This window comes from Platalea leucorodia (genome assembly GCF_965183815.1).
Source record: "Platalea leucorodia genome assembly, contig: HAP1_HAP1_SCAFFOLD_225, whole genome shotgun sequence".
NCBI lineage: Eukaryota > Metazoa > Chordata > Aves > Pelecaniformes > Threskiornithidae > Platalea > Platalea leucorodia.
Window position 1 is genome coordinate 64,659 of NW_028121336.1, and position 70,556 is coordinate 135,214.

General features: G+C 52.7%; 2 protein-coding genes and 1 pseudogene across 3 annotated transcripts; 1 reads left to right on the forward strand and 2 right to left on the reverse strand.

The window, feature by feature from the left end:
- Positions 1-40,026: 40,026 nt before the first annotated feature.
- On the reverse strand, positions 40,027-40,962 carry LOC309603871 (olfactory receptor 14A16-like; the record flags this gene model as incomplete). Its single annotated transcript, XM_082338758.1, has 1 exon — positions 40,027-40,962. The coding sequence occupies one exon, from the start codon at positions 40,960-40,962 to the stop codon at positions 40,027-40,029; it is 936 nt and encodes a 311-aa protein (XP_082194884.1).
- A 7,307-nt stretch (positions 40,963-48,269) lies between these two features.
- Positions 48,270-54,604, forward strand: LOC309603870 (olfactory receptor 14A16-like; the record flags this gene model as incomplete). The annotated part of the gene is made up of 3 exons (XM_082338757.1): positions 48,270-48,314; positions 53,642-54,508; positions 54,581-54,604. 3 exons carry the CDS (start codon positions 48,270-48,272, stop codon positions 54,602-54,604), a joined length of 936 nt encoding a protein of 311 aa, XP_082194883.1.
- A 6,844-nt stretch (positions 54,605-61,448) lies between these two features.
- LOC309603869 (olfactory receptor 14J1-like) lies at positions 61,449-62,383 on the reverse strand (annotated as a pseudogene). The gene has a single exon. The product of its transcript is annotated as an olfactory receptor 14J1-like (transcript).
- Between the last annotated feature and the right edge of the window lie 8,173 nt (positions 62,384-70,556).

The following is a 70,556-nucleotide window of genomic DNA, read 5'->3' on the forward strand; positions in this document are numbered from 1 at the left end:
AGAGAACGGAGGGAGGAGGGAGGGCAAGGGAGGAGAGAAAAAGAATAGGAGAGAGAGAGTTAGAAAGAGAAGGAGAAGGAGGAGTTTGTCACCACGACTTCGAGTCCGATGATCTTCCGCAGGGTCTTCGGTGGCCTCAGGCTCCGTCGGGGACCGAAGTGTGTGTGGGGGTGAGCCTTGAGGGTGCAGGAACAGAAGGAGTGGTCTCGCGCGTGCCGCTGCCGCCCCCGCCGAGGGCCACGTGTGCTTCTTATATAGGGGCTCCCACGCATGCGCAGATCACAAATGTGTACGTGCGGTTCGCCACGGACGTGCTGCCCCCGCCTCTGCTGTCTTCGCGCCTTTTTGTTCCCGCCTCGGCTCTTTTCGTGCCTTTAGTCCCTGTGCAGGCTCACGAGGTTGTTCTTTCTCAAAACTGTGGAGAAGATGGTCTTCTCGAAGCACGACGCTGGATGGCGCTACAGCGGCAATGTCGAGACAAAACCACATTTGGTACCGGTTCTCTACACCACCCCGTGGCTCGACATTGCAGCTTGGTGGCATAAGACAGAGAGAGAAAAGAGAAAACAAAGGGGAAAGAAAGAAAACGCAGAGTTGAGAGAGTTGGGGATAAGGGTGGAGGAAAATTGTGGGGAGGAAAAAGGGAATAACATTGTTTCAGATGAAGGAATGTCTTAACACAGGTTAACTGAGGTTGGTTGTGACTGGTGGATGGTACAGATTTTTGTTACACCATCAGGTGGAGCATTAGGAACAAATTGCATATTTGACACAATGTGTCAAATTAATTGAATAAAACATGGAATTATACAGCATAGGAACAGTAAGGTGGCAGTTGCGCATAGCAAATACAATATTAATTGTTTGACCCACGGTGCCCCTGGTAACCAGGACCACAAATTGCCGTTCCAACCACTCCAGGTTTGAACAGGGACATGGGCTATTTTCCTGATGTCTTGGGTCAGTTGGAGAACCACTTCTCCCACATCATCTATTTCTAGGCAGCAGGTAGAGATATTTAATTTTCCACACACCTCTCCATCCTCGGCCAACAAACAATCTAAAACCATACGGTTTTCAGAGCCTGCACACACAGAGATGCCCCTGGGCAGTGCCCTGCTGCTGGGAGGTGCCTGCAGGGCAGAGCTGAGCACACAGTGGGTGGGATGGGCTCTGTGAGCACTGACAGGGAGGAGACATGGGGATGCAGAAACAGCTGCTGGCAGGGAGAGCTCCAGGCAGCGGAGGCATGGGCAGGGAGTGAGAGGGAGCTTCTACCAGAAATGCCATGGGAGGGGGGATTCAGTGTCTCCTTGCCATTCCCTGCAGCGCAGACACCTTCCCCAGAGCAAGCCCCAGTCTCCTCTCCCACCCTTAATGTCACAGGGACTTGATCATGAGCTTCCTTCCCAGCAGCCCAACCACAGAAGAGGAGAAACCCTCAAGTGTCTGACTGCGTCTCCCTGTCCTGACTCCCTTGGCAGGAGTACTTTGGCATTTTCCCCTCTTGTCCCTGCTGCCCTTGTCCTTCCCCTGGCAATCACTGGTGTGGCAGGTGAGGATTAAGGTGCAGCTCAGACAGCAATGCTGCATGTTCTCTCGTGCAGATGGATCCATGGAGGAAGAGCATCCACGTCTCCTCCTAGTATTGGGGCCCTGAGCAGTGTAGTGTATGGGGCTGGGAGGGAGCTTACCCTTCCTTCAGGACACCCCATCTTTATGACATTCAGCTGCTTCCCTGGATCTTGGGGGTGGGTCCTGCTCGGCTGCAGGCTGCCCTCCAGAAGGGCACATCTCTCTGATGGCCTCTCTGTGTTATCTAGCAGCCCTGTGCAGAAGACACCTCGATGCTAAGGGTATGGAAATGCTGCTGAACCGTGTATGCAGGCAGCTGTAATGAGCCCTGCGTGTCCCTGGCTGGGAGGGCAGCGCTGGGATCCTCCTCACGTGCAATGAGACAGGATGAAGGGTCTGGAGATCTGCACTTGGAAAAGAGATTTCTCTGCTCTCTGCAGTGTCTCGTTTCTTCTCAGGGAATGTATGAGTGCGATCACCCTCCAGTTGAAAGAGGTGCCAGCACAGAGCAGCTGAGACCAGGACTGATGGACAGACTGGTTCTCCTCATCCTGCACTAAGGGACAGTCCCTTTTGCCACTCTAGACCCACAAGGTTTCACTTGGAGTGCTGCAGAAACTCCAAGGGTTTCTGCCTTGAAAAGACTCCTCGGGTGCGGTGAGGAAACGATAACAAAATGAACAAAACAAAATCCCCACAGTGGTGCTCTGCAGTTGGGAAAATTGGACGGGACAATGCTGGAAAGCATTCTCATATCACAAGTGGCTTCAATCTGAGATCACCCTGTGTTCCTATTTACCTCTGTCTATAGGGCAGGACTGACTCCTGCAGAGCCCCCTGCTCCCAGTGGCACCCTCAGCCAGCACCAGGCCAAGCTATTGCAAGGGACCTGCTGAAGGTCTTTCTGAAATGGGAGAGGAAGGTGGGGGCAAGGGGGGAAGTGTTTCTGTGAAAGTGAATCAGTTGTTCTCAGAAAAGTCTACTGTAACTTGTCATTGCCTTTTGCTCCTTTGCCAGGTCCCCGTGCCCAGAGGCAGCAAATGTCCAATGGCAGCTCCATCACCCAATTCCTCCTCCTGGCATTCACAGACACACGGGAGCTGCAGCTCTTGCACTTCTGGCTCTTCCTGGCCATCTACCTGGCTGCCCTCCTGGGCAACGGCCTCATCATCACTGCTGTAGTCTGTGACCACCACCTCCACACTCCCATGTACTTCTTCCTTCTGAACCTCTCTATCCTTGACCTGGGCTGCATCTCTGTAACTCTCCCTAAATCCATGACCAATTCCCTCTGGGACACCAGGGCCATCTCCTACGCAGGATGTGCTGCACAGCTCTTTCTCTTGCCCTTTTTGATGTCAGCAGAGTTTTATCTGCTCACTGTCATGGCCTACGACCGTTACATTGCCATCTGCAACCCCCTGCACTATGGGACCCTCCTGGGCAGCACAGCTTGTCTCAGAATGGCAGCAGCTGCCTGGGGCAGTGGGTTTCTCACTGCTGTGCTGAACATAGCCCATACATTGACAATCCCCCTCTGCCAAGGCAATGCTGTGGACCAGTTCTTCTGTGAAATCCCCCACATCCTCAAGCTCTCCTGCTCACACTCCTACCTCAGGGATTTTGTGGTACTTGTGGTTAGTGTCTGTTTAGTATTGGGATGTTTTGTTTTCATAGTGGTGTCCTATGTGCAGATCTTCAGGGCCGTGCTGAGGATCCCCTCAAAGCAGGGACGCCACAAAGCCTTTTCCACGTGCCTCCCTCACCTGGCTGTGGTGTCCCTCTTTATCAGCACTATTATGGTTGCCTGCCTGAAGCCCCCCTTCATCTCCTCCCCATCCCTGGATCTGGTGGTGGCAGTGCTGTACTCAGTGGTGCCTCCAGCAATGAACCCCCTCATCTACAGCCTGTGGAACCAGGAACTCAAGGAATCCATTAGGAAAGTGATTTCATGGATGTTTGTCAGTATTGATAAACTTTACATCACTCTCCACAAATGAAATCTAATGTAACCCAATGCAGGCCTCTACTTTATTTATTGATTTATCCTTATTGTTAGTACTACCTGTTCTGTGATTTATGCTTGTTATGTTCCTACATAATCATTTGTATTCAGCTCACTCTCCTGAGAAATGAACTTGTCTCTTTCTGTCACTGAAACCTGTATAAATGTGTCAGAGCCGCCTCTCTCATAGCATCTCTGTAATAAAATGACGTTTCTCCCCGATGCAGTTCCTGAAGATTTGGCTGTTCTTCCAAAGCTGATGTCAACAACAGGCCTGGGAATTTCGCCTCAAAAGGGCCTGAGTTAAAAGCTCACTGTCACCTTGGTAGCTGTTACAGAACAAGGGTTGGATTTAGGACACATCCCTTGCTCTGTATTGATAGCGGAGATGGTGAATGATCACTGAGATACTGCCATACCATGCTGTCCCAATGCATGACAGGGCAGAGGACATCCTCCAGGAGTGGAATCTGGAGCTGCCTGGAGAGCCCGCAACATGTGCACGGACCACGTTGTGCCTGGGGTGGTCACTGACTGGAGCCCCACAAAGTGAAAGATCGCCCGAGGTGGAGTCAACCAGAGGGAAAGCGCTAAATCCAGGTATCTGCAAGGAAACACAGATGGACACAGCCAACCCTACGCAGACCAACTCCAACAGGCCACAGCACCTTGACAGCCACCACACCACCAGCAGCACTTACACAACCATGAGCAACACAACCGTCCCCATCCCATCCCCCCTCTCAGGCTGATCTGGTGTGAAGGTTGCACGAGTGGTCTGTGCATTCCCAGCAGAACTTACCCGCAGGCTCACACCCCCCCGCAGTCCCTCCAGTGTGGGCCTGGGCTTAGATCTGCCCAGACTCACAGATATTACCCAAGTGGTAGTTCCAGCCTTGGGTCTCTCCAGATCCTGGGGTCCTCCTCCTCCTTGCTAGCCCCACTTGGCCAGCAAAGCATGTACATACATTCACGCCCAAACACAGGCACACACACCAGTGAGCCCAGGAAAGGTAAAAGTGAGACAACTCACAGGTTTACATATATATTTTAATAGGTAAAGCAAAAGCCACACACACAAGCAAAGCAAAATGAGGAATTCACTCACTGCTTCCCACCAGCAGGCAGATATTTAGCCATTTAAAGGAAAGCAGGGCTTTCTCACTCCTAACAGTTACTTGGGAAGACAAATGCCATCACTGCAAACATCCCCACTTCCTCCTTCTCCCCACAGCTTTTATTGCTCAGCGTGATGTCCTATGGTCTGGAATATCCTTTTGGTCAGTTGGGGTCAGCTGTCCCAGCTGTGTCCCCTTCCAGCTTCTTGTGCACCCCCAGCCTACTCTCTGGCAGGGCAATGTGAGGAGCAGAAAAGGCCTTGGCGCTGTGCAAGGACTGCTCAGCAATGACTAAAGCATCGGTGTGTTATTAACACTCTCTTCATCACAAATCTAAACTGCAGCACCATACGAACTACTATCAAGATAACTCTACCCCAACGGAAACCAGTATAATAAGCAGGACAGACCACGGTGATCAGGCACAGGGTTTGGCCAGACCACCACTGACCAGCCACCTCCCCATGGGCACCTGGCCCCAAGAATCCTCCTCTTCTCTTCTCTTCCACAGGCTGCTTCTTCCATGACCCACCTTGACTCCTCCCTCTCTCTGCCCATGTCTCCTCTCCAATTCATAACCCTCAGCAATTTCTTTTTCCCCAATGGCCTCAGGTTTTCTCCGTTTGTACCCAAATTTGATAGTTTGGATACCATTGCCTAGGTCCTCTGGGACTTCAATGGCAGCACTGATGGCTTCCCCAGGCACTGATGGCCTTGCAAGACTTGACTGCCCAGCAGGTCCCCAGTGCTCCCCTCTGTGCAGTTTGGCCACTTCTCCCATCTGCAGCCACCTGCGTGACCCAGCCGGGACACACGGTGCTGCCCATACTTCTGGTCCCTTCTCACGCTGTTCTCTGTCACATCCTGCAATTTCTCATGCCGTGTCCCATAGGTTCCCTTGTCATGTACAGGTGCCTTCACCCCAGGGCAGGGCCTGACTAGGGGCCCAGTCATCTGCCTGCAGCCTTCCCCATCTGGTGTCCTTGATGACCTCATGACACCTGCCTGCTCCTGGCCAATCACGTTGCTGTCATGAGGTGACCTCACAAGCAACAGCCCAAGCATGTTGGCTTTGCCTGCCTCTACCCCTTTCCACTGCCTGAGCAGCCATCTGTGTCATGTTGCAGTTTGTGATGCGCTTGATGATGTCACAGTATCTGCCTGCCTGCCGCAAGTCAGTCCGGTTACTGCAAGAGAAATGGCATCACAATCCACCCCCCAGCCATGTCATCTTCACCTTCCTCTGCATCTCCCCTCTCCCAGGCTCTCAGCACCGCCGCAGGGGTTTTCCGACAACCCAGGCGACATCCCTGGGCCTGCCTCAGCACCTGGCCAATTGGGTTGTTCCCAAAGAAGTGACTTCAAAAGCCACCTCCCAGCTACGATGCCTCTCCTTGCCTCATCCTCTTCTGGCAACAGGAGTGACCTCCCAGCCAGTCTCCCAGAACCCTTCCCCTTTACCTGCCTCTCCTCTCCCCTCCCCAGCGCTGGCATTTCTGCTGGGCAGGCAGCAGCGTGCTCCCCCCCGGGGACTGCAGAGCCCTGCTGGGACAGCTGGAGTGGTGGGAGGTCAGCCATGGATGGCAAGGGCTCCTCAGGAAGGCAGGTAGGCGGGTGAGCAGGTGGAGGTGATCTCTGTGCAAAGGGGAGGCTGGCGTGCACAGAGCCTGGCCTTGGAGGAAGCCTCATGGTCACAGGTCCTCAATTCCGTGGCAAGTTCATCCACTCCATGATCTGCTGGGAGGGCAACAGGGCTGGGCACAAGCAACCCAGGAGATTCTGGGAAGGTATGGAAGACAACATTTTGACACAGACACTCGATGAGCTCACTGAGGCTGGTCTCTTACTGACAGACAAGGTGGATCTGGCCGGGGCTGGGAAGGATGAGGGCAGCCATGGCTGCAATGGCCATGGGATGGTGGAGAAGTAGGACAAGGAGCAAAATGACAGTGCAGGACTGCAGGAGAGCCGATTTCAGTTAGCTGAGGATCTGCTTGGACTGTCCTGGAGGACAAAGGGGCTGTGAGTCCCTGCTGGATCTTCAAGGACGACATCCTCAAAGCCCAGGAAGAAGCCAGTCTGATGCACAGGGCATCAAGCAGGGCCTGGCAAGAGGTCAGCGTGGATGAACAGGGACCCTCCTGACTTAGGAGGTCACACTCGCGAAGGAAGTGCAGGGAGGCTGGAGGGGGAACGGGCTGCCCAGGAGGCAGAGACCCCTGGCCTGTGGGTGCAGGGATGGAGCCAGCAAAGCCAAAGCTCAGCGGTGGCTGGAAATGGCCATGCGTGGGGAGGGCAGCCAGAAGGGCTTCTCTAAATGTGTTGTCAGCACAAGGAAGGCAGCTGAGGGAACCCTGGTCCCAGTGTCCAGTGGGGCAGGGGACGGGGAGACAAAGCCAGTACCAAGAGTGTAATTCCTCAGAACAAAGATTCTCCCTTGAGAGTGCTGGTAGGAAATGTATTTTGCTGAGTAACTGGACACACCTATACATTTTTCTATATGTTAGATTTACATTACATGGACAGAAGTATAGATTTTTCCATAGACTCACATAGAAAGACAGATAACACAGATTTGATGAGAATTGTGCAAATTTGGCCATCCATAAGTTTCACTGAAGCTTTATACCCTGCTTTCCTCCATCAGGCACGAGTGGTCAACACCTCCGAGCGTGACTCACTCTGTGCCAAGAGTTAGAAGTGGCATGGACAGTCCAGGGCAGGGAGTGTTTTGGGGCCCTGGGCTCTGTGCAAGCCACAAAAATTAATGCTGTAGGCCTCAGGATGATGGAAATGTTGAGACCATTTCCAAAAAATGAAGTAACAAAGAAACAGAATGAAAGATGTAGAGTGAAATAGATGTCCAACTGCAACTTTAAGCTTCAGACATTGTTGATGTTGTTCTCCTCCTTGCTTTGTTTTGTCTTGTTTTAATGTACTGATCTCTGGGGGATTTTGTGTCCTGCCTTTGTTTGCAAAGGAAAGTGGTCCTAAAACTGGGGTGGGATGCAGTTACAGGGACACAGGCTCCAGCTGCAGCTTCCGAGTGTCTCCTCTGTGACACTGCCAGTCCCAGGCTCTGGGCACTTCAGAGACACTGGGTCCTCCAGAGGCAGCACTGGATACTTATGGTCAGGCAGTGGAGCGCTGCCTGACAACCTGAGAAATTTTTACATGCGCTTAAAACTATGAGCATGACCTCATCAGCTGAAACGGTTGAATACTTTTAATAAAAAGTCAGTGTTTTCCCATGAGATCAAACTGAGGGGTTTTCAGGATGTACATTAATCGCAAGAGGAGAACTGTTGACCTTCCACTATATTTGCATTGTCAGTACTCTCTCTCTTAGGCCGTGCATTTCATCTCCCTCATCTTTCACCTATTTCCACTTGTCCTAACTGAACTGACCATGTCTGAAGTCACCTTTCCAGCAGCCTATCTGCACATAACCACTTGCAATTGCTCTCTAGATTTCCCTTCCCTTTACTCTTGGATCAGTCAGATACCTCTCAACAATCCAGTAGCTGCTTTGAGCATCAGGGAGTTAAAAGCTTGCCTATCTTTCAGCAGTCTGTCTAATTCTGTCTTTAGCCAACACTTTAATTGTGTTTATTTTATAATTTTGGTTCTGTGTAAAACATTTCTTGCGCGATTATCCCTTGTGGAAGGTGAACCTCATTGGTGGCAGCTTGTACTTGGCATACAGTTGAGGAGTGTGTTATACTGTAATGGTGAATCTTATCAGTTTTGTTTGTTCAAAAATCAGAAAAGTCCCTCTTTGCCTTTGTGCAGCCAGGTCTCTAAGGAAAGCAGGCGGGGGCTGCTGCAAAGGAGCTGTAACATCCAGCTGCAGACTGCAGAGGAGAAGTCTGCTGTAAGGATATAAGTCCCAGGTGGCTGATGAGAGACATGAGGGTGCTGGGGAGGTGAGGAGCAAGTTGTCCATGCTGTGTCAGACCTCAAGGGACAGCTTCTCCTGCCAGTCCAGACCTCCTGAGGAGAGACCCTGCATCAATATCAATCAGAGAATGCTGTTATCGCCTCTTCTCTACACTGAAAAGTAATAAACTACACCCTTTAAAATAAAAATTCATTTTTATTGGAAGTTCTTTGAAGTCTTTCTCCACAACTACACTAGGAAAACCTCTCTAATAAACTGTACAAGAGTAGAGGAAAATTACAGGAAGAGACATGGCTCGTTAGGGCTTGCTTTATTTTAAAAAGCCCTGTGGTGTATTTGGTGTCAAGTCCTTGAACCTCAGGCACTGAGAGGAGATTGCACAAACCTCTCCAAGAGTCAGCATCAAAAGCAAAACCCAAAGTACCTTGAAGTATTAAGAAGCCCCACTGAGGGCCATTACTGGCAAAGCCTCCCCAGGGACTCGTTAGAGCAGAGAATTGGAGGCCATGATTGCAGGCAGGCAAAGGGAATGTGCAGGCAGCTCAGATGCTGAGAAAACCCTGGCTTTGTTTTATGAAGCAGAAAGGCCAAGCTCTGACCCCCAGCCCCGGGGAAGGCAGGTCCTGTCCCTCACGCATTGCTCAGGGCTCTTCCTGGGGCAGTGGGATGTGTGTGGGGGTGTGATGCTGAGTGCAGGACAAGGCTATGACAGCTCCCAGCCTTACTGGGGGTGTGCAAGGAGGCAATGAGGCCCCCCCACTGCCTTAGGACAACATGTCTTCTCATAGGCCTTGGTGACAGAGACGATTGCTATAGCCAGGGGGACAAAGCCTTGGGTTCTCTTGGCGACCTCCAGCCTTGCCAGCGCTCTTTGCCATCTCCACCACAGCTTGTCCTACGCTGTCCCACAGCTGCTTCTTTTGCCCTGCAGGCTGCAGACACCCATCTCACTTCCTCACCTTGCTCTCACCCTGCCATTTCCATACATTCACTGACGTCTGTCCACCTTCACACTCTGTTCCTTCAAACACAAGGAGATGGACTGACCACATACTCCTTCTGGAGGACTTCATGTACCACAGTGCTATTCTTTCAGTGACATTTCTTCTTTCATGTCCAGTCTCCACCATCCAAGCTGCACTGTGTGGCACTGTTTCTCTCTCCTGCTGTTTTTCACAACCATCCAGGAAGCAACCCTTCAAGCAGGCACCCCAACCCATCAGCCTTCTTGCGGGCTTTTTCCTGACCAGGCAGAAGTAACCTCACCATGATCTTCCAAGGCTGAGAGCCTTTCAGCTTCTTGGATAGACATGACCAAACTGCGTGCCTGCTGCTGTCCCATCGTGTACTCAGGCAGAAGAGACATGACAGCCAAAATAGAAGCCCCTTTCCTGGAGTGAGCCTAGGGCCTTCGGCAGAGGGGGTCTCCCAGCCAATGTGCCAACCAGGTGCCTTCTGCTGGCCTGTCAGAGACACCGGCAGAGGTGAGTTTAGAAGCACATATCCCAGCCATGAGTCAAGGGCTGACCTATCGGCTGTTTCAGGAAGAAGTGACCTCACAGTGCCTTTCCCAGACACATTCCTGCTGTTGGCCTCTCACCTCCAGAGGCAGAAGTGACCTCACAGCCCCCTTCACAGCCATTGGCTTCCTAATGGATTATGAGTTCCTGAGACACAAGTGACCACAGGATACTGTACCCAGCCATCACTCTCTTTGTGGCCCAGTATGTGAGCAGACAGAAGTAAGCTTGTTTCACCAAATTTATCTAATAGATTTCTGACCAATGGTTTGAGTGGAGAAACGTTCTTCAGAGGAACTGCTGTATTTATATTGGTGCATTTTATGCCTCTACTTCTGCCTCTCTGTTTTTCCTTCTTCTTCTGTCTCTTCTGTCTTCAAAAAGCTCACCAAGGAAAACATTCATTGAATCCTAGAATAACTCTAGCTTGGAAGAGACCCCTGAACATCACCTTGTCCAGCTATCCTGCTCAAGGCAGGGTGAACAAGATGAGGTTGCTCAAGGGCTCTGCCCAGTTTGGCATCATCCACAAAGGAGCTGAAAAGGCACTCCGGCACATTATCCAGGCAGTTAATGAAGACACTCCAGAGTGTTGGCCCCAGTGCTTGCACTGAGGGATGCCACTAGGAAGTGGCCACCAGCAGGACTCTACCACTGCTGACATTTGGGCTGGATCCACCAGCCAGCTCCCCACCCACTGCATCACCCACCTCTTCAATCCAGGTATCACCTATCCAGCTATAAAGAGATTATGGGAAACAATGTCAAAACCCTTGCTAAGGTCCAGGACCAAAACATCCCCTTCTTTCCACTACCCGCACAGGTTCAGCAATTCCTTTCTTGTCCTACAAGTACCTGGAAATGGCTGCAGCAGTATTTGGCCCATTCCCTTCCCGGGGAAAGATGTAACGATGACCAGCCTGTAATTCTCCCAGTCCTCCTTCATGCACTTCTTGAAGAAAGGTTTGATATCTGCCTTTTCCAGGGACCTCAGAACCTCTCTGATGGCTCTGACACCTTTGAGGGCACAATCCAGAAAGGGTGACGTGAGCAGAGAGCATTTGCAATGAGTCTGTCCGAGGTGTGGGAGATGAACCTCCCTGGGCCAGTGGGGTTTGTTCATGGAGTCACACACAGAAAGGGCAGGGTTCTGTTGGGCGTCCACATCTGAGCTGGCCTCGTAGTCTCCTTATGCACCCAGGGGTGTTCAGAGACACAGTCTTTCCCTCTTACGCACAGAGGCAGGGCACTGCAGCAGGCATAACGGCTCTCTGGCCTCCTGCTGCCACTGCCAGGGGCTGGGAGGCACCTCAGCCCTGCGGTGTATCGCCCTGCTCTGCATTCATCTGAGATGCCCCTTGTCATGAGGAATGGACACAGGGGCCTCGGCTCAAGGAAGCACATCCCAGTACTGCATTCAGGTGGTTTCCCAGGGGATGTTACTCCCAACGTGAAGTGACCTGGAGGCTCCATCTGTCCCACAGGCCTTCATGGAACCCCAAGGAAGAGCTGATGGCATTTGTGCTCACTCGGGTTCATCTCAGCTCATGTACGTGATGTGCGTGCTTACATCTCCTCTGTACAATGCAAACATGGACTGCTGACCTACTCCTTTGGTGACCTTCCATGGAGGGATAAAGAACCTCTGCCAGCTGGGGTGAGAGGCCAGTGTTGGCAATGGTGGTTGTGAGGGGCTAGTGCAGGATGATTGCCCTGGGGTGTCCAGCAAACACAGGCACAAGCCAGACCCTGCTCTGCTGTTCCTTCAGGTCTCTCATAGGAGGCCTGTCTGTGTGAGGACGCTGCTGTTGGCCGCAACCCTGCACACTCACATTCTTTAGCTGTACATTGGTGTTTTCATTTGCTGTCTGCTTTCTTGGACATGGTCTGAGAGACTTTTTGGAAGAAGACCTAAGCCTTCAGGCGCTGCCCTGAGGAGATCACCCTTCTTTATGGAAATGCTGTTATGGGAGCCAGCTCTGTCACAGAAGTGCCCATTGCCTGTCCCTGCCTGTGGTCACAGGACGACCACACAGCACGACTGTGACCAAGCTGCCAGAGCTCTCAGGGCTGACACCAATGCAAGGGATCAGGAAGAGAGTGTGGAAGTGGAAGGAGAACAGCCCTGGAAGACCAAGCGCTGGTGCTCCCTGGCAGTGCTGCCATGCCAGAAATTTTTTCCGCTCCACCCACGCAGGTACAGTCCCTGCAGTTCCAAAAAGGCCTTGGAGGAAGGATCACAGAAAAAAAGAATGTCACTGAAAGGCCATTTATTTTGCTTAAACACACAGGGAGCATGGCTCCTCATTTACACTGCCACTCAGTCAGGAAAGAAAAGCAGACAGTGAATTAGAAGGGAGATGACAACATTATCACAATTGAGAAACCACCAGAAACAACAAAAAATTCAGAAGTCAGGCGGGTCCTGCAATGAGTTACATTATAACTACTACGCAGAAGATGATGGGTAATTTATTGCTTCAGAAAAACATCCAGTCACCATTTTCCACACTGCACCCTTGAGCTGCTGGTTCCTCATGCTGTAGATGAGGGGGTTCACTGCTGGAGGCACCACCGAGTACAGCACTGCCACCACCAGATCCAGGGATGGGGAGGAGATGGAGGGAGGCTTCAGGTAGGCAAACATGCCAGTGCTGATAAACAGGGTGACCACAGCCAGGTGAGGGAGGCACGTGGAAAAAGCTTTGTGGCATCCCTGCTCAAAAGGGATCCTCAGCACGGCCCTGAAGATCTGCACATAGGACAGCACAATGAAAATAAAACATCCCAAAAAAAGAAAACCACTAAATACAATAAGTCCAATCTCCCTGAGGTAGGAGTGTGAGCAGGAGAGCTTGAGGATGTGGGGGATTTCACAGAAGAACTGGTCCACAGCATTGCCTTGGCAGAGGGGGATTGAAAATGTATTGGCAGTGTGCAGGAGAGCATAGAGGAACTCAGTGCCCCAGGCAGCTGCTGCCATGTGGACACAAGCTCTGCTGCCCAGGAGGGTCCCATAGTGCAGGGGTTTGCAGACGGCCACGTAGCGGTCATAGGCCATGATGGTGAGAATGTAATACTCTGCTCCTACCAAGAAGACAAACAGAAAGAGCTGGGCAGCACATCCTGCATAGGAAATGGCCCTAGTGTTCCAGAGGGAATTGGCGATGGATTTGGGAACAGTGGTGGAGATGGAGCCCAGGTCGAGAACAGAGAGGCTGAGCAGGAAGAAGTACATGGGGATGTGGAGGTGGTGGTTGCACGCTACAGCAATGATGATGAGGCCGTTGCCCAGAGTGGCAACCAGGCAGATGGCCAGGAAGAGCCAGAAGTGCAAGAGCTGCAGCTTCCACGTCTCTGTGAACATGAGGAAGAGGAGCTCAGTGATGGAGCTGCTGTTGAACATTTGCTGTCTATGGGCATGGGCACTGTCCAAGAAGGAAAAAACAGTGACAAGTTAGGGGAGACTTCTCTGAGCAAAGTCAAAGCCATATCTCATACACCCTCGCCCTGCTACATGCAGATGCCCTTTTCCTTTTCTAGCAGACCTTCCTTCAGCTCTGTGGCTGGAGCCCTGGTTGGTGCTGGCTGAATGTGCCATGAGGAGCAGGGCCTCTGCCCGCTGGCTGCCGAGAGGTCAGCCCTGCTCTGCAGCAGTGGGTTCATGGGAAGAGTGGGGGCAGGGGCCAGTCCTGGTGTTCGACCTTGTCTCATGAAACCGCTCCTAGTGCAGAAGGGGCTGTCAGCTTCTGCACTCCCAGTGATAAGGAAGTGAGGTGGCAGAAGGCAGTCTGAGAGGTTGGGGTTTTTTACACCTCCTCCTCCCCTCGTACCCTGGGGAGTGTTCTTGGATGTCAGAAAGCCTCAGCATTTGTGCTGCACTCAGGGAGAACAGAGGGAGTCCTGCGAGGCAGGAGGAGTGCCTGTGGCTTAGTGCAGAGTGAGGAGAGCCATTCTTTTTATCCGTCTTGTTCCCAGCTTCTCTGGGCTTGCACCTTTCTGAGCTGGAGGGTGATCACACTCCCATACTACCCTGAAAAGCCACCAAGCGCTGCTGTGAGCAGAGGTATCCACTGCAGACCACTAAATTTCTCACCCTCTCCTAAGGTCTCAGCACCCCACTTCTAGCCCAGGACACACATGGCTCATTTCACAAACCCAACAGCATCTTCTCTGTCGTAGCATCTCTGATCTTCTCCATGGTGCCTTCAGATAACACAAAGGTGCTATAGGGCAGGTTTGCATCCTGGAGGGAAGCTCACAGCTTGGAAGGAATCCTCAAGGAGATAGCCAAGGGTCCTAATGATGGCATCTGATGAAGGGAGATTCAGCTCATTCTCGAGCCCCACAGACTGCATTGCCCACAGCCCCACAGGTTACAGGAAAGCTGGGACATGTGTTCCCATGGACACAAATGCATGAAAGGACCCACAAGATCCACCTGTGACTTTGCAGCTAAAAATTCCCATCCCCGGAGAGCCTGGCAGCAAGAACAAGATAACAATAGCAATCACACTGACCAGTGGAGAAACAAGGGAAAACACAGTGAGGATGTGGCTGAGAGAGGCCAGGGCAGAGGCATTGGGGCACTCAGACAGCGTTCCCCTTCCCCAGCTGTGCACGCCACCTCCCAGACACCACCATTGCCGGGCAGCTGCTCTCAGCCCCTGGGCTCTGCAGAGGCAACTGGGCCCGTGGCTGCAGAGCTGCACCACGGCTCTGCTGGAGCTCTGGCTGCAGAGGTGGTTCATGGCTTGGAGCCCCCAGCCCTGAGGGCAGAGGCTTTGGTGGGTGGGAGAGGAGGCAAGGGGGCTTGCTCAGAGGAAGGGGTCTGCATTGGAGGGGATCAAATGAAGGTTTCTGAATTCTCCCTCCCACAGCATTTCTGGTTTTAGTTTCCTCTCATTCCCAGATCATATCCCTGCTGCCTGGAGATTTTCCTGCTGGGAGGTGTTTCCCTGTCCCATGTCTTTTCCCTGTCAGCAATCACAGATCCCATCCCAATCTCTGTGCACTCACCTTGGTCATCCCCCTGTTTGCCAGGCACTGGCTGGGTGCGTGTTCCTGTTTGCAGGTGGAAAAGCGCAGGTGAGAAGAACCCTGATGGGTCCAGCAGAGGTGATGCTGGTGCTGTCCATAGGCAGAGGAGTGGCTGAAGGCATGTTACGTGGCTTCTGACAGATCTACTGATCACTCAGAGTTACAGTTCAGGAGTCTCAGTGACTTATTAAACTTCAGAGTTCCTTTTCCCTTTATCTTTTTCTCTCCCCCTCCCAACCCCCCTGGAATAGGAAACTGTAAAGACAGACTCAGGAAATCTCCTTATCTTTCTAGTAATCCCTGCCTTGATCTTGTCCTTGAGACAAATATTCTCGGGATGATCTGGACCTGTGAGCAGCCCTGACCCATGCAGCACCCTCTCAACAGCAGAAGGACCCTGCCTTGCTGGGGGCTGCTCCTTCCACCCACAGCTTCTCCCTGCAGCAGCATGGTGAATTCCTCAGACAGGGTGAGTGCTGACCCTGGCAGGCGGCAGAGTCCCTGCCCCAGCACACAGCCCCCTGGTGTCCAGGGACTCTGCTCTGAAGGGCAGCCCTGGGCACCCCTGGCTGCATACCCATTTTTATACCCCTGCAGCCATCCCTGGGAGAAGGCAGCCGTCCTGTTCTGTCCCTCTGATGGTGCAGCAGGGAGTCCCTGCTCTGGAACATGTCCTCCTCCTCTACACCAGAGCATCTCTGAGAGTGGTACTTACATATCTCACAGCCTGTGCCACATGCCAGCTTTAGGAGATCCCACCAGGATCTGCAGATGCAATGCCCCGCAGCCACAGACTTACTGTCTGTGAAGAAGATTTCTCTCCCGGTGAGTTCTCAGTATCCTCCCAGCCCAGGCTGCCTTTAACCTCTCTCTGCCTCACTCCTCTCCCATCCGTGCCTGCAGGCACTGCCCTCAGCCCTGCTGCGCTTTGCAGAGGAGCTGCTCCTGGGCAGAGCTGTCTCTCTGCAGTGCTGCCCACTTGCCAGCAGCTCCCTCCATCCCAGGAGCCCAGCCCAGCTCAGCAGCAGAGGCCCAGCCCAAGGCACCACTGTCTCTGCCCCTCTGGGCTCCCTCCAGGTGTCCCTGGGGCTCCAGGGGAACCTGCTGTGAAACAGGCTGAAGGCATCACTCATGTTCCCTCCCTCAGCTGGGGAGACACAATTATTCCTAGCACTGTCATTTCTCCTATGAGGAAAACACTTGGGCAGGAGAATCACCTTTCCTTGTCCCATCACGAGACAGGACAAGCAGACAGTGACAAGGAGGGATCTGCATTACCCCTGCTGAGGGAAGGGATGCTGATGACTCAATAGACGCATCTCATTTGTGGGTTTGCATTCCTGGGGCTAGAAGGGGACTTAGCTCCCTCCCATGCACAACACAAACCAACAGGAGGTGAGAGTCCTCTTGCATCAGGTGTTCAAGTGGGCACAGAATAGGCACCCGCATGTGAGCTCCTTGCCTCAGTTCTCATGCCTGTTAATGGGGATGGAGGGCAGGATTGGGCTGTTCAGACACAACACCTGGTGACATTGAAGGTGACAGGGGTGGTGAAAGATCTGTGCAGGCAACTGCAAGCTCTAATGGAGCCGTTCAGAGAGACAGGCCAACATCTGGGGGAATCCTCTTAGAGGCTGCTGGGAATTTTCTTTGGCCAACTGAAATGACAGCTGATGCCCAAATGAGGGCACCTGAACCTGCCCCCACTCATTATGTTCAGGGCAGCCTTGAAAGTTATTCGTCTGAACCACTGGAGCCATGTGCCACAGGGAGAGCTCAGGCTCCCTCTTTCTCTTCTCCATCAGCTGTATTTACTAGGTCTCCACTCACTCTACTGGCAGTTGCCTCATGTTCATCCCCACATTGCCTTACAGAGATCGGGGTGTCTACTCAATTTAGTGTTTAAATCCAGGCCCACAGAGCTCCATGAGATGCCAAGGCTTGCAGAGACAGCACAGGACCAGTGACGAGTGGTGTTCCTCAGGGGTCAGTCTTGGGACTGGCGCTGTTTAACATCTTTGTCGGTGACTGGGACAGTGGGATTGGGTGCACCCTCAGCAAGTTTGCCAATGACACCAAGCTGTGTGGTGCGGTCGATACGCTGGTGGGAAGGCATGCCATCCAGAGGGACCTTGACAGGCTTGAAAGTTGGGCCCATGCGAACATCATGAAGTTCAACAAGGCCAAGTGCAAGGTCCTGCACATGGGTCGGGGCAATCCCAAGCACAAATACAGGCTGTGCAGAGAACGGATTGAGAGCAGCCCTGAAGGAGAAGGACTTGCAGGTGTTGGTTAATCAGAAACTCAACATGACCGAGCAATGTGCACTTGCAGTCCAGAAAGCCACCTGTATCCTGGGCTGCATCAAAAGAAGCATGACCAGCAGGTCGAGGAAGGTGATTCTGCCCCTCTGCTTCACTCTCGTGAGACCCCACCTGGAGTGTGGAGTTCAGGTCTGGGGCTCCCAATAGAAGAAGGACATGGACCTGTTGGAGTGAGTCCAGAGGAGGACCATGAAGGTGACCAGAGGGCTGGAGCAGCTCTCTGAAGACAGGCTGAGAGAGTTGGGATTGTTCAGCCTGGAGAAGGGAAGGCCGCATGGAGACTTTCCAGTACCTGAAGGGGGCCTACAAGAAAGCTGGAGAGGGACTTTTTATAAGGGTGTGTAGCGATAGGACAAGGGGTAACAGCTTTAAAGTGAAAGAGGGTAGGTTTAGATTAGATACAAGGAAGAAGTTCTTCACCTTGAGGGTGCTGAGGCACTGGAAGAGGTTGCCCAGAGAAGCTGTGGATGCCCCCTCCCTGGAAGTGTTCGAGGCCAGCTTGGATGGGGCTTTGCGCAACCTGGTCTAGTGGAAGGTGTCCCTGCCCATGGCAGGGGTGTTGGAACCAGATCATCTTTAAGTGATTTCCAACTCAAACCATTCTTTGATTCTATGATGGTTCTATTTATCAACAGGAAAGCAATTCCCGTTCAGGGTGGGTGTGTGACAGACACCCCAGAAGGCATTGCAAGCAGTGCGATTTGGTGCCTGTGTGCTGTTGACTGATACCATCAGTCAGAGGCATCAGTCATCAGATGCCATCAGAGAGGCAAGGTTTGTCCCTTCTCTACCCAAGAGCTGCAGGCATTGCCTGAACACAAAGCACATCACACTGGGGTCTTTACTCACACCCTTGATGGTACAGCAAAGGAACAGGTGAACTATTTTCACCGTGTGCCTGGATACATCTTGTCTTCAAAGAAAGTATCCCCCAAGCACAGCAATGGGTCCTACCAAAACTCAACTGAAACTGAAAAGGGCATGCAAGGGCACCAAGATGAGCTGTTTCTACTTCAGGAACAGAAGCTACAGAAGAATCAGAAATACTGTGGGACCACTGCTAAATGTTAGAGTAGGTGTAGGTAGGCTGAGATACTCTACGCACTCTTTGCCTTAGTTGCCACCAGCAAGATCTCCCAGACCTTTCCGCTTTGAGGCAGAACTCTGGAGGAGAACAACCAGCAGTGGATGAGGATCAAGGCAGGGGTTACTTGAGCAAACTACACCCTTACCAGTCTATGGGACCAGAGGGGCTGCACCCAAGGGTGCTGAGAGAGTGTTTTTCACCAGGAGGCACTGGTGCATTCTAATTCCAATAAGAAAGGCACTCAGACGCTGTGAGGGATCTTTAAAATGCTATTCATTAGTGCTAACCCTGTAAGGAGAGAATCATGCAGATAATCTTAGGTGCCTTTAGATGGTGGGACCCCCAAGTGGTGTAGCATTGAACAGGCCTCTGACCCCCACACAGCATGCCATGCAGACCCCGCCCATAGAAGACAGTCTCCTGGTTTGGTCATTTAAGCTGCTCTTAGCTTTGTTTACAACAACTCTTTTCCTCATCTCTACAGTCAAAGAGAAAGGATGTTCTCATGAGAACTCCTTGCTGCACTGTTAGGTACAGGCAAGGCCACGCAGGAGGCGTAAGGGCTGGTACTGAGTGGGAGCTGCCTGCAGGCCCCTTGGGACAATGAGCTGCTGAGGTTGTCCTGCAGCCAAGGGATCTGTGCAGCACAGCACAGGCATGAAGGCCAGGCCATACGTGTAGCGCAGCACCGCTGGCTGTACCATGGTCTTCTGGTCAGGATCACTGCTCAGGTTTCCCTGTGAGAAGTCTGCGCTCCACTCTGGTGCCACAGCTGAGCTGATGCAGCCAGCCAGTGCATAGCCAGGAGGAGGTAGATCGCAAGCAGGAGGAGCTGGAGCCCCGTGGCTTGGCACACAACTGTGATGGTTTGGGATGAAATGAGATGTGGTGGGACAGCTTGCTCATGTGGGGTTCTACAATGGAGGAAAACAGGCTCTGCTGGAGAGACTGGCAGAGAGGATGAGTCTGGGGGATGCCCCCTGCGTTGAGCAGATGCCCCTGTGTTCTCCTCCTGTGGAGGACGACAACCAGCAGTGGATGGGGATCGACTTTGCTTGAGCAAACTCAAGCACCGTTACAGAAATGGAGATGGGTCATGTGACCAGATCTCCGAACACAAGTATTGGTATGCCATGACCACTGAGATTCCACTTTTTGGTCCAGAGGAATATGATGGCCCTTGAGAAGTCCTGGAATATCTCCTGACCCATGTGGTGGTTTAGGCTGTGAGGGGAATCCAAACAGCACCTCTGACTGGAGTAGTTTCACATTCAGTGCTGACGTACAGGGCAGATGGAGGGACTTCAGACCTTCCAGGCCCTCTGTGGAAGGGTTAGGTCTTCAGAGATGCAAAATGAAGACAAAGGTGTTGTGTCAGTGTCCATCACAGAAAAATTTGGCCTGCTTTGTCCGTTTCACCAGTTTGGGATCTGCCCTTTGACATTTTTTAGTAAAACAATGAACTCCTCACACACACACACACTTGAAAGAAGGATGAAAGACAGAGAGCAGAACTGAATCAGGGGCAACATTGTCTGAAAGGTATTACCATGAAATGGTAAGAAAGGGTTAGCAATGAGAGAAAAAGCAGTGTTCTAAACACTTAATGCCAGAATCTAAACACTCTTAAGGTATAGCTATCTTGTCAATTCAGAATGAATGACAAAAATAAAATTGAAGAAATTACGTTTATCGTCATGAAGAAGAAGAGGAAATTTTAGAGCATGGTACTGTTACTGCTCTTAATGAAAAAAGAAATAAGTCCATAATGTGGCCCCTAAGCCCCCATCCAGACACTCACTCACTCTTCCTCTCCTGAGGGGTGGGGAGAGAATTGGAATGGCAAAGTGAGAAGAACTCATGGGTCAAGATGAGGAGACTTGAATAGGTAAATCAAAAGCTGTGCCCACAAGCAAAGCAAAATCAGGAATACGTTTGCTCCTTCCCATTGGCAGGCAGGTGTTTAGTCACTTCCAGGAAAGCAGGGCTCCATCGTGAGTAACAATTACCTGGGAAGAGAAATGCCAAAACTCCAAACGTCTTCCTCCTTCTTCCCCCAGCTTTTATTGCTGAGCATGATGTCATATGTTGTGGGACATCCCTTTGGTCAGTTGGGGTCAGCTGTCCTGGCTGTTTCCCCTCCTAACTTCTAGCCAAAACCCCAGCCCACTCATTGGAAGGGCAGTGTGAGAAACAGAGAAGGCCTTCCTGTTGTTTAAGCACTATTCAGCAATAGCTAAAAGAGTTTTGGTCAGAAATCTGAAACTTGGATCCCTACGGGCTGCTATGAAGACAACGCACTCCACCCCAGCCAGCCAGGGTAGGCTGGCCTTTTTGGAAGGTGTGAGAATGAGAACAGTGAAGAATTTGAGAGGGGGGAAAAGGGAAGCAGTAAATTAAAGATGAGGCCAGGGATGGCATCGGGACTGTTTGGGGTGCCTGTGCTGCTGCCTTGTAGCTGATGTGAATTATTTCTACAGTCAGAGGGAACCTGAGGGCTTTCCGTAGTGTTGAGGACGTGAAGGGTGAGGAATGAGAGTGTCATTCAGGCTGGAAGGGACCATGCTAGATATCTGTAGAAAACATCCTTCTCAATGCAGGGTCACACCAGGTTGCTCATGGTTTTATCCACATGGGTCCGAGAAACTTCCAGGGATGGAGGCAGCGCACACGCTCTGGGAAATGGCTTCCCATGTCTGGCTGTCCTCACCTTGCAAAAGTTGCTCCCTATATTGAGCCTGACCCTCTCGCATTTCAGCTCATTGCCTCCTGTGCTCCTGCCTTGCACCACAGTGTCTTCTTGGGAACCTCACCGTAGGCAATGCAAGTCTCTTCCATCCTCCCCACAAAGCCCTCCATTCTCCAGGGTGAACAAGCCCAGCTCCCTCAGCCTCTCCTAACAGGTCCTGTGCTCTAGCCTTGACCATCTCTGTAGCCCTCCACTGAACTTTTGTGGCCCTCCAGCTTGCCAATGTCTCTCTGGCATTGCGGGGAACCAAAACCTGGGCAAGTATTCTGGATGCAGTGTCACAAGTGCTGAGCAGAGGGAGAGAATCACTTGCCCTGGCTGTGCTCCTGCTCACACAGCCCAGGCTGCTGTTGGCCATCTTTGCTGATGGCTCATCTTTTCCCTAATGGAACCCAAAGACCAGCAGACCCATTCCTGTGGAGCTGATACCCGCCTAGCCACTCCCTGTCCTAGGACATTTCAGAGCCTACATCTACTTCAGGAGCAGGACTTTGTTTGAATCTTTATTGGATATCATGCGTATCCTATTGGCCCATCCCTCTAGACTGTCTGTGTCCTTTGGGATGGCAGCCCTGCCCTCAAGCCCTGCCCGGCTCTCTGCAATGGGATGTCTTCTACAAATGTTACCAAAAAGTACTCTCTCCTATCCTCCAGGTCACTCAAAAGATGTGAAACAGGGCAGGTTGCAAGCTAGACCCCTGCAGGACCCTACTAGCTAGATGCCTCCAGGCAGGGCACCACGCATGTACCACACTCCTCCATGCCCAACTACTCTCCAGCTGGGTTTTTACTCAACTACTTATCCACCCATGCACCCCATACTGTCCTAACATGGACACCAGAAATTTCTGGAGGGATGATGCTGAAAGCCTTGATGACTTCGAGGTAAAAGACCATCTCTGCTCTTCCTGTGTCCAGCAATCCTGTCCTTTCATCACAGAAAGCAAAGAGGATGGCCAGGAACAAGCTCCCCTGGGTAAATCCAGTCGCCTTCTCTTTCAGACACCCAGAAAAGGGATCCGAGTGGACACGCTCTGGGGCACAGCCTTTCATTCCCCTGCTCATCATTTGGGCATTCTTGAAAGGTACATGCATTTTGTGGGTGCTGCCAGTGATCAGGGAGTCCCCAGAGTCTCCGTGGCCTTTCAAAGATAATGCTGGAGAGTGGCCTTCCTGTGCCATTGGCCTGCTCACTCAGCTCCCTGGGATGCCACTTCTACACTCCCATAGACTCCCAAGAGTGTTTGGTCAAGTGACCCCTGACTTGATCCCCATCCACTGCTGGCTCTTCTCCTCCAGACCCTGCCTTGTACCTGTGGCCACACAGTATCTTTGTTCTTCCTTTAACTGTTTCTGAACTCGTAGACACTCATTGTGGTGCCCTTGAATTGCCTTTCAAGTCTAAATTGAGTTTTGATCTGGACCCTTGCTGTGCTTGGAAGACGATGTCCTTGAAGACCAGCTATATAGAGGTCTGCCACCACACCTTGGTAGTTTATTGCATCAGTGTCACAGCTCTGTCTGTGACTAACATCCAGCTCACCTGTCTGTGCCCCTGGCTGAGGGCACTGCTGCACATTTGGGCTGAAGCACTGCAGCTGTGGAACCAGGGAAGCTCATATTTGCCTTAAGGAACCCTGATACCACGTGTCCAAGGCCCCGTGTGTGCAAAGGCTTTGCTTCAGAGCAGAGACAAGGCATGGAGAAAAGAGAGCTGCACATCTTTCTAGCCCCAGGTCTAAAGACCCAGGATGAAATGCCTAAATTCACTCAACAAAACATGTCCTCCCAGCTTGGAGAAATTAGATCCTTCCCTGTCACCTTCCATGTGTCCTCTCTAATGATGGGACAATAAAAATGATTCTCATGCCCAAGTATTTTTCTGATAGGAGTAATGACTCTGCTGGAGGTAAGTCTCTCTCCCCCCCAGCTGAGGGATGGAACATCAGTGATGCCTTCAGCCTGTTTCACAGCAGGTTCCCCTGGATCCCCAGGGACACCTGGAGGGAGCCCAGAGGGGCAGAGACAGTGGTGCCTTGGGCTGGGCCTCTGCTGCTGAGCTGGGCTGGGCTCCTGGGATGGAGGGAGCTCATGGCAAGTGGGCAGTGCTGCAGAGAGACAGCTCTGCCCAGGAGCAGCTCCTCTGCAAAGGGCAGCAGGGCTGAGGTCACTGCCTGCAGGCACCGAGGGGAGAGGAGCAAGGCAGAGAGAGGTTAAAGGCAGCCTGGGCTGGGAGGATGCTGAGAGCTCACTGCAGGAAAGGATCTTCACAGCCCTCTACATGGTAAGTCTCTGGCTGCAGGACAATGTAGCTGGTGTTCCTGGAGGGATATCCAAATGCTGGTACATCTGACAGCACATAGGATCTTTCAGGAGGACTCTCACAGTTTCTCTAAGGTAGAGGCGGAGGATGGGCTACGGAGCAGGGCTTCCCTGCTGCACGTCATGACAGGGCAGAATGGCTGCCTTCTGGGTACCACTCCGGGGTTTTGAAGATAGGTGTGCAGCCAAGAGTGCCCAGGGCTGTCCTTCAGAGCACTGGGGAGAAGCTATGGGTGGAAGCAATGACCCTTGGCAGGGCAGGGTCCTCCTGCTGTCCAGAGGGTGCAGCATGGGTCAGGGCAGCTCAGACTTCTACATGACCTGGAGGACATTTGCAGAGGGTCATTTTAAAGATGGATATCATGTTAGGGGATTACATGAAAGGGAAGGTGTATGTGCATTGAGTTTTCTCCTGTTGGTTGGCTGGGTGGGCAGTGGGAGATGGGCATTTATTTCTCTCCTGTGGAGTAGGCAATGAGACCCCAGTTCTCACTAGGACTTGTCTGAGCTGCTCCTTAGCCCCTGCACACACAGAGATGCCACTGGGCAGTGCCCTGCTGCCAGGAGGTGCCTGCAGATCAGAGCTGAGCACACAGCAGGTGGGATGGGCTCTGTGAGCATGGAGAGGGAGGAGATGTGGGGACAGAGAAAGAGGTCCTGGCCAAGAAGAGCTCCAGGCAGCAGACACATGGGCAGAAAGGAAGAGAGACAGGTGTGGGAGGTGAGGATTCAAGTGCAGCTCAGACACCAATGCTGTGTGTGCTGTCATGCACATATGGCCATGGAGGAAAAGCATCCAGCTCGCACCCTGTTCACCTGTGGGGCTCTGGGTACTGCAGTGTGTGCGGCTGGCAGGGATCTCACCCTCCCTTCACGACATAACAAATTCAGGACAGTTGACTCTGTCCTTGGGAGGTCCTGCTGGGCTGCAGGCTGCCCTCCCATAGGGCACAGCTCTCCCAGGGCATCTCTGAGTTTTGCAGGAGCCCCCTGGAGAAGACACCTCGGTGCTAAGGCCATTGAAATGCTGCTGGGTGGCTGCATGTGGGCAGCTGTAATGAGCCCTCTGTGTCCCTGGTTGGGAGGGCAGAGCTGAGCTCCTCAGGTACGGTGAGATGGGGTGAGGAGGTTGGAGATCTGCACTGGGAAACTGGATTCCTCTGCTCCCAGCAGTGGCCTCTTTCTTTTGGGGGGAACACCCGAGGACACGATAGTCCTCCAGGTGGAAGAGCTGCCAGCACAGGGCAGCTGAGAGCAGGGCTGATGGACAGAGCGGCTGTCCTCACTCTGCACTAAGGGACAGTCCCTGTGCCCAGTCTCTGCACCCACAAGGTTTCCCTTGCAGTGCAGCAGAAATGCCAGGCATTGCTGCATTCAAACCACTCCTCAGCTGTGCTGGGGCAACCAGAGCAGAAGGCACAACCCAAACTCCCCACAGCTCTGCTCTGCAGTCAGGTGAATTGGGAGCCACAATGCTGAAAATCTCTTTCATATCACAAGTGGATTTAATCTGAGATCACCCTGAGTTCCTGTTTACCTATTGCTGTAGGGCAGGACTGAGTCCTGCAGAGCCCCCAGCAGAGCCTCCTGCTCCCTGGGGCACCCTCAGCCAGCACCAACCAGAGCTCACCAAAGCTCTTCCTGAAAAGTGAAAGGCAGTTTGGGGGGGTTCTATGATAATTTGGGTAGAATTTTCTCGAAGCAGTCAGCCTTAACTTCTCCCTTCCTTTACCTCCTTGAACAGATCCCCATGCCCAGAGGGACAAAATGTCCAACAACAGTGCAGTGCCTGAAGGCTGGGCTCTTCTTCCAAAGTTCATTCCAAGAAAATGTCCAAGGAATTGGTCTTTTAAAGTTTCTGTTCTCCTTTTGTTCTCAGTGGTTTTGGGGTTAAGCGCATGGTAAGGTTGGGTTCCACTGGACCAAGTGTTCTGATTTAAAGGAGCTCTTCTTGGTGTCCAATGGCAGTGGAGATGGTCCATGAGCTCCCCATTCTTTCCTCAGGTTGCTTCATGTATGACAGGACTGATGGCACGTACCAGACTCTCTGGAAATGAATTTGGAGGGGACAGTAGAGGATGGGGCCTCACCACATAACTGATGTGGGACTGGAATGAATGGAAATGCAGAAGATGGAACACCCTCAAAGGTGAAGTCCCCCAAAAGTAAAGCACTAAATGGAGGTATCCACGAAGAAGGACTCTGCAGTGCCATGGGAGTCAGTGGGGACTCGGCAGGCACAGGGAAGGGAGAGTGGAGAGCTGCAGGAGCTGCCTGAGGAACCCCCAGGGCCAGGACTCTGGTGCTGTCCTGGGGAGTCAAGCTGGTGGCAGCAGAGGAGGGGGAAAATTCAGTTGGGGCTTGGGGCTCACCTACAAGATGAATTGAGGAGAGCCAGAGAGTGCCTAGCCTCAGGTTCCTCATGCCCTTGTGGCCAGCACCAGCCGTGGGGCTGATGGGGAGCCTGAACCCCGCTGTCTGCCCCCCAGCAGCTGCTGTGGCTTTCAGAGGGGCTGGGGCTGTGGGGTGAGTGCCCAGAGCTCTGCAGCAGCCTGCCCTGGGCAGTGCCATGGAGCCAGCCCAGGCTGGGCTGCTCTGCTGGGCTGGGCTGGGCTGGGGAGAGGGCAGGGGAGGTGGGGAGAGGTGGGGAGGGGCTGGGCTGGGCTGGAAAGACCCCGGGAGAGAAAAACACCAGTGTAGAGCTAAGGTGTGTGAGTGTGCGGGGTAGGGGCAGCCAGCACTCCCAGTGCAGAGCCAGGTGTCATGGTGAAGAAAGCAAGGCACCAAAGGTGCAGAAGAGAGGGTCCTTGTCTGCGCCATGTTTCCAGGACATCCTGGGGAAGCTGCCCCAGGAAATTGTCCCAGACCAGTCCCACCCACCGGCCATTTCCATCTCTGGCCATACACCCCAGCCCTGAGGAGGATCCTTTGCTGCATTGTCACCCCCATCATCCTGTGGGTCTTAGTGATACCCAACTCCACTGCCATTAGTAATCAAAAGGAAATGAGTTACCTCCTGACTCTCATTACACACCAAGTCCCACAGCTCTTGCCACAGCTGGTCTCTCAGCCAAGCCTCTTCTCAGACACCTCCAGCTCAATCAGGTGCTTGTCTCAACCAATTTTGAAAATCTCCATTGACTGAGATCTCCCCAGCTGGCCTGGGTCCTTGCTCTGGTGTTTGGCTCTGAGGGATTTCTGATAAACCCAGCTCTCTCAGCCTCTCCTTCTCCATTATGTGATCCAGGCCCCAGCCATCCTTCCGGCCTCTGCAGGACTTGCTTCAGTCTGTCAGGATCTTCCTTGTGCTGCTGAGCCCCAGGCTGGACACAGCAGTCCTGCTGTGGTGGTCCTGTAGTGGGTTAGCCTTGGCCAGCAGCCAGACACCCACCCAGCTGCTCACTTGCATCCCCAGCTCAAAAGTACAAAGGCAGAAGATAAGGTGGACTAGCTCATGCGTCAAGATAAAGACAGGGAGATCACTTACTCATTACTGTCATGGGCAAAGAAGAGTTGACTTGGGGAACATCAGTTGAATTTATTGCCAATTAAAAGAGATTCAGATAGAGAGAAAGCATAGCAAAAATATTCAAGACCATTTCCCCACCCCACTCCTTCTTCCCAGGCTCAAATTACTCCATTGCTCCCAATTCTTCTACCCACCCCAACCCCAAGAGGAGCTGGGGGGATGGTGAATGGGGGTTACGGTCAGCACAGAACATCTCTGCCACTCCTTCCTCCTCACACTTCTCCCCTGCCCCTGTGTGGGTCCTCTCCACAGGATCCCACTGTGTTTGCCGTCAAGCCTATGTGTTGTTCATTTCTTTCCATCTTACTTTTCTCTTGCACACTCACAGAATGACAGAGATGTTGAGATTGGAAGGGACCTCTGGAGTTCATCAAGTGCAACTCCCCAGCTGAGACACAGTCAGCTAGAGCAGGTTGCTGAGGACCTTGTCTAGGAGGGTCTGGAATATCTCCATGGATGGAGGCTCTGCAGCCTCTGGGCAACCTGTTCCAGTGTTTGACCACCCTCACCGTGAAACAGTGTTTTCTTGGATTCAGATGGAATGTCATGTGTTTTTATCTGTGTCCACCACCTCTTGTCTCGTCAGTGGGAACTACTGAGAAGAGTTTGGCTCCCTTGTCTTCATTCCTTCCCTTCAGGTATTTATGCACATTCGTAATATCCCCCAAGCAATGTTTTCTCCTGGAAAATTAGTGAAAAAACCATACTTTTTCTAATTTTTCTCCAGAGCGCTCCATACAGGATAGACATGGACCTGTTGGAGCTGGTCTAGGGAGGGCCACAAAAATGATCAGAGGGATGGAACACCTCTGCTGTGAGGAAAGGCTGAGAGAGTTGGGGTTGTTCAGCCTGGAGAAGCAAAGGCTCTGGGAAGGCCTTATTGCTGCCTTTCGGTAATTAAAGGGGGCTTAGAAGCAAGATGGGGACAGACTTTTTAGTAGGGCCTGTAGTGATAGGACAAGGGGCAATGGTTTCAAACTAAAGGAGGGGAGATTGAGACTAGATATAAGGAAGAACTTTTTTATGATGAGGGTGGTGAAACACTGGAACGGGTTGCCCAGAGAGGTGGTAGATGCCCCATCCCTGGAACCATTCAAGGTCAGGTTGGACGGGGCTCTGAGCAACCTGATCTAATTGAAGATGGCCCTGCTCACTGCAGGGGGGGTTGGACTAGATGACCTTTAACGATCCCTTCCAACCCAAACCATTCTGTGATTCCATGATTCTTTCTGTGATTCTATGATAGGTAAGTACGGTGCTGGGATATCTTAGGTGACTGAGAAGCATTAGCTTTGAAAGCAGCTGGATGTTTTGCTTGGGGATTCACAGCTTTGGCAAATCCCCACAAAACCACAGCTTTGTGTTAGAAGCAAAAGGCAGGGAGCACAAAAAGACATTTGTAAAGCCTAGGTACACAGTGAGGTGGGGAGTCTGGGGGGTGGCCAAAGTCTGCAGGAAAACTGCTGCAGGCATGGGACAGCATGGGAGAGCCCCTGGTGGTGGGGATGACTGAGGGCCTTGGTGGGGCTGGGACTTGCCCAGCACAACAAAGGTCTCTCTCCTCTCAGCTATCAATATTGTCACTGCCACCAAGAGCCACGAGGGGACACCATTTCCTTACAGCCCCATGGCCTTGGTGCCTCCTCATCCCCCCACAGAGTCCAGGCAGTCCTAGGGTTGTCCTGCACTCGTCATCGCACACCTCCACATCACACTGCTCCATCAAGAGCCCTGAGCAACACAGGAGGAAAAGGATCACCCTTCCGAGGTGCCAGGGATCAGAGCTTGCCCATCCTTCTTGATGAAACCCATCAAGGGCTGACGTGGCAGCAGAGCCACCTGCACGTTGCCTTTGTCACCTGGAACCGCTGCTGACCTCTTGCCAGTTTAAGGCAGCCCCCAGGGAGGGGTACCTCCACCCCTGCTTCCCTTCATGGCTTCATCTGTGATGGCCCTCAGGGCGCCCACTGACACCCTCAGAGTCCTGGAGATTTGAATCACATTTTAAAGGCTTCTTCAGGGGCTTGTTCAATCTCCTTTCGGTAGCTGCAGTTCAGGAACTTGGCAGCAGAGGGCTCACGGAAATGCAGATACCCTAACATGCCATGGCGCTCTGCAGTTTTCTTTAATGCCTCGCTTCTTGTGTGGTTCATTAGGGAGAGTTCAGGAGTATAGTCTAAATGAGAAGATGTCAAAAAGAAATAACATTTTGAAAAGATTTATGAATTTTCATTATTTTTCTGCTTACAGAATAAACAATATAGACAATCTCCAAGTCATATTGATCCCGAGGGTCTCATGATGAAGTATGAACATGCGGGAAAAGCAAGACCCTTTCTGTCAGACACTCTAGAGACACTCTTCATCCCACCCACCCCTCTCCAACCTGCCATTTCTCTCACCGGTCACCTGAAACTCACATCACTCACGTTAAAATCGAAGCTTTTCCCACTCAGGCTGGAGCTGAATGTCTCAGCCTCCATTTCCTTCTGCTTTCCTTGGAGAAGTGGCTGCACAGAGACACAGCATTTCTCTTAGTTAACAAGAACAAAAACAAAAAAGGAAGAGCGGTTCAATGAAGAAGAAAAAACATTCCTCTGGTGTCCATGAAGTCCAGGTTGCCTCCACTAAATCCCACTTGTACTTTTGAGGGGAAAATCTGCAGTGAGATTAGTAGGAAAGGGCAGAGAGAAAGGCAATGAAGGAGTTGGCGACAGAGACAGTCAGGAGACAGGAGCAGCAAGCTTTCAACTGCCTGAAGCTCCAAGCAGCACCTGGGTACTTGGGAGGGGTCTGAGGGAATGGAGAGTAATGGGAGGAGGAAAACCAGAGGGACACTCAAAAAGGCATCTGTGCAGACAGTCTGCTGGAGAAGATGACTTGAGAAATGGTCAGTTGAATCAGGACACATGGGAATACCTAGAAGATTAGTGAGATTCTGTACACTCCATACTGGACAGAGCAGTGGTCAAGCAAGTGCCGGGAAGATCAAGGTTTCTTCTCCCAAGAGCAGTACACATCCTGGAGAGTTTCATGATGGCAGCACAGGAAAACATTCTCTCTCTCTGAAAAGTATTCAAACATTTCAGCTGATGAAAATGTTCCTGTACTACATAATTGTTGACAAAATGTTCTCATCTTTGCAGGCCGATCTCAGTTCCTGACCAGAAGCCTCCAGTGCCACTTCAGGAGGTCCTGGTGTGCCTGATACACTCACCTGGGACTGGGAGTGACCAGAAGGGGCCGTGGGAGACCTGGACCCTCCAATGGAAACTGCAGATGGAGGGTGACACCAGGCATCTCTGCTCCTGTTACTAAACCCTGGTTTCCAAAATTGTTCTTTTTTAAAAAAAAAGGCTCTCCTATTTCTAAATTCCTCAAACTGAAGTGAGTCTCTGCACCCTCCTCCTCTCTGCTTCCATTACCTATGGAGCTTCCTCATCCAAGAAGTTCCCTCTTCACCCAAGCTGGTCTTGTCAGCTATGTACTCACTGCTGCTCTTTGTGGGTGATTCTCTCGTTAAAGACCAGCTGTACTGAGTTGTGCTGCCCTTCACTGCTGCCCATGGGATCCCCACTAAAAGCCCCCTGAACAGGCCAAAGTCTTCCCCTCTGAGGTTTGACACCTGCACTCTGCTCCTCTCCCTCCTCAGGCTGCTCAAGAGCTGCACCCCCCTATTTCATGGCCACTACAGTCAAGGATGACCCTGGTTTTCACATCCCTGACCACTCTTCATGGTTTGCAAGGACCTGATCCAGGTGAGCATCATCTCTGTTGGTCCAGCTGGGGGCTTTGCAAAGAAATTGCTCCAACACCCTCCAGAAACCTATTGGTCTGTTTTCACAGTGCTGTGTTCCCCCTCCAATGAATGTCAGGGTCATTGAAGTCCCCATAAAGAGCCCCATGTCACTGACCTGGAGACCTCCTTGAGTTGCTTAAGTAAGAGCTTGTCCACCTCCTCCCCTTGATCACCAGTTCTTTATCTCCCATCACGATGTCGCCCTAACTGGCCTCTCCTCCGATCCTCACCCACAAGGGCTCACCCAACCTGTTGACTTTCCCAGCAAGGAGCTCCATACATCCAAGCAACTCCTTCACACAGAAAGTATTCCTCTTCTGATGCTCCCAGCCTGTGTCTCATGAAGAACCTTTATCCATCCATTGCAGCACGCCAGCTGTGGGAGGTGTCCCACTGTGCCTCAGAAGTCACAGCTTGTGACAGACCGCGGGGCTCCAGCTCCTCCTGGCTGTTCCCAGAGAGTGTTGCACATCTGGGCTGCAGCCCCCGAGTTGTGACTCCAGGCCAAGCTCAGCCTTGTCATGGCGAACAGGGACACCAAGCACCCAACAGCCCACGTACGAAAAGCTTTGCTGCATGACAGAGACATGCTGGAGCGGATGGCAGACGGCATTGTAAGAGACATGAGGTGCCCCAAAAGAGAGCAATGCCTGCTGTCCCCAGGGTCGGAGAGAAACAGGGCTGGGCTGGGCAGCCCTGGCAGGAGAGGCCATTGCTGCCTGCGGTGTCTCTGCAGCCCTGGAGGGCCTTTGGTGGAGAGAGGCACTGATCTCCTGGAAGGACAAGGTGCTGCTGAAAGCGTCCTTGGGTGTGGACATCCTGTGATCTAGGCACACTCAAAATTCACTGGGCTCTTTGAAGACTTTATCGTCCAGAGGGTGAGTAAAGAATGGGGCAGAGGAGAACTAGAAGAAGCTGAGAACATAGGCCCACAAGTGGAGAGCCCAGTGCAATGTGCTTCTTATTCATGCGGTGCCTTGCATCTGCTGGATAGAGATGGAACAGCACTGGCCTCGCTGCAGGGGTGGCAATCAGTCACTTGCACACAAGCACCAAAGGAATCTGAGATGCCGCCTGGGGTGTCTGTCACGCACCCGCTCGGAGAGGCCATGGCTTTCCTGCAGGTCCTGTGCTGTCCCTGCCAGCCACAGGCAGTTTTGGTGGAGAGCCTTGGCGTCTCACAGAGCCCTACAGGCCTGTGTTTGGCCATTCAATGAGCAGCTGCCCTGAATTAGGTTAGGCTCCGTGGGGCTGTGTGAGACAACTCTTGTTACAGGCAACGGACAGCTAGTCAATACAGGTAAAGGAGGGGAGAAAGAGAAAGACTTCCCTCTCCCTCTGGCACAGAACTCCATTTGGTCAGCTGGACACCTCTCTAGGCGGCCCTGAACAGCGTGAGTAGGGACAGGGGGTGATGTCCTAAATGTAGGCATCTGCCGTCATTTCAGCTGGCATCCTCACCAGGCTGCTGGGTGGTGCCCCCAGATGTTTCCCAGTCTTTCAGTACTGCTCCATTATCGTGGACAACGTCTGGCACCTCAGATGTCACCAGGTGTTTGTGTGTGAACTCCTGGTCTCCATCTCCATCAGTGACCATGGGACCACAGAAAAGGAGTGCAGGTGCCGATTTTTAGCAGACACCATGACTGAAGCAAGAGGAATCTCACCTCCTGTGGGTTTGTGGCAGGCATGGGAGGGAGCTGAGGTCCCTTCCAGCCCCAGCACTACAAATCCAGGAGGAGATGCCTCCATTGACTCAGCTGATTGCCTTCTCTCAGCATGGGTAAAGGAGATGCCTCCCTGCCAGTGCCCAGGTGTCCTGTCTCATGATGGGCCAAGGAAGGGGGATTCTCAGACCTAACTGTGTCTCTGAGAGGAGAATGGCCACTGCTGCAAAGAAACATCTCTGCGGAGGTGAGACAGGCAGCATCGGTGATTCCTTCAGTCTCTTCCCAAGGAGGTTCCTGGAGACCCCCAGGGACACCTGGAGGGAGCGCCGAGTGGGGTGGGGGGCAGAGCAAGTGACGTCTTGGGCAGGTCCCCTCCTCCGGGGCTGAGACAGGCTCCTGGGATGGAGGGAGCTCATGGGTAGCAGGCAGCAGTGCAGAGAGACAGCTCTGCCAAGGAGCAACTCCTCTGCCAAGCGCAGCAGGGCTCTGGGAAAAGGAGTAGGGCAGAGAGAGATTAAAGGCAGCCTGGAGTGGGAGGAGAGAGGACAGCTGCAAGGGAAGAAATCTTTCCAGCCCTTGTCACGGTGAGTCTCTTGGTGCAGGGCAATGCAGCTGCCGTTCCTGGAAGGGTCTCCTAAAGCTATCACAGCCTACAGCCTACGGGATCTGTCAGGAGACCTCCCAGCCCAGCGGCTCATGGTAGACAAGGGTGAAGGGGTGAAGAAAAGGTGTGCATCCAGAGCTGCCCAGGGCATTTCAGAGGGGACTTTTGCAGAGGAAGAGCAAGGCAGGGGATCCCTTAAAGGTAAAGAGCTTTCCTGAGGGTGTGCTTTCAGTTTCCTGCTGTTTCAGGGAAAAGTGGAAAGGTGCTGCTACCTTTGGAGAGGCAGACTGAGAGTCCTAAGCTGCTACACTGAGAGATCAGCAGGTCTGGTGGGAGCCAAGTCAACTGCTTCCATCCCCTCCTCTACCTCCAGAGAGCACCAGCATCTCCTTTGCTGTCCTCATCAGGGTTTGTCTGACCTGCTCCTCACTGCCTGCAAGCGGGGAGTACCTCTAGAGAGTGCCTGGAACGGGGAGGTTTCTTCAGGTGAGAGCTGAGCAGACAGGAGTTGGTGATGGGGTCTGTGATCCCTGACAGGGAAAACTTGGAGGGAGAAAACAGTTCCCAGCAGGGATAGCTCCAGGCTGCAAACACATGGGCAGAGTGTTGTAGGAAACTCCAACCCGCAATGTCATGGGAGGGAGACTTTGGAAAGCTCCCTGTCATCCGCTCCAATGCAGACACCTTCCTCTGAGCAAGACCCCTGCTCTCGTCTCCCACCCAGCACAGCCTCTGCCCTCAAGGCTGTGTGGTCCAGGGCAGGAGGTGCCTCCTGTGCAGCCAGAGCTTTGGCACAGCAGAGGGGCATCTCCCCTGACACGGGGCCGCTTCCCTCTGCAGGGCAAAGGGGCTGAGAGCGACTGCCCTGGGCTTTTGCTAACTGGGAGGTGCTGTGCTCTGCTGGGTGAGGAGAAGGCTTTCCTGAGTGCCCGGCTGCCTCTCCTCTCCTTGCTTCCCTTAGGAGGAGAGTGACAGAGCTTTTCTTTGTTTCTCCACCTGCTTGTGCTGCTCTTCTTCCTGCTCATGGGCTCCCTGGCAGTAACAGTGTTGGTGTGGGGCAAGGGGTGGGGGTGCTGAGTGCCTGCTCTGGCACTGACCTGGAGGGCGCTGCCCTGGAGGTGTTTCCATGGGACCAAGGTGCCCAAGCTCTCTTTTCATTTTCCAGCCTCGAGACACTGCAGTGAGTGGTTGGTCAATGAGACACTGCTTCCCTTCGCAGACATCACCTTCAGACACCTGATCATGCTGGACAGGGAGTCCTGCGGGGCTGTGAGCATCCCTCCAGAAGGGCACAGCTCTCCTGTAGAACCTTGGTGATAATCTGAGAGCACTCGATCTGCCCATGCCAGTCAGCATCCTTGTCCTGTGCTCTCCATCCTACTCTGCAGAGCTGTGCTGGAAAGGAGAGGTGTTTTGAACTCTGCACCTGGAACAGGACCCCTCTGCTCCCAGGACAGTCCAGGTTTTTTTTGAATGACCTCTGTATGCAGTCCTCCTTTAGCTGGGAGCGGTGCAAGCACAGAGCAGCTGGGCACCAGGCTGATGGACAGAGCAGCCCTCCTGGATGGGAGCACTGACGCAGGATTACACTGAGAGCAGTGGGGCAATGGGGCAATTTCACCCTTTCCAAGAACATCTCCCAAGTGGGATGGGGGTGTCTGAATACTAAACCACAGCGTAACGAGACACATTCGCTGCACCTCAGCTCCCACCTTCCTCTGGGGAAGAAAGCGTCCTTCGGAGCTTTCACCCTCCGCTGTAGTGCAGCACAGGGAACTCCTCCCCAGGAACCCTCCCTCCAAACACACTGCGCTGTTGCTGCCTGCATGGGTCATTGCTGGAAAGCAGGGCTGACCCTTCAGGAGCCCCTGGGGAGAGGGCACGGCTCTGCACAGCACACTCAGCCAGCACAAACCAGAGCTGAAGCCTCGGAGCTGCATAACAGTCCCTCAGGAAAGAAAAGCTCCCTTAGGTATTTCACAATGAAGGAATCAAATTTTGCTGAGAGAAGCTTCTCTGAATTTTTCTGTTTTGTCTCCTTTGGCAGTTTCCATGCCCAGAAGCAGCAGATGTCCAATGGCAGCTCCATGAACGAGTTCCTCCTCCTGGCATTCTCAGACAGGCGGGAGCTGCAGCTCTTGCACTTCTGGCTCTTCCTGGCCATCTACCTGGCTGCCCTCCTGGGCAATGGCATCATCATCACCACCATAGCCTGCAGCCACCACATCCACACCCCCATGTACTTCTTCCTCCTCAACCTCTCCCTCCTCGACCTGGGCTGCATCTCCACCACTCTTCCCAAAGCCATGGCCAATTCCCTGTCGGACACCAGGGCCATCTCCTATGCAGGATGTGCTTCCCGGGTCTTCTTTGTATTCTTCCTGTTTGGTGCAGAGTATTCTCTTCTCACCATCATGGCCTATGACCACTACATTGCCATCTGCAAACCCCTGCACTATGGGACCCTCCTGGGCAGCAGAGCTTGTGTCCACATGGCAGCAGCTGCCTGGGGCACTGGGTTTCTCCATGCTGTGCTGCACACTGCCAATACATTTTCACTAACCCTCTGCCAAGGCAATGCTGTGGACCAGTTCTGTGAAATCCCCCACATCCTCAAGCTTTCTTGCTCCGATGCCTATCTCAGGGAAGTTGGGCTTGTCATGTTTAGCACCACCTTCCTTTTCGCTTGTTTTGTTTTCATTGTGCTGTCCTATGTGCAGATCTTCAGGGCCATGCTGAGGATCCCCTCTGAGCAGGGACACCACAAAGCCTTTTCCACGTGCCTCCCTCACCTGGACATGGTCTCCCTGTTTGTCAGCACTGGCACATTTGCCTACCTGAACCTCCTTCCATCTCTTTCCCATCCCTGGATGTGGTGGTGGCAGTGCTGTACTCAGTGGTGCCTCCAGCAGTGAACCCCCTCATCTACAGCGTGAGGAACACAGACATCAAAGAGGCCCTGAGGAAACTGTTTGAACACGGACTACTGCAGCATCAGTAAGGTGGCCATCACCCTCAGGAAAAGCTCGCATGCTCTTTGGATCATATATTTCTTGGTTTTGTTTATTTTGCGTCATATATTACTTCCACTTAAATAATATTATTCTTACCCCCCTGCCAGTGTTTTCTGACGCAAAAGACCCCACATAGATATGGAGCCAGGCTCCCTGTCTAGGGAAACACAATAAAGAATCCAGCAGAAAATTCTTTGACTCTGCTTCCATCCCGTACAACTCCTCTGGAGCTGGGGGTGCAGCCCCAGCATACAGGAGGGGTCAAGGAGCCACGAGCCCAGCTGCCACATGGAGGAGCAGGCACTCGGCACTCGTGGACCTCAGGGATGCCCCTCGCTGCTTCAGTGGGCAGATCCTTTATGCCACCTTCACGTTGGGGCTGCTGCTTCCCTGGAGCCAGGCCTCGACTTGGGGCACACTGCTCTCTGCCATGACCAGGACTCTTGTGCTGGCCTGGGGAGGGGGACTGGCAATGATGGGGCATGGTCAGTCTGTGGCATCTCCTGGACCAGAGACCATGCTTCCTGCAGTTTCCCTAACCTCCATTTCCTCATGCCATGGTGAGCCTCCAGCCCTGGGGCTGATGGGGAGGCTGACCCTTCTCTGCTCCCTTCAGAGGGGCTGGGGCTGTGGGCTGCGGTGGGCACTGCCGTGGGGCCAGCCCAGGCTGGGCTGCTCTGCGGGGCTGGGCTGGGGAGAGGGCAGGGGAGATGGGAAGAGCCAGGAAAGGTCTGGGCTGGTCTGGAAAGTGCCCAGGAGAGGACACCACCCATGTTAGCTGAGCTGTGCGACCAGTTCGTGGAGAACTGTCTCCCATGGGAGGGACCCCACGCTGAAGCAGGGGAAGCGTGTGAGGAGTGCCCCCCTCCGAGGATGAAGGAGCAGCAGGGACAACGTGTGATGAACTGATCACAACCCCCATTCCCTGTCCCCCTGCACTGCTCGCAGGGGAGGAGAAAATCGGGAGGGAAGCTGAGCCTGGGAAGAAGGAAGGGGTGGGGAGGGAAAGCCTTTTAAGATTCTTCTTATGTCTCATTATCTTACTCTGACTTTTGATTGGCAATAAATGAAATTAATTTCCTCGAGTTGAGTCTGCTTTGCCCATGACAGGAATTGATGGTGATCTCCCTGTCCTTAGCTCGACCCACGAGCCTTTTCTCATATGTTTCCCCCCCTGTCCAGCTGAGGAGGGGGAGTGATAGAGTGGCTTGGTGGGCACCTGGCATCCAACCAGCATCAACCCACCACAGAAGTAGAACATTGCCTTCCCTTTAAATTGTTTCCTTAATTTCTTCGTTGCTTCTTTTTATTTTTTTGACATTTTCTGAATTGTTCCGTCGTAATCAGGCCTATAACATTAAAAAGAGTATGTTTGTGTCTCACATGGAGTTCAGTGCCCTAAAACACTCCCTGCCCAGGACTGGCCTTGCCACTGCTCGCCCTTTCACGCAGCCGGTCACACTCTGAGGGGCTGAGCTCTCTCAACCGTTCCAGAGAAGAAGGGTGACCGTCTTCAGAGAAACGCTCTCTTTCTGCATGGCCAACATATTTGTGTTACCAGCACTTCTGGAAGGAGTCCCTAAATCAGCAAGACATACTCCCTTCACATTCCCTCCGCGGTGCGTGAATTGTCGCTCTATTTTAGGTGCAGAAAGGGACAAGATTGTCCTTACCCAGCACCAAACACCTCAACGCAGATGTCTACCTCTAATCGAGTTGCCTAGGCTTCCCTTGGCAGTAAATGGAGAGACAGAAGATGTCTCAACCGAGATGCCTGGAGGTTTCCTGGTGACCAACTAATGCTCCAGAAGGGAGCCCTGGGTCACATTTCCAAGCACCTTATGGGTACATCTGTAACCCCGGGGCAGCTCAGACAGCAACAGCCTCTGCATGTGGGCAAATAAATCCAGACCTGAACGTAGGTCTTAGTCTTGAGTTGAAACCTACTTAAAACTTATTCTAGGCAACAGCTCAAAACAATCTTCATTTGCAGAATGTCAGGTATTTTGGCTGAGTGCTAATACTGTTTTCCTCTTTTTATTTTTGTATTTGGGAGGACCACGTGAGCACAGTACCTTACTTCCCCTCTGCCAACATATTTATATGCAGCTGTTCATCAAAATACATTTCCTACCAGTGCTCTCAGTGGAGAAATTTTCTTTTGAAAAACTACTCTATCTCTAGTGACCTATTTCCCATCTCTTCTTCAGCCTCTCTGCCCTTTCTCCTTCCTGTACCTCGTTTGTCTTTACAGAGAACTCCAGGTAAACATTGATTGAGTAATTCAATGTGGGAGATATTTCTGGGCACCATCCAGTTCCCCTCCCTGCCCCCTACTCAATGGAGGGCTCCCCCCAGTTATGTGCCGTCCACAAACACGTCGAGGGTGAACTCTGTCCCATTGTCCAGGCCACCACTAAAGATGTCAGACAGCATTGGCCCCAGCACTTCTCCAGGAGGGACGCCTCAGAAACTGGCCATCGGTTGGACTTTCTAACAAGGATCCTTATGTTCCCCCCAGCTGCCATGACATTTCAAAGCCAAAGGGCAGCAGCCTTGCAATGGCAGCAGCCATTTCCCCCAGCCCCCTTGGGTGCATCCCCTCTGCTCCCAGGCACTTGCCTGTGTCCAGCTGCCACTAGTGCTCCCCAGCTGCAGCCTGCTCTCACATGGCTGAAGCTTTGCTACCCCAGAGGCTGCTGGGGGCCTCAAAGACCAGGGAGACTTGGGGGCAGACCTTACCAGGCAAGGGGTGGGGAAGTGAGGCAATGAGATCCTCAGCCTCTTCCATGCCTGTGCAAGGCCTTTTTGGACAGTACTGGTGGTCCAAGTAATTGAATCTTGCTGGGATTAATCTGTCCCTCACTGTCAGGAGGGTATCTCGGGCCAAATTAGCCTCAGATCCACACTTGGGACTTCATCTTGGGAAGAAGAGCCCAGGAGTGAGGAGCTCAGCCTCACACTGAAAAACTTTTCTTATCTCCAGGCTGAATGCTCATTGTTTTTTCCTCCCAACCATCACTAAGAGCACAATCATTAAGAGCCTGGCTCTGTATTCCCCATGACCTCCTCGTAGGGACTGGCAGGCTGGGATGAGGTTCCCCCTCAGCCTTCCCTTCTCAAGGCTGGACAAGCCCAGCTCCCTCAGCTTCTCCTCACCAGCAAAGTGCTCCAGTCTCTGACTATCCTGAGGGGTCTTTGCTAAACCCAATTCAGCTTGCCAATATCTTTCTGGAATTAAGGATCTGAAATCTGGATGGAATATTCCAGAGAATCCCTTCCCTCCATCTGCTGGCCATGCTCCTGATCACACAGCCCAGGATGCTGGTGGCCTCCCTTGCTGCCAGGGCACACGGCTGCCTCCTGTCCAGCTCGCTGACCACCAAGACCAGTCCCATTCCCTAACACATTGCCCCATGCCCTCCTCCCCTCAGCCCATGGAGAACACCAGCACAGCAGCACGGCCTTGTGGGGGGCAACATCTTCAGGCTGCTCCTGACCTCAGCTTTGAAAAAGAGCCCAACCTCCAGACACCGGCACTGAGGAAATCCCCTTTTATTACAGAGATGTGAGATGGGAGGCCAGCTGTACCATCGGGCCAGACAAATGCGCAAAGACCTTTGTGTCAGACAGACTGGGTTCATGCCTCTGGAGAAGCACACTGCATGCAGACATTCCTGGAGAAACACAGTTATCACAGATAAAACGCCCAAAGCACAGGAGGTTCCCCAGATACATTGAAAATAACTTGTGAAGAGACACGGGCAGCTTATTGCTGCTGAAAGACTACAGATTGAATGAGCTTCTTCAGTGCATCTTTGAGCTCCTGGTTCCTCATGCTGTAGATGAGGGGGTTCACTGCTGGAGGCACCACCAAGTACAGAACTGCCATCACCAGGTCCAGGGATGGGGAGGAAATGGAGGGGGGCTTCAGGTAGGCAAACATGCCAGTGCTGATAAACAGGGAGACCACGGCCAGGTGAGGGAGGCACGTGGAAAAGGCTTTGTGGCGTCCCTGCTCAGAGGGGATCCTCAGCACGGCCCTGAAGATCTGCACATAGGACACCACTATGAAAACAAAACACCCAAATTCCACAAAGGTGCTAACCATGATAACCCAAACTTCCCTGAGGTAGGCATCTGAGCAGGAGAGCTTGAGGATCTGGGGGATTTCACAGAAGAACTGGTCCACAGCATTGCCTTGGCAGAGTGGGAGTGAAAATGTATTTGCCATGTGCAGCACAGCATAGAGAAACCCACTGCCCCAGGCAGCTGCTGCCATGTGGACACAAGCTCTGCTGCCCAGGAGGGTCCCATAGTGCAGGGGTTTGCAGATGGCAACATAGCGGTCATAGGCCATGATGGTGAGGAGATAAAACTCTGCTGACATCAAAAAGACAAACAGAAAGACTTGAGCAGCACATCCCAAGTACGAGATGTCCCTGCTGTTCCAAAGGGAATTGGCCATGGCTTTGGGGACAGTGGTGGAGATGGATCCCAGGTCAAGGAGGGAGAGGTTGAGGAGGAAGAAGTACATGGGGGTGTGGAGGTGGTGGTCACAGGTTACAGCAGTGATGATGAGGCCGTTGCCCAGGAGGGCAGCCAGGTAGATGGCCAGGAAGAGCCAGAAGTGCAAGAGCTGCAGCTCCCGCCTGTCTGTGAATGCCAGGAGGAGGAACTGGGTGATGGAGCTGCCGTTGGACATTTCCTTCTTCTGGGCATGGGCACTGTCACAGGAAGAAAAGACAGTGACAAGTTACAGTAGACTTTTCTGAGAACAACAATTCACTTCCATAGAAACACTTCTGCCCTGTCCCCACCTGCCTCTCCCATTTCAGAAAGACCTTCAGCAGGTCCCTTTCAAGAGCTTGGCCTGGTGCTGGCTCAGGGTTCCACTGGGAGCAGGGGGCTCTGCAGGAGTCAGTCCTGCCCTATAGACAGAGGTAAACAGGAACACAGGGTGATCTCAGATTGAAGCCACTTGTGATATGGGAAAGCTTTCCAGCATTGTCCCGTCCAATTTTCCCAACTGCAGAGCACCACTGTGGGGATTTTGTTTTGTTCATTTTGTTATCGTTTCCTCACCGCACCCGAGGAGTCTTTTCAAGGCAGAAATCCTTGGAGTTTCTGCAGCACTCCAAGCGAAACCTTGTGGGTCCACAGTGGCAAAAGGGACTGTCCCTTAATGCAAGGTAAGGAGAACCAGTCTGTCCATCAGCCCTGGTCTCAGCTGCTCTGTGCTGGCACCTCTTTCAACTGGAGGACAATCAAACTCACATATTCCCTGAGAAGAAACGAGACACTGCAGAGAGCAGAGAAATCTCCTTTCCAAGTGCAGATCTCCAAACCCTTCATCCTGTCTCATTGCACGTGAGGAGGATCTCAGCGCTCCCCTCCCAGCCAGGGACACGCAGGGCTCGTTACAGCTGCCTGCATACACGGTTCAGCAGCATTTCCATACCCTTAGCATCGAGGTGTCTTCTGCACAGGGCTGCTAGATAACACAGAGAGGCCATCAGAGAGATGTGCCCTTCTGGAGGGCAGCCTGCAGCCGAGCAGGACCCACTCCCACCCTCCCAGGGAAGCAGCTGAATGTCATAAAGATGGGGTGTCCTGAAGGAAGGGTAAGCTCCCTCCCAGCCCCATACACTGCACTGCTCAGGGCCCCAATACTAGGAGGAGACGTGGAAGCTCTTCCTCCATGGATCCATCTGCACGAGAGAACATGCAGCATTGCTGTCTGAGCTGCACCTTAATCCTCACCTGCCACACCAGTGATTGCAAGGGGAAGGACAAGGGCAGCAGGGACAAGAGGGGAAAATGCCAAAGTACTCCTGCCAAGGGAGTCAGGACAGGGAGATGCAGTCAGACACTTCAGGGTTTCTCCTCTTCTGTGGTTGGGCTACTGGGAAGGAAGCTCATGATCAAGTCCCTGTGACATTAAGGGTGGGAGTATCTGCTGGGTGGGAGAGGAGACCAGGCATTGCTCTGGGGAAGGTGTCAGCACTGCAGGGAATGGCAGGGAGATGCTGAATCCCCCCTCCCATGGCATTTCTGGTAGAAGCTCCCTCTCACTCCCTGCCCATGCCTCTGCTGCCTGGAGCTCTCCCTGCCAGCAGCTGTTTCTGCATCCCCATGTCTCCTCCCTGTCAGTGCTCACAGAACCCATCCCACCCACTGTATGCTCAGCCCTGCCCTGCAGGCACCTCCTGGCAGTGGGGCACTCCCCAGACACAGCTCTGTGTGTGCAGAACCTAAGGAGCAGCTGAGAAAAGTTCTAATGAGAACTGGGGTCTCAGTGCCTTCTCCAGAGTGGAGAAAAAAATTCCCATCTCCTCATGCCCACCCAGCCAAACAGGAGGAGAAAACTCAAAGCACAAACTCATTCCCTTTCATGTGTTTCTGTCCTGTGTTTCTGCGAATGACCAGAGAAGGAACCGGGTGATGGTGCTGCTGTTGGATGGTTGCTTGCTCTGGGCGTGGGGTCCTGTTCTTAGAGGAAGAGTCAATGAAGAGTTAAGGGAAACTTCGCTGAGAAAAATCAAAGCTTTCTTTTAAATTCTCACTCTGATACAGTCTGCCTCATCCCCCACCCACCCAATTCTTTTTCCAGGAGAACTTACTTCAGCTCTGTGGCTGCAACTCTGGCTTGTGCTGGCCGAACAATCTGTGAGGAGCAGGGCCTCTGCCCGCTGCCTGCTGAGGAGTCAGCCCTGCTCTGCAGCAGTGAGTTCATGGGAACGGTGGGAGAAGGGGACAGTCCTGCTGTTCGACTTTGACAGATGAAACTGCTCCTAACTTAGAAGGGCTTGCCAGCACCTGCACTCCCAGGGCTAAGAAACAGGGATTGATGAAGGCAGCTTGAGAGGTTTGGGTTTTTTAATACTCCCCCCATTTCACCTGTGGAGTTTTCTTGGATGTCAGAAACCCTCAGCATTTCTGCTGCACTCAGGGAGAACAAAGGGAGTCCTGTGAAGCAAAAGGATTGCCTGTGGCTTAGTGTAGAAGGAGGGGAGCTGGTCTGTCCTGATTAAGGGAAAACCAGCTTATTCTCCAGCCCCACACACTGCATTGCCCACAGCCCCACAGTTGAGATGAAAGCTGGGACACTTGTTCCCATGGACACAAGTGCATGAAAGGACCCACAAAATCAGTGTGTGACTCTGCAGCTGAAACTCCACCTCCCCAGAGAGCCTGGCAGCAAGAACAAGATAACAGTAGCAATAACAGAGATCAGTGGAGAAACAAGGCAAAAGACAGTGAGGGTGTGGCTGAGAGAGGCCAGGGCAGAGGCCTCCCAGGGGAGTGTTCTTGGATGTCAGAAAGCCTCAGCATTTGTGCTGCACTCAGGGAGTCCTGCGAGGCAAGAGGAGCACCTGTGGCTTAGTGCAGAGTGAGGGGAGCTGGTCTGTCCCTCCCTCTTCCTCCCAGCTGCCCTGGGCTTGCAGCTTTCTGAGGTGGAAGGTGAGCACACTCCCATATTACCCTGAAAAGCCACCAAGCACTGCTGTGAGCAGAGGGATCTACCTCAGACCACTAAAAGTCGCACCCTTTCCTAAGGTCTCAGCACCCCACTTCTAGCCCAGGACACACATGGCTCATTTCACAAACCCAACAGCATCTTCTCTGTCATAGCATCTCTGATCTTCTCCATGCAGCCTTCAGATAACACAAAGGTTCTATAGGGCAGGTTTGCATCCTGGAGGGAAGCTCACAGCTTGGAAGGAATCCTCAAGGAGATGGCCAAGTGTCCTAATGATGGCATTTGCATGAGGGAGATTCAGCTCATTCCCCAGCCCCACAGACTGCATTGCCCACAGCCCCAGAGGTTGGATGAAAGCTGGGACATGTGTTCCCATGGACACACCTGCATGAAAGGACCCACAAGATACGCCTGTGACTCTGCAGCTGAAAATCCCATCCCCAGAGAGCCTGGCAGCAAGAACAAGATAACAATAGCAATCACACTGACCAGTGGAGAGACAAGGGAAAACACAGGGAGGTTTGGCTGAGAGAGGCCAGGGCAGAGGCATTGGGGCACTCAGACAGCGTTCCCCTTCCCCAGCTGTGCACGCCACCTCCCAGACACCACCATTGCCGGGCAGCTGCTCTCAGCCCCTGTGCTCTGCAGAGGGAACTGGGCCCGTGGCTGCAGAGCTGCACCACGGCTCTGCTGGAGCTCTGGCTGCAGAGGAAGAGGTTCACACCTTGGAGCCCCCAGCCCTGAGGGCAGAGGCTTTGGTGGGTGGGAGAGGAGGCAAGGGGGCTTGCTCAGAGGAAGGGGTCTGCATTGGAGGGGATCATATGGAGGTTTCTGTGTTTGTCCTCCCACAGCACTTCTGGTTTTAGTTTCCTCTCATTCCCAGATCCTATCCCTGCTGCCTGGAGATTTTCCTGCTGGGAGGTGTTTCCCTGTCCCATGTCTTTTCCCTGTCAGTGCTCACAGACCCCATGCCAACCTCTGTGCACTCACCTTGGCCCTCCAGAAACCTGCCTGTTTGCAGGGCACTGGCTGGGTGCACGTTCCTGTTTGCTCATGGAAAAAAGGACAGGTCCCCAATCCTAATGGGTCCAGCAAAAGTAATGTTGCTTCTGTCCTTAGGCAGAGGAGTGACTGAAAACACACCAGGAGACTCCTGGAAGACCTACTGGTCACTTAAAGTTACAGTTCAGCAGTCTCAGTGACTTGTCAAAATTAAGATCTCCTTTATCATTTGTCCCCTGCCATTCCCCAAGAGCAGGAAATTAAAACGCAGACTCAGGAAAGTTCCTTATCTTTAGAGTAATTCTTGTCTTGCTCTTCTGCTTGAAACCTCCTCTTGGAAATATTCTGGAAATGAGCTGAAGCTCTGAGCAGCCCTGGCCCACACAGCACCCTCTTAACAGCAGAAGGACCCTGCCTTGCTGGGGGTCACTCTTTCCACCCACAGCTTCTCCCTGCAGCTCACTGGGGAGCTCCCCGGGCAGGCTGAGTGCTGACCCTGGCAGGCGGCCGAGTCCCTGCCCCAGCACACAGCCCCCTGGGGTGCAGGGACCCTGCTCGGAAGGACAGCCCTGGGCACCCCTGGCTGCACACCCACCTTCACAGCCCTGCAGCCATCCCTGGGAGAAGGCAGCCATCACAGCCAGTCCTCTGAGGGTGCAGTGGGGAATCCCTGCTCTGGAGCATGTCCTTGTCCTCTGCACTAGCGAAACTCTGAGGGTCCTCCTGACACATTCCATAAGCTGTGGCGTGTGCCAGCTCTAGGAGGTCTTTCCAGGAACCGCAGCTGTGCTGCCTTACACCCAGACACTTACTGTATTCAGGGCTGTGAAGATTTCTCCCGTAGTGAGCTCTGAGCTCTCCTTCCCCTCCAGATTGCCGTCTCTCTCTTCCTCACTCCTCTCCCCTCGGTGCCTGCAGGCAGTGCCCTCAGCCCTGCTGCCCTTTGCAGAGGAGCTGCTCCTGGGCAGAGCTGTCTCTCTGCAGTGCTGCCCTCTTACCATCAGCTCCCTCCATCCCAGGAGCCCAGCCCAGCTCAGCAGCAGAGGCCCAGCCCAAGGCACCACTTTCTCTGCCCCTCTGGGCTCCCTCCAGGTGTCCCTGGGGCTCCAGGGGAACCTGCTGGGAAACAGGCTGAAGTCACCTCTGATGTTCCCTCCCTCAGCTGAGAAGAGACGCTTACTTCCCGCAGCGTCATTTCTCCTATCAGGAAAAGACTTGGCATGAAATCCCCTTTTTTTGTGCCATCATTAGGCAGGACAGACAGGGAGGTGACAAGGAAAGATCTTATTTCTTCAAGATGGGGACTTATCCTCAGTTTAATGAAACAGGCATTTCATACTGGGTCTTTAGAGCTGGGGCTAGAAAGACATGCAGCTCTCTTTTGTTCTTGCCTTCTCTCTGCTCAGAAGAAAAGCCTTTGCACCCATGGGGTCTTGGACATTTGGTGCCAGGGTTTCTTATGGCGAGTCAGAGCTTGTCTGGTTCCACAGCTCTGTTGCTTCAGCCCAAATGTGCAGCAGTGCCCTCAGCCAGGGGCACAGGCAGGAGGAGCTGGAGCTGTTCCTGAGCAGACAGAGCTGTGACATGGTGGCAGAGCTCAGGACAGCTGCTCTTCAAGGACAGCATCCTCCAAGCACAGCAAGGGTCCAGATCGAAACTCAGTCTAAACTTGAAAGGCAATTGAAGGGCACCATAAGGAGTGTTTTCTGCTTCAGGAACAGTTAAAGGAAAAACAAAGATCCTTTGTGGCCACTGCTGAATTTAGGAAGAGCAAGTGTAGATAGATGTGAGATTCTGTGTGTCCTCTTTGCCTCAGTCTTCCCCAGCAAGGTCTCCCAGGCCTCTGTGACTCAGGGCAGGACTCTGGAGGAGATCAACCAGCAGTGGATGGGGATCAAGTCAGGGATGACTTGAGCAAATGCTTCCCAGTGTATGGGACAGGAGGGGCAGCATCGCAGGGAGATGAGTGAGCAGGCCAATGGCACAGCCAGGCCACTCTCCAGCATCTTCAAAGTCCATGGAGTCTGTGCAAACTCCCTGACAATGGGGAAAATGCAATCATTGCAAGCACCTTTCCAAAAAGCCCAAATGATGCACAGAGGAGTGGAAGGCTGTGCCCCAGATTGTGTTCACTTGGATCCCATTTCTGGGTGTCTGAAAGAGAAGGGACTGGGTTTACCCAGGGCTGTTTGCCTCTCGCCATCCCCTTTGCTTTCTGTGCTGAAAGGACATTACTGCTGGACCCAGGGTGAGCAGTGGTTGTCTTCTGACCTGGAAGTCAGTGAAGTTCTCAACATCACCCCCCTCCAATATTCTTGTGCCCAAGTTAGGATATTCTGCTCTGCCTGGGTGGATGTGGAGATGGGTAAAGAAGCAGACAGATTGTTGGGCTCAGAAGGCCTTTGTCTATGTGTGGTGCTCTGCCTGGAGGCACCTAGCTAGTAGGGTCCTGCAGGGGTCTGTCCTGCCACCTGCCCTGTTTAATGTGTGTTTAATGACCTGGAGGGGATGAGAGGGTGTATTTTCATAACATTTGTAGAAGACATCATATTGAGGAGAGCAGACCTGCCACTGCAAAGGACAAAGATAGGCCAGAGGGATGGGCAAAATGTAACATCGTGATTTCCTATAAAGACAAATTTGAAGTCCTGCCTTGAGGTGCACTAATCCCGGGCAATGACAGAGGCTGGCGGCTGTGTGGCTGGGTAGCAGCTCTGTGGGAAAGGCTCTGGTGGTCCTTGGATTTCATTAGGCAAAACGGGAGCCATCAGCAAAGAAGCATCTTCCTGGGGGCTTCAGACTGGACCTCAGGTAAAACTGACTAGGAGGGTGATGCTGCACTGCAGCAAGACACGCAGAGCCTCTCTGTGATCTCCATCTTTGGAGGTTTTCAGCTTTCAGCTCTACAAAGTCACAGCCGACCCGACCTGCATTTCATGGTTCCCCACTCTGTGGTGGGAGCCTGGACCGGAGACCCCTGTAGTCCCTTTTCCCACCATCTGTTCCACTCACTTGTGGCTTGCAGTGTGCCCAAGGAGAAAGGATTCAGCTGGAAGTGAGGGTCTCTCCAGCACTGGCTCCTGGGACAATTCAGGGTGGAATTGTTCTGTATGCAGGAGGTCTCTAGTCCTGCCTTTGGTTCCAAGCAGGGCCAGCTCTGAGGTCCAAGCAGGTTGCTCAGTGAATGTCAGCATCCCTGTATGCAGTCTGCACATGAGCCAGGCATCAGTGTCACCATTGCAGCAATGGAGATGAGGCACTGGACCAGCTCCCTGAACCCAGGAATCGGTGTGCCATGCCTCCTGAGATTCCTGGGAACACCTCAGCATTTTGTCCAGAGAAGTGTACCTTTTCTTTAGATGTCCTGTGAGAGATGTCCCATGAGCTCACCTTGCTCTCCATCCCTCCTTCACTCCCCACACTTGCCTGGACCTCAGGAAACATCCATGAGCCCGAAGGATGGATAAGCCTCTTGGGCTGAGGTGAAACAGGTTGAGTTTTGATTCTGAGGCAGCAGGAGAAGGAGCATGTGCAGTTCAGTGCTGGGATATGGCGATAAAGAGAGGATTCAAGTGAGTCCGTGGGCTGGGACATCTTGGGTGATTGAGGAGCATTAGCAGGGCTTTGGAAGAAGCTGCTCAGGTTATGGGGTACTCAGAGCCATTGGCAAAACCTCAGAAAACCACAGCATGGAGACCACGGTGTGATGTTCCTCCTAGTCATGGACTGCCCTACATCCACTGGATAGAGAAGGGACAGGCCTTGCCCCACTGCAGAGCTGGCAATCAGTTCCTTGCACCAAGGCACCGAATCTGCCTGCAATGCTGCCGCGTGTCTGACACACACTCACTCTGAATGGGGATGGCTTTCCTGTACAGGACCATTGCTGTCCCTGACAAATGCCTGTAGCTGCGTGTGAGAGCCTTGGCACCTCACATGACATTACGGGCCTGGAAATGGCATTACACAGAATAACTGCCCTGAATTTGATCAGGCAATGTGAGAATGTTCTTGACGCCACCACCATTAGAGTCAATGGAGATCTAGTAAACCTGGCTGATGAAAAGACAGAGGGAAACTTAGCTCTGCCTATGGTACATGACTCCATTTCAGCAGATGAATCCCTGCATAGGCTGCCCAGAAGGTAACAAATAGAGACAGGTTCTATCGTCCTAAAAGGGGGCATCTGATGTCATTTCATTTGGCCAAAGATTCCCCACCAGCCTCCAAGAAGATGTCCCCACATGCTGCCCTGTCTCTCAGCATTGCTCCACGAGGGCTTGCAGCTGGCTCCATGTACCTTGGAGCACCTCTGGAACTTCAGGTGTCACCAGGTCTTTGCATCTGAACACCTCAGGCCTGGCCTCCATCTCCATTAATGACCATGGGAGCTGAGCCAAGGAGCTCACATGCAGGTGTGTATTGTGTGCGCCCCTGAACTGAGGCAAGAGGAATCCACCTCCTGTGGGTTTGTGCTGTGCATGGGGGGAAGCTGAGGACTACAGACATGGAATGGGGGTTGAATCCCTTCCCTCAGCAATGGTAAATGAGATCATTCCCTCTCCTTGCCTGGGTGTCCTGCCTAAAGATGGGACAATGATAAGGTGGTTCTTGGACCTAACTCTTCTTCAGATGGGAGAAATGACCCTGGTGGAAGGCAATTTAACTCCCCAGCTGAGGGAGGGAACATGAGTGATGCCTTCGGCCTCTTTCACAGCAGGTTCCCCTGGAGCCGCAGGGACACCTGGAGGGAGCCCAGAGGGGCAGAGAAAGTGGTGCCTTGGGCTGGGCCTCTGCTGCTGAGCTGGGCTGGGCTCCTGGGATGGAGGCAGCTGATGGCAAGTGGGCACGAGAGACAGTTGTGCCCAGGAGCAGGGCTGTGGGCGCTGCCTGCAGGCACCAAGAGGAGATCTGCAAGGCTGAGGGAGCTTAAAGGCAGTTGGGAGTGGGAGGAGAGCTCACTGGGGGAGAAATCTTCACAGCCCTCTGCATGGTAAGTCTCTGGGTGTAGGGCAAGGCAGCTACAGTTCCTGGAGGGACCATCAAAAGCTGGCACATCCCACAGCCTATAGGATCTGTCAGGATTACTTTTAGTTTCTCTAATGTAGAGGAGCAGGATGTGCTCCAGAGCACAGCTTCCCTGCTGCACCATCAGAGGGACAGAACATGACGACTGCCTTCTCCCAGGGATGGTTGTGGAGGTGTGCATATGGGTGTTCAGCCAGGGGTGCCCAGGGCTGTCCTTCAGAGCAGGGTCCCTGCACCCCAGGGGGCTGTGTGCTGGGGCAGGGACTCTGCCGCCTGCCAGGGTCAGTACTCAGCCTGCCCGGGGAGCTCCCCACTGAGCTGAGGGGAGAAGCTGTGGGTGGAAGGAGTGACCCCTGGCAGGGCAGGGTCCTGCCAGGGTGGGTGCTGCATAGGTCAGGGCTGCTCACAGCAGCAGATCACTACAGGGCATTCCCAGGAGAAGATTTTCCAAGAAGCAGAGCAAAGCACGGGCTACCCAAAAGGGAAGGATCCTGTTCTTTCAGTCTTCTGCTCTGGGTTATCTGGGTGGGCAATGGGACACAGAAATTCATCTCTCTGTTCTGGAGGAGGCACTGAAATTGCAACTCCTTTATTCTTCAAAGTGAATAAACCAGGCAGTATCAGAAGTCAACATACCGTGGCTTACAGACAGCATCAGTATCACTTTTCCAGCCACATCAGGTTTGGTCTGAGGTTCCCATCAGAGCCTGCACACACAGAGATGCCCCTGGGCAGTGCCCTGCTGCTGGGAGGTGCCTGCAGGGCAAAGCTGAGCACACAGCGGGTGGGATGGGCTCTGTGAGCACTGACAGGGAGGAGGCTTGGGGCCAGAGAAACAGCTCCTGGCAGGGACAGCTCCAGGCAGCAGGGACAGGGGCAAGGGGTGGGGGGACACTGCAAACAAGCAGTGGGGGAAGGTGCTCTCCGGCAGCTCTCTTGCTGTCTTTCACTGTAGATGTCTTCTGGGCGTTGTCTGCTGGGCAGTGCTCGGGCTCTCTCTTTGGAACATGTCATCTTCGGGACCCCTGACTGTCTGCTTTGCCTGTCCTGCTGGGCTTGCGAGCTGCCCCCAGAAAGGCACAGCTCTCCTGTAGGATCCTGGGGAGTGCTGAGCCTTTCCTTCGGGGTTGGCACTTTCCTCTCAGGGTCCTTTGCTTCTCTCTGTGAGGGGTCCTGTCCTGCTCTCTTCATCGCAACTCCATCTCTGGGCTGGGAGAGAGATTACAGATCTGCCCATTGAACCAGTGCTTCCCTGCTGCCATACAAGTTCAGTTGTTTGGGGTTTTTAAAGAGAAATTTGTGAGTGAAGTCATCTTCAAGGCAGCACAAGTGAAAGGGCAGCACTGATGGGAAAAAAGATTGGTGTGCAGAGAGCTCAGAGAGATTTGGCTGGGACTCAGGAATAAAAGGAGAGTTATGATCTGTGGAAGAAGGGGCAGGCAACTCAGGAGGACTACAAGGATGTTGTGAGGTTACACAGGGAGAAAATTAGAAGGGCCAAAGCCCAACTAGAACTTAATCTGGCTACTGCCATAAAAGGCAGTAAAAAAAGTTCCTATAAATACATTAGCAACAAAAGGAGGGCTAAGGAGACTCTCCATCCTTTATTGGATAGTGACAAAGGATGAGGAAAAGGCTGAGGTACTTAATGCCTTCTTTGCCTCAGTCTTTAATAGTCAGAGCAGTTGTTCTTGGGGTACCCAGCCCCCTGAGCTGGAAGACAGGGACAGGGAGCAGAATGAAGCCTCCATAACAGAAGGGGAAATGGTCAGCGACCTGCTACACCATGTAGACACACACAAAGTCTATGGGGCCAGATGGGATCCACCCGAGGGTACTGAGGGAGCTGGCAGAAGTGCTCACAAAGCCGCTTCCAATCATTTATGAGCAGTCCTGGCTAAGTGGGGAGGTGCCAGTCAACTGGAGGTTAGCAAATATGACGCCCATCTACAAGAAGGGCCGGAAGGAGGACCTGGGGAACTACAGGCCTGTCAGTCTGACTGCGGGGCCAGGGAAGGTAATGGACCAGATCATCCTGAGTGCCATCACGCGGCACGTACAGGACAACCAGGGGATCAGGCCCAGTCAGCATGGGTTTATGAAAGGCAGGTCCTGCTTGACTAACCTGATCTCCTTCTATGACAAGATGACCTGCTTAGTGGATAAGGGAAAGGCTGTGGATGTTGTCTACCTGGACTTCAGTAAAGCCTTTGACAACTTTTCCCACAGCATTCTCCTGGAGAAACTACCGGCTCATGGCTTGGGCTCACATACACTTTGCTGTGTAAAAAACTGGCTGGATGATGAGGCCCAAAGAATGGTGGTGAACAGAGATCAATCCAGTTGGTGGCTGGCCACAAGCAGTGTTCTCCAGGGCTCAGTATTGGGCCTACTTCTGCTTAATATCTTTATCAATAATCTGGATGAGGGGATCGAGTGCACCCTCAGTAAGTTTACCAACGACACCAAGTTGGGCAGGAGTGTTGATCTCCTGGAGGGCAGGAAGGGTCTACAGAGGGATCTGGCCAGGCTGGATCGATGGGCTGAGACCAACTGTAGGAGGTTCAACAAGGCTCAGGGCCAGGTCCTGCACTTGGGTCACAACAACCGCACACAACGCTATAGGCTGGGGGAAGAGTGGCTGGAGAGCTGCCTGGCAGAAAAAAATCCTGGGGGTGTTGGTTGACAGCCGCCTGAACATGATCGAGCAGTGTGCCCAGTGGCCAAGACGGCCAATGGCATCCTGGCTTGTTTCAGGAATAGTGTGGCCAGCAGGACTAGGGGAATGATGGTCCCCCTGTACTCAGCACTGGTGAGGCCACACCTCGAGTACTGTGTTCAGTGTTGGGCCCCTCACTACAAGAAGGACATTGAGGTGCTGGAGCTTGGCCAAAGATGAGCAATGAAGCTGGTGAAGGGTCTGGAGAACAGGTCCTATAAGGAGTGGCTGAGGGAGCTGGGGTTGTTTAGTCTGGAGAAGAGGAGGCTGAGGGGAGACCATATTGCTCTCTGCAACTACCTGAAAGGAGGCTGTAGTGAGGTGGGAGTCAGTCTCTTCACCCAAGTAACAAGCGATAGGACAAGAGGAAATGGTTTAGATTGGATATTAGGAAAGATTTCTTCCCCGAAAGGGTTGTCAAGCAGTGGAACAGGCTGCCCAGGGAAGTAGTTGAGTCCCCATCCCTGGAGGTATTTAAACGACACGGGGACATGGTGCTTAGGAACATGGTTTAGTGGTGGACTTGGCAGTGCTACATTAACGGTTGGACTCGATGATCTTAAAGATCTTTTGCAACTTAAATGATTCTATGATTCCATGATTCTGTAACACTGCAGCTCTCCTGACTCTGCACTAAGCTACAAATATCTGAGCCCTTTTGTATGTCCTGTCTCAAGACTCTTACATTTTCAGTCACAAAAATGAGGATTTCTATCCCTAAATAGGATACCCACCGGTTGTAATGGTGGAAAATAAAAACCCCAAACAAAATTATTGTAAAGACTTGCTAAGCCTCTTTTCTGCAGCCCACACTCTTCAGAGTCATGAGTGCAGATATCGAACTTTTCCGTTAAAGGTGGATTACGTCTGACATTCCTTGAGAGCAATGGAGCTGTCACAAACCAGCTCCCATGTAGCCACTGCAGCAGAGCAAAGCTGGCTCCTCAGCAGCACATAAGCAGAGGTCCTGCTCGGTACACCACACTCAGCCAGCGCAGACCAGAGAAAGGAAATGCACTTCACTTGGAGGGTATTGCGATGAAAAATGGAGTGGTTTTGCTCAGGAGTCTGTCTTGATTTTAACCTGTCCTTTCATTTTTTGAGTAGTGCCCCCATGCACAGCCAAAGTCCAACAGCAGCTCTGTCACCCAGTTCCTCCTCCTGGCATTCGTGGACACATGGGAGCTGCAGCTCTTGCACTTCTGGCTCTTCCTGGGCATCTACCTGGCTGCCCTCCTGGGCAACGGCCTCATCATCACCACCGTAGCCTGCACCCACCAACTCCACACCCCGATGTACTTCTTCCTCTTCAACCTCTCTGTTCTTGACATGGGCTGCATCTCCACCACTGTCCCCAAAACCATGGCCAATTCCCTCTGGGACACCAGGGACATCTCCTACGCAGGATGTGCTGCCCAGCTCTTTCTGTTTTCATTTTTGATTTCAGCAGAATTCTGTCTCCTCACCATCATGGCCTATGACCGCTACGTGGCAATCTGCAAACCCCTGCACTATGGGACCCTCCTGGGCAGCAGAGCTTGTGTCCACATGGCAGCAGCTGCCTGCGGCAATGGGTTCCTCAATGCTCTCCTTCACACTGCCAATACATTTTCACTGCTGCTCTGCAATGGAAACACTGTGGGCCAGTTCTTCTGTGAACCTCCACAGATCCTCAAGCTCTCCTGCTCAGACGCCTACCTCAGGGAAGCCAGGCTCCTTATTTTAAGTTCTTTGTTAGCCTTTGGGTGTTTTGTTTTCATTGTGCTGTCCTATGTGCAGATCTTCAGGGCCGTGCTGAGGATCCCCTCTGAGCAGGGATGCCACAAAGCCTTTTCCACGTGCCTCCCTCACCTGGCCGTGGTCTCCCTGTTTGTCAGTACTGGCATGTTTGCCTACCTGAAGCCCCCTTCCACCTCCTCCCCACGCCTGGATCTGGTGGTGGCAGTGCTGTACTCGGTGGTGCCTCCAGCAGTGAACCCCCTCATCTACAGCATTAGGAACAAGGAAATGAAGGATGCAGTGTGGAAACTATTTGATTACAAGCTACTTCATATTAAGAAGGTGCCCATTGTCCCACTCGGGCTCCCACAGTATCACAGGAATAGCCTGGACTAACTTTTCTTCATACATGTCTTTAATTTTCCTTTGTGGGATATTTGGGGGGTTGTTTTTTTTTTTTTTTTTTTTGTTTATACCTGTGATAATATTATTCTTGGCCTCCTACCTGCCTTTTTTTGACCCAAAGTCCTCATGTACATATGGATCCGGGCTCCCCGTTTAGATAAACTCAAAGAAACCAGTAGAAAATTATTTGTCTCAGCTCCCATCTCTCCACATCTCCTCTGGAGCTGGGGGAACAGCCTGCAGGAGGGGTTCAGGAGGCAAATGCCCAGCTGCCTCACGGAGGACCAGCCCTGGTGGGCACTATCCCTCTACTGCCTGCGCGTTGGGGCTACTGCTTTCCTGGAGCCATGGCCAAGGACAGCAACAGGACATCATTGCCTTTTCAGTGCTGGTCTCTCCTCAATTCCACGCTGTTCTGCTGTGCCCTTTTATTTGTGCTGCCCCTAAGGTCTGGTGCAACTTGTGACAGTCCTGTTATCTGTACGGTGGCATCCCTGTGGCTGAGGGCAGGAGCAGGCCACGTGAACCACTCTATCAGAGCTGGTCTCCATGCAAGCACCATCGTAACCAAAGGGGCTCCTCAGGACAGGGCCAGAAGGCTGGAGGCCTCTTCCAAAGCTGGTGTCAGGAATACACCCAATAGGGTTTTCCCTCACAAGGACTTTTGCTCTTCTGGGGTTCTTGATGGATTCAGGGTAACAATCTCAGGGTCCCACAGTGATGTGTTAGGGACCAAGGCGTGGATGAAGACCTCCCTTCTTGGCTGCATATGTCCACTGAATGAGCAACCGGTCTTTGACTTATCTGCCTGGTGCTGTCCCACCTGCAGTGGGGCTGATGGCAGATGCCATCCTGAAGAGGAACTGAGAGCTCCCAGGAGAGCTCAGGGGATCTCCAGGGACAGTGTGTGTGCATCTGGGTGGGCGGTGAGTGGCACCTCATAAAATGAGTGACCATCCAAGGAGGAGTGTCCCGGAGGAAAAGGTGAACGTGAGGAGCCCACAGGCTAACAAGGGCCCTGCAATGCCAGGAGAGGCTGTGAGGAGACAGCAGGCAAAGGGCCATAAGACTGGAGAGTGTTTCAGGGCAACCTCTTGGAAACCCCATCGGCTGGATCCAGTGCAGCCATCCCCTGCCCTGTGTGCCATTAGAGACACCCCATGGTCCTGCCCAGCCCTGTCCTTGGCTCCTGAGCAATCAGGGATGATGGAAAAGGGCTCAGCAGCAGTGATCCTGCTCCAGCTGGGTCTGCTTCTGACCCTGACCAGCATGGCCAGTGCAGGGTCACCCCATGGCCCAAGGGCACCACAGCCCCCTCCCTCTGCAGAGCAGCACTGCAAACATGGGGCCTTGCAGGAACCAGGAATGTCTGGCCAGGCCAGCACAGACATGCTGACCTGGGGAAAGGCTGTCTGGAGAGCAGGGATGACCATGGAGAAGAGCAAGGGAGCATTTCTATGACTGCAGGGGGGAATCCATGAGAAAGAGAAACCTCTTTCTGCAGGCACCCACTCGGGGCAGGCTGCTCTGTGCCCTGGCCAGGACTCCTGTGCTGGCATGAGGTGAGGGGCTGACAATGATGGGGCATGGTCAGTCTGTGGTGGGCATGTCCTGGACCAGAGACCATGCTTCCTGCCGTTTCCCTAACCTCCAATTCCTCATGCCATGGTGAGCCTCCAGCCCTGGGGCTGATGGGCAGGCCGAGACTCCTCCCTGCCCAACAGGAGCTGCTGTGCCCTTCAGAGGGGCTGGGGCTGTGGGGTGAGTGCCCAGAGCTCTGCAGCACCCTGTGGCGGTGTCGTGGTTTAAGCCCAGCCAGCAACTAAGCACCACACAGCCGCTCACTCACTCCCCCCCGGTGGGATGGGGGAGAGAATCAGAAGAGTAAAAGTGAGAAAACTCATGGGTTGAGATAAAGACCGTTTAATAGGTAAAGCCAAAGCCGCGCACACAAGCAAAGCAAAGCAAGGAATTCATTCACTACCTCCCATCGTCAGGCAGGTGTTCAGCCATTCCCAGGTGTCCTGGTTTCAGCTGGGGTAGAGTTAATTTTCATCTTGGTAGCCGGTATGGGACTGTGTTTTGGGTTTAGGATGAGAACAATGTCGATGATACACTGATGCTTTGGTTCCTGCTAAGTAGTGCTAAGCTGTCTCTAAATAGGTGCTAAGTGGCGCTCACACTGGTCAAGGACTTTTCAGCTTCCCCTGCTCCGCCGGGAGCACAAGAAGCTGGGAGGGGGCACAGCCAGGGGGAGTGCTGACCCAGACTGGCCAAAGGGCTATTCCATACCATATGACGTCATGCTCAGTATATAAGCTGGGGGAAGAAGAAGGAAGGGGGGGACATTGGGTATGATGGCGTTTGTCTTCCCAAGTAACCATTACGCTTGATGGAGCCCTGCTTTCCTGGGGATGGCTGAACACCTGCCTGCCGATGGGAAGTAGTGAATGAATTCCTTGTTTTGTTTTGTTTGCGTGCACGGTTTTTGCTTTGCCTATTTAACTGTTCTAATTTATTTTGCTTCAATTATTAAACTGTTCTTATCTCAACCCACGAGTTTCCTCCCTTTTACCCTTCTGATTCTCTCCCCCATCCCACTGGGGGGGAGTGAGCGAGCGGCTGCGTGGTGCTTAGTTGCTGGCTGGGGTTAAACCACGACAGTCCTTTTTGGCGCCCAACGTGGGGCTCGAAGGGTTCGAGATAACAACAGATTTAATTGGAATGTGCTAGATCGAATTTATAGCTGTTATTGCTGTTTAGCTGTTAATCGGCAGGCTTCTGTGCTTGCCATGGGGCTTGCTTGCCTTACTGTATGTTAGAGTCTAGTGCTCGTTATTGGCCGCTTTTTGCTTTTGCTGCTTGCTGTACTGCTTATCATCTTACTGTGCTGTGCCTGGGAACGTTTTGATAACAGCAATGGCCACGTACCTGGGCTGGCAGATGGCGAGGGCATTGCTGCTGTTTTTCTGTGCTGCTGTACTGGACAGGCTGGAACTCCAGTGTGAACTCGAATCGAAGAGACTGTGACCTGTGGATGAGTCCCTGCGGGAGCACGACACCCCAAAGTGTCTGTGGACGTGGATAATCCCATGGCAGAGCAGCCCATGGAAGTTAAGAGTGGAGCAGAGATCTACCTGCAGCCCATGGAGGACCCCATGCTGGAGCAGGTGGATGCCCGAAGGAGGCTGTGACCCCATGGGAAGCCTGTGCTGGAGCAGGCTCCTGGAAGGACCTGTGGACCCGTGGAGAGAAGAGTCCACGCTGGAGCAGGTTTGCTGGCAGGACTTGTGACCCTGTGGGGGACCCACACTGGAGCAGCTAGTGAAGAACTGCAGCCTGTGGGAAGGACTCACATTACAGAAGTTCATGGACTGTGCCTTCGAAGGGACCCCACGCCGGAGCAGGGGCAAGGGGAGGACTCCATTGCAGTGTTAAACCCTATGACCTGGCCCAAAGGGGCCAGGGGTGGAGACTGTAATGGAAATACCTTTAAATTGTTGTGACCCGGGATTTGAGTTGCATGTTATGGGAATTACTATAGCAGGAACCCCTTGTTGCTAGTCAGGCTAGGAGTAAGGGGAGGAGTTCATTGCAATGTTAAACCTGGCCCAAAGGAGCCAGGGGTGGAGATTGTGATGGAAATACCTTTAAATTGTTGTAACCCATGATCTGAGTTGCATGTTCTAGGAACTACCATAGCAGGAACCACCTGAACCAATGGAGGAGAAGCCTTACAAGAAGCAGTGCAAGTGCAGCAGTGACCTGACCTGAGCTGGCTTTGGTGCCCAATAACTCCACGCAACACACCACCTCACCACCTCTCCTGTCCTGAGTGACCACTACCACAGATGGAGCCCAAAGTCATGGACTAAAGGAGCTCAATGGACATTTTTGGGACAACAGGGGTGGTGGTTAAAGAGGATGTATTGGATAATGTGGGACCTGAGCATGATGTAAATGGTATGGAATAAGGGGTGGATACTGTCCTGGTTTCAGCTGGGGTAGAGTTAATTTTCGTCTTGGTAGCCGGTATGGGACTGTGTTTTGGGTTTAGGATGAGAACAATGTCGATGATACACTGATGCTTTGGTTCTTGCTAAGTAGTGCTAAGCGGTCTCTGAATAGGTGCTAAGTGGCGCTCACACTGGTCAAGGACTTTTCAGCTTCCTCTGCTCTGCCGGGGGCACAAGAAGCTGGGAGGGGGCACAGCCAGGGGGAGTGCTGGCCCAGACTGGCCCAAGGGCTATTACATACCATATGACGTCATGCTCAGTATATAAGCTGGGGGAAGAAGAAGGAAGGGGGGGACATTGGGCATGATGGCGTTTGTCTTCCCAAGTAACCATTACGCTTGATGGAGCCCTGCTTTCCTGGGGATGGCTGAACACCTGCCTGCCGATGGGAAGTAGTGAATGAATTCCTTGTTTTGTTTTGTTTGCGTGCACGGTTTTTGCTTTGCCTATTTAACTGTTCTAATTTATTTTGCTTCAATTATTAAACTGTTCTTATCTCAACCCACGAGTTTTCTCCCTTTTACCCTTCTGATTCTCTCCCCCATCCCACCGGGGGGGAGTGAGCGAGCGGCTGCGTGGTGCTTAGTTGCTGGCTGGGGTTAAACCACGACACCAGGAAACCAGGGCTCCATCATGCGTAGTGGTTACTTGGGAAACCGAAGCAGTCCGGTCAAGGGGTTAAGCGCATCTGTCACACTCTGCCCCACTGTCAGCCCACAGGCACCACCACAGTCCCTCTGCGCTGGGTGTTGGGTGTCTCCACGGGCCCTCCCCTGAGCCCATGCAGGGACCCCAGTGCATCCCACATCCTGGCTGCACAGTCCCAGGGAACCCTGGTGAGGCCCCGCTTGGAGCGTAGGTTATGATTGTTGTGGTGGGTTGACCTCAGCCAGACCCACCCTGCTTTTCACTCACTGCCCTCTCCTAGAGGATGGAGAGAAGGAAGGAGAAAAGTCTCCTGGATCAAGAGAATGACACCTTAATAAGAAAAGAAAAAGCTATGTGTGCAAGCAAAACAAAAAGAGGAATTCATGCACCAGTTCCCGGGGGCAGGCAGATGTTTAGCCACTTGCTGGGGGGCAGAGCCTCAGCACACATAACACTGGCTTGGGAAGACAAACACCATCACAATGAACAACACCCCTTCCTCCTGCTTTTGCCAAGGTTTTATCGCTGAGCACAACATGCTTTGGTATGGAACAGCCCTTGGGTCAGTTCAGGTCTGCTGTCCTGGCTGTCTTCACTCCCATTTTCTTGCCCCTCCACCCCACAAGCCTACTGTCTTCTGTAGGGGGTGTTTGAGAGAGAAAGCCTTGATGCTCTGCGAGCAGTGTTCAGCAATAGCCAGAACCCTGGAGTGGTATCAACGGCAAAGGGTGTATTCAGAGTGAGGAATAGATTCTCTTGCGTGATCTGCATGAGCTCAGTCGGTAGAGCATGGGACTCTAAATCCCAGGGTCATGTGTTCGTGCCCCACGTTGGGTGCCAAAAAGGACTGTCGTCGTTTAACCCCAGTTAGGAACTAAGCACCACACAGCCACTCACTCGCTCCCCCACAATGGGATGAGGGAGAGAATCAGAAGAGGAAAAGGGAGAAAACTCATGGGTTGAGATAAGAACAGTTTAATAACTGAAGTACAATAAAACAGAACAGTTTAATAGGTAAAGCAAAAGCCGCGCGTGCAAGCAGAGCAAAGCAAGGAATTCATTCACTCCTTCCCATGGGCAGGCAGGTGTTCAGCCATCCCCAGGAAAGCAGGGCTCCATCACGCGTAATGGTTACTTGGGAGGACAAACACCATCATACCCAGTGTCCCCCCCCTTCCTTCTTCTTCCCCCAGCTTATATACTGAGCATGACGTCACATGGTATGGAATAACCCTTTGTCCAGTCTGGGTCAGCTGTCCTGGCTGTGCCCCCTCCCAGCTTCTTGCACCTGGCGGAGCATGGGAAGCTGAAAAGTCCTTGACCAGTGTAAGCACTACTTAGCAACTACTTAGCAACAACTTAACACAGCAGGAACCAAAACATCAGTGTGTTGTTCTCATCATTGTTCTCATGCTAAACCCAAACCACAGCACTATACCAGCTACTAAGAAGAAAATTAACTCTATCCCAGCTGAAACCAGGACAACATCGCTTTGTACCCTGTCCCTCTTCTGTTCCTCCTACTTGACACAGCCTCCCCCACGTCCTGGAACCTACCCAGCCCTATGCACACCCCATATAAGATTTTGCACACATCCCTGACCCAGGGTTTGCCAGGGTCTGGACAAGGAGAGAGAGGTCGAGCAGGGCTGGCCATTCCCCCAGTGCAGGCCCTGAGCCCGGCAGGAGGAGGCAAAAATGGCCGTGCAGCCAAACTCACCCATAAACCTGTGAAGAGGGGCCAGTGCTGGAAGTGGCCGAATAGGGAGGCCACCAGTGAAAGCTCCCTCCAGTCCCATTCCCTAACAGATCGCCCTGAGCCCTACTGCCCTCAGCCCATGGAGAACACCAGCACAGCAGCACGGCCTCGTGGGGGACAACTTCCTCAGCCTGTTCCTGACCTCAGCTTTGGAAGAAGAGCCCAACCTCCAGACACCGGCACTGAGGAAATCCCCTTGTATTACAGAGATGTGACATAGGAGGCCAGCTGTGCCATTGGGCAAGACACATGTGCAAAGACCTTTTTGTCAGCCAGACTGGGTTCATGCCTCTGGAGAAGTGGAGTGCATGCAGACATTCCTGGAGAAACAGAATTATCATAGATAAAATGCCCAAAGCACAGGAGATTCCCCAGATACACTGGAGATCACTTGTGAAGAGACCTGGGATGCTTATTGCTGCTGAAAGACTACGGATTGAATGAGCTTCTTCAGTGCGTCTTTGAGCTCCTGGTTCCTCATGCTGTAGATGAGGGGGTTCACTGCAGGAGGCACCACTGAGTAGAAAATAGCCACCACCAGATCCAGGGATGGGGAGGAGATGGAGGGGGGCTTCAGGTAGGCAAAGATGCCAGTGCTGATAAACAGGGAGACTACGGCCAGGTGAGGGAGGCACGTGGAAAAGGCTTTGTGGCGCCCCTGCTCGGAGGGGATCCTCAGCACGGCCCTGAAGATCTGCACATAGGACAGCACGATGAAAACAAAACACACAAAGGCCACAAAGACACTAACCACAAGAAGCCCAGCCTCCCTGAGGTAGGAATGTGAGCAGGAGAGCTTGAGGATGTGGGGGATTTCACAGAAGAACTGGTCCACAGCATTGCCTTGGCAGAGGGGGAGTGAAAATGTATTGGCAGTGTGCAGGAGAGAATTGAAAAAAGCACTGCCCCAGGCAGCTGCTGCCATGTGGACACAAGCTCTGCTGCCCAGGAGGGTCCCATAGTGCAGGGGTTTGCAGATACCACGTAGCGGTCATAGGCCATGATGGTGAGAATATAATACTCTGCTCCTACCAAGAAGGCAAACAGAAAGACCTGGGCAGCACATCCTGCGTAGCAGATGTCCCTGGTGTTCCAGAGGGAATTGGTCATGGCTTTGGGGAGAGTGGTGGAGATGGAGCCCAGGTCAAGTAAAGAAAGGTTGAGGAGGAAGAAGTACATGGGGGTGTGGAGGCGGTGGTTGCAGGCTACAGTGGTGATGATGAGGCCATTGCCCAGGAGGGCAGCCAGGTAGATGGCCAGGAAGAGCCAGAAGTGCAAGAGCTGCAGCTCCCGTGTGTCTGCAAATGCCAGGAGGAGGAAGTAGGTGATGGAGCTGTTATTGGACATCTGCTGTCTCTGCACATGGGGATCTGTTCATGGAGGTAGAAGAAGGGAGAAGTTAGGGCAGACTGCTTTCAGAAAAATCTACTGACTTTCTTATAGAAACCCCTCGAACTGCTTTTCACTTTTCAGAAAGAGCTTTGGTGAGCTCTGGTTAGTGGTGGCTGAGGGTGCCCCAGGGAGCAGCGGGCTCTGCTGGGGGCTCTGCAGGACTCAGTCCTGCCATACAGCAACAGGTAAATAGGAACTCGGGGTGATCTCAGATTAAATCTACTTGTGATATCAAAGAGATTTTCAGCATTGTGGCTCCCAATTCACCTGACTGCAGAGCAGAGCTGTGGGGAGTTTGGGTTGTGCCTTCTGTTCTAGTTGCCCCAGCACAGCTGAGGAGTGGTTTGAATGCAGCAATGCCTGGCATTTCTGCTGCACTGCAAGGGAAACCTTGTGGGTGCTGAGATTGGGCACAGGGACTGTCCCTTAGTGCAGAGTGAGGACAGCCGCTCTGTCCCTCAGCCCTGCTCTCAGCTGCCCATGTCTCTGCTGCCTGGAGCTCTTCTTGGCCACGATCCCTTTCTCTGTCCCCACATCTCCTCCCTCTCCATGCTCACAGAGCCCATCCCACCTGCTGTGTGCTCAGCTCTGCCCTGCAGGCACCTCCTGGCAGCAGGGCACTGCCCAGGGGCATCTCTGTGTGTGCAGGGGCTAAGGAGCAGCTCAGACAAGTCCTGAAAAGAACTGGGGTCTCATTGCCTTCTGCAGAGCAGAGACATAAATTCCCATCTCCCACTGCCCACCCAGCCAACCAAGAGTTGAAAAACTCAAAGCACAGATTTCTTCCCTTTCAGGCAATCTCCCACCTTGACATCCCTCTTTAAAATGACCCTCTGCAAATGTCCTCCAGGTGATGTAGAAGTCTGAGCAGCCCTGACCCACGCTGCACTCTCTGGGCAGCAGAGGGATCCTGCCCTGCTTCCACCCACAGGTTCTCCCCACAGCTTTGAAGGGCACTCCCTGGGCAGGCTGAGTGCTGACCCGGTCAGACGGCAGGGTCCCTGCCCTGGTGCACAGCCCACTGGGGCGTGGTGACCCTGCTCTGAAGGACAGCATGGGCACCCACAGGTGCACACCGATCTTCAAAATCCCAGAAGAAGGGAGCCATCATGCCCTATCCTTCTGACAGCGCACACGGAAGTCCTCTTCTGCAGCACGTCCTTCTCCTCTACGTTAGAGAAACTCTGAGAATCCTCCTGAAAATCGTATAGGCTGTGGGATGTAGCAGCCTTTGGATATCCCTCCAGGAACACCAGCTACATTGTCCTGCAGCCAGAGACTTACCATGTAGAGGGATGTGAAGATCTCTCCCATGCAGTGAGCTCTCAGCATCCTCCCACTCCACACTGCCTTTACAGTCTCTCTGCCTCATTCCTCTCCTCTCAGCACTTGCAGGCAGTGCCCTCAGCCCTGCTGCCCTTTGCAGAGGAGCTGCTCCTGGGCAGAGCTGTCTCTCTGCAGCGCTGCCCACTTGCCAGCAGCTGCCTCCATCCCAGGAGCCCAGCCCAGCTCAGCAGCAGAGGCCCAGCCCAAGGCAGCACTTTCTCTGCCCCTCTGGGCTCCCTCCAGGTGTCCCTGGGGCTCCAGGGGAACCTGCTGGGAAACAGGCTGAAGTCACCTCTGATGTTCCCTCCCTCAGCTGAGAAGAGACGCTTACTTCCAGCACTGTTATTTCTCCTATCAGGAAAAGACTTGGCATGAGAATCCCCTTTTTTTGTGCCATCATTAGGCAGGACAGACAGGAAGGTGACAAGGAAAGATCTAATTTCTTCAAGCCTGGGACTTATCCTCAGTTCAATGAAATAGGCACCTGGGGCTAGGAAGACATGCAGCTCTATTTTGCCCACACCATGTCTCTGCTTTTGCACCCACGGGGTCTTGGATGTTTTGTACCAGGGTTCCTTACAGCAAGTCAGAGCTTGCCTGGTCGCACAGCTGCAGTGCTTCAGCCCAAATGTGCAGCAGTGCCCTCAGCCAGGGGCACAGGCAGGCAGAGCTGGAGCTGTTCCTGAGCAGACAGAGCTGTGACATGGTGGCAGAGCTCAGGACAGCTGCTCTTCAAGGACAGCATCCTCCAAGCACAGCAAGGGTCCAGACTGAAACTCAGTCTAAACTTGAAAGGCAATTGAAGGGCACCATAAGGAGTGTTTTCTGCTTCAGGAACAGTTAAAGGAAAAACAAAGATCCTTTGTGGCCACTGCTGAATTTAGGAAGAGCAAGTGTAGATAGATGTGAGATTCTGTGTGTCCTCTTTGCCTCAGTCTTCCCCAGCAAGGTCTCCCAGGCCTCTGTGACTCAGGGCAGGACTCTGGAGGAGATCAACCAGCAGTGGATGGGGATCAAGTCAGGGATGACTTGAACAAATGCTTCCCAGTGTATGGGACAGGAGGGGCAGCATGGCAGGGAGCTGAGTGAGCAGGCCAATGGCACAGCCAGGCCATTCTCCTTCATCTTTTAAAGGTCACGGAGTCTGTGCAAACTCCCTGACAATGGGGAAAATGCAATCATTGCAAGCACCTTTCCAAAAAGCCCAAATGATGCACAGAGGAGTGGAAGGCTGTGCCCCAGATTGTGTTCACTTGGATCCCATTTCTGGGTGTCTGAAAGAGAAGGGACTGGGTTTACCCAGGGCTGTTTGTCTCTCGCCATCCCCTTTGCTTTCTGTGCTGAAAGGACATTACTGCTGGACCCAGGGTGAGCAGTGGTTGTCTTCTGACCTGGAAGTCAGTGAACTTTTCAACATCACCCCTCCACAACATTCTTGTGCCCAAGTTAGGATTTTCTTGTCTGCCTCAGTGGATAAGTAGATGGGTAAATAACCAGATGGATGGTCAGGCTCAGAGGGAGGTGGTGAATGCGTGGCACTCTGCCTGGAGGCATCTAGCTAGTAGGGTCCTGCAGGGGTCTGTGCTGCAACCTTCCCTGTTTAACGGGCTTTTAATGACCTGGAGGAGATGAGAGAGTGCTTTTTCATAGCATTTGTAGAAGACACCACATTGATGAGAGCAGACACTGCACTGGAGGGCAGGGTGGCCATCCCAAAGGACAAAGACAAGCTGGAGTGATGGGCCAATAGGAACCTCAGGATAGGCAGAAAGTTGTGCCCTTGAGGTCGACTAAGCCCATGAGACAACATAGGCCAGGGACTGCCCAGGTGGGCAGCAGCTCTGTGGAAAGGCTTTGGTGGCCCTTGGGTTCCATTAGGCAAAAGAGGAGCAATCAGGAAAGAAGGCCAGCAGCATCCTGGGCTGTAGGAGCCGGAGCACAGCCAGTCTGCTCAGCACTTTTGACACCATATCTGGAATATTTTCCTAGGTTTTGACATGCCACAATGCCAGAGAGACCTCAACATACTGGAACCAGTTCAGTGAAGGGCCACCAAGGTCAGTAGGATAGGAGAACTTTTATTGTAAGAAGAGGCTTAGAGAGCTGGGCTTGTTCAGACGGGAGTAGAGAAGATCTTGTGAGAAACATGTAGCAGCATTACACAGTTCCCAGGAAGATGGAGTCAGGCTCATGTCCATGACACAAGGACAAGAGGCCATGGGCTGAAACAAGAGAGGGTCAGGCTAGATAGAGAGAGAAACTTTCTCAGCATAAGGATAGTCAAGCAGTGAAAGCTGTTTCCCAGGGAGCGTGCACTGGGATCCTTGAATGTGATCAAGATGTGCTTGGATAAAGGCCTGAGTACTCTGTCTGACCCTGCTTTGAGCAGGAGGTTGGTCCAGACACCTCCTGAGGTCCCCTCCAGCCTGAATGATGCTGTCCTTCCTTCCCTTTCATGGTTTCCAATTAGAGAGAGAGAGCGCTCAGGTTCTCCCTGACCCCAGAAGTCATGCACCTCAGGTTGAGGGCTGCTTCACAGGTGTCCCCAAACAGTCATGACCACATCCTTTGCTTCCCTTTTCCTTTGCCCAAAGTCAACTTCTTCTCTTTTACTGTCTTTATACCCTCCAAAAATAAGAGCCTACAGTGTTAATCCTTTCAGAGCCAGTTGCTCAAGAAATGTCAGCATCCATGTAGAGAGTCCAGAAATGACCTGGGCATTGAAGCCATCATTGCGGAAAGAAAGACGAGGCATCTGACCAGCTCCCTGAGCCCTGGAATCTGTATGCCATGCCTCCTGAGATTCCTGGCAACACCTAAAATTTCAGTTCACAGAAATGTGAGTCCTCTTTAAGTGTCCAGGAGAGAGGGACAAGAGAGCACGGTACAGTTTCCCAAATGCCATGACAGTGCCCAAAGCATCATTCCCTTGGATGTTTCTGTGATTTCCCTAAAAACGGCAGGACCTTTTTTTTTTTTTTTTTTTTTTTAAAGTAGGAAGATTATAAAAAGCACGAGGAAGATCCAAAATGCTCAAGGCCTCTTCTGAAGAGTGAGTGGCCCTGAGCAGCAGTGATTGGCCTTGTGTCTGGGAAAGAGGGTTGGGAGAAGTCAGGGAGAAACAAGCTGATGGCTGATGGTGTTAGCAAATCCTTAAAACCATGTCTGAAGCCAGCAATGGAAAGCAGTGGATGTCTGATGGTGGAGGAGGAAGAAGAAGATTGTCCTGGGAAGATGGCAGGACGGAAGGCCCCTCCTGTGCAAATCAGGGATGATACAGGCATTTCCATCGCATGTGCATGGCTCAGCCTGACAGATGGGGAACGCCCACTGCTTGGGGTGTCTGTGCTCAGTCATGCCCCATGACCTGACCTGGCTCTCCTCCCCTCCTTCACTCCTCACACTTGGGTGGGTGTCAGGAAACCTCCCTGAGCCTGGAGGATGCACAGCCCTCCTGGGGTGAGGTCCCACCACTGCGGGGGAAGAGGAAGGGTTGGTGAGACACAGGGGCATGCAGGGAGGGAGCAGTGCAGGTGCAGCAGTGAGTGCATTGAAGGCAGGAAGAAGACTTGACATGTCGGGGGCTGTCATGCTGAAGTGAAACAGGTTGAGTCTTGATTTGGAGGCAGCAGAAGCAGGAGGATGGGCAGTTGAGTGCTGGGCTGTGGAGCTAAACAGAGGATTCTCGCATGCCTGAGCCTTGGAACTCTTGGGTGAGAAAGCAGCATTAGCAAGGCTTTGGAAGAAACGGGATGGGTTGTGGGGAACTCAGAGGCATGGGCAAATGCTCAGAAACACAGAGCTTGGTGCTGGAAGCAAGGAAGCAGGCACAGGCACAGGTCAGTGTAGCTGTGGTGGGGAGGGCCAAGGGCCTTGGTGGGGCTTTGACACCCCAACAGAACTGGGACCCTTGTCCACTCAGCTATGGCTTATGTCTCTTCCCCTGAGACCCATGAGAGGACATGAGGTCCTTACAGCTCCAGTGCCTCGTTGCCTCCTCCTCACCCACCCTCCATAGAGCCTGGCAGGTGTCCTACCACTGACCTGTGCCTGCCATCACACGCTCCCACACCACAATGCCCCCAGGAAGAGCCCAGAGCATCACAAGAGGGAAAGGAGCCCCCTCTGCAGGGGATGGGGGTCAGGGCTTGGCCATCCTGCTTGGTGAAGCACATCAAGGGCTTTCACAGTGTGAAAACATCTCACATTGAAATGTCCTCCTGTGCCAAGTGCCTCTGACTCCCTGCTTCACCAGCCCCCAGGGACAGGAACCTTGTCTGCTCATTCCCTGCATGGTCTCTTCAGTGATGGCCTTCAGCAGGGCCTGCTAACACCCTCCGAAACCTTCAGCTGTGCTGCTTTTACTTCTTTGGAGGCTTGGTCAGCCTTTCAGGAGCTGCAGTTCAGGAACTCGGCACCAGAGGGCTCATTGCCACACAAAGCACCACAAGGAGCCAAGCCTGGGCAGAATTTCCCTTTAGTCTTCAGTTCTTATGAGGCTTATTAGAGAGATTTCAGGAGTGTAGTCAAAGTGAAAAACTGTCAAAGCAAAGAGGCAAAGTGAATCAAATGCTTGATTTTGAATAGCCAGTTCTGCATGAATCCCAGCGTATTTGGGTTGCAGGAATGTCTTCAAGGAGAGTCTGCACCATTGAGACCTATGGAGATGGACTGGCACAGCCACCCCCAGCAGGGGGAATCCCCATCTGCTAGGCTGAGGCATGCATTCATGATGCAAACCTCTGCAGTGCCCACTTGTTTCTGGCCTCCAGGCAGAGTGTGACTCTTTCTGCATGGCCCTCTAAGCCTCTATCAGCTAGTTTTGCTTTTGCTACCCATCCCTGCCACTCCAAAGCCTATGGGACCTTTGGCTTTGGCATCCTCCCTTCATCCTGGGGCAAGGTTTCTCAATTCCTTCTTTGCAGATTCCCCTGTTACCAGCTCCTGGGTGCTGCCTTTTTGCCCTGGAGCTCCATCAGTTCAGACAAGCAGCCTCACAAGATGAATGTTTTGGTTTTTTTTTTTTTCATGGGAACCTGGAGAGATCTTTCTTGTCCTTGGAAGAGTCTGTTCTGTAAGGCCTGTCAGATTTTCTTAGATCGTTCACCCTTCAGAGCTGCTCCCTATGGCACCACTTGTATCGGTCCCCCGAGCAACTCAAAGTCTTCTTCTGTGGAGTCCACCAGCCTGTGCTCTGCTGCGGGTCTTCTTTTGACATCTGGGACCCCCCTATTTCCTGGTCACAACAGCTGAGGCAGACACTGATGATCGCATCCCTGGCCAGCTCTTCCTTGTTGGCCAGGACCACATCCAGGTGAGCATCATCCTTGTTGGCCCACTTGGCAGCTCTGCTAAGAAGTCGTCCTATGATCCTCCGTACTATTGGCATCCTCTTGCATTGCCTGGCCACTGAATGCCAGGGCACTTGCAGCTCCCCATAGAAACCTGCTCATTAACCTGGAGACTTCTTTGGGTTGCTGTCAGAAGACTTTTTCTGCCTATTCTACCTGATCAAGTAGTTGGTAACTGCCAAGACACTGTCACCCTTACTCACTCCTCCTCTCATCCTCACTCACACAAGCTAACTCAACCTGTTGCCCAGCTGATAGAGGAGCTCCATATATCTGAGCTGCTCCTTCATATAGGGGGCATCCCCCCACCCTCACCCACCCTGCGACTCCCAAGCCTCTGATCTGAGGCCCCTTTCTGTGGCCGGTGGAGAGAGATCTGTTAAGTGGTGAGCATAGAGTCACCCACCTTAGGACCTGATGAATCATGAATGGGAAATGTTTCTCTTCCCCTGGGCAGCAGGAGGAACCAAGAGGAGGTGATTTGGGAGGGATTCATCTCAGATCGCTGTAAATGTCTCCACAGAAGCCATTTGCAATGAGTCAGTCTCATCAATCAAAAGAAAGAGGTACTTTCAAGGTAAAATTTGTCTGAGCTGACTAAGACTGGTTTTGTCTTCGGGTCACTGGCAACCCACAAAACAGGTACTAACCTCCTGGCTGTACAAAAGAAAGACTTGGTTTCAAGTGCAGCAGAAGAGTTCTTTGTTCCTTTAATAAAGTCCTCAGAGTGAACTGGGATGCTTCTACTCTTTATTTATGTGCATTTTCAATTTAGTCACTAAAAAAAAAAAAAGTATCCATTATTCATCCTGCTCAAGTGCCAGCGAGGTGGGCAGCTATTTAGGGGACTTCTGTCCACTTAAGGAAGCGTGGTATTTCCTGTCCACACCCATCACATGGAAGAGACACTGTTCCCCAGGTGATGCTGCTCATAGTGCACCACTTCCATGTCTCCTGGGTCTCATCTGGCCCCATGAGCATTCCCTGCAGCCCAGACACATAGTCCTGTACTTATGTGTTTCATCCACCCCAAGTACATGAATTCAAGTGAGGTCTGTATGGTGTGCTTTGTTTTCTTTTGTAGGCTGCCAGTAAGGATGTTCTGCATGCACGTGTGGCGTGAAATACAGTTTGGTGTCTGTACAGACTAGAGGAAGCAGCGCCTGGCACAGCCTTGTTCCTACGTCTTGTAAGGAAGAGCTCTCGGAGGGAGCTGTGCCTTAACTCTAAGGAGCACTTTCCTGAAGGAACGATGCCCACAGCTGCACCCAGCCTTTTCCCTGGTGTGAAGGAGGTGAATAAGGTGATCAGTCTGGAGGACATGCCGTTAGAGCAAGACAAGGGCCTCAGGTATTTGCTGCCTAGAGGTACCAGTGGGGATTCAGTCAAACCTAAGCTATCTACCCCAAAATATCAGAGCCATTGATGCACAAGTGGCTGTGGGTAGGATT